The 60,948-nt window shown below is 42.0% G+C and overlaps 2 protein-coding genes across 3 annotated transcripts; both read right to left on the bottom strand.

Annotated features, from left to right (window-relative positions):
• Positions 1–708: 708 nt before the first annotated feature.
• On the bottom strand, positions 709–3,151 carry LOC140358322 (microfibril-associated glycoprotein 4-like). Its single transcript, XM_072443087.1, has 4 exons — positions 2,931–3,151; positions 1,700–1,796; positions 1,241–1,408; positions 709–1,171 (listed from the first exon to the last, which is right to left on the bottom strand). The coding sequence occupies exons 1-4, from the start codon at positions 2,961–2,963 to the stop codon at positions 918–920; spliced, it is 552 nt and encodes a 183-aa protein (XP_072299188.1). The 5' UTR covers positions 2,964–3,151; the 3' UTR covers positions 709–917.
• A 473-nt stretch (positions 3,152–3,624) lies between these two features.
• On the bottom strand, positions 3,625–27,529 carry notch3 (notch receptor 3). Of its 2 annotated transcripts, XM_072443084.1 has the most exons (33): positions 27,256–27,528; positions 26,487–26,559; positions 17,614–17,756; positions 17,198–17,533; positions 16,476–16,598; positions 16,157–16,390; positions 15,935–16,090; positions 15,668–15,853; positions 14,866–14,979; positions 14,013–14,126; positions 12,958–13,191; positions 12,765–12,875; positions 12,493–12,685; positions 12,203–12,348; positions 11,868–12,101; positions 11,630–11,782; positions 11,319–11,547; positions 11,027–11,228; positions 10,748–10,904; positions 10,481–10,665; positions 10,268–10,400; positions 9,939–10,196; positions 9,741–9,853; positions 9,129–9,655; positions 8,718–9,044; positions 8,490–8,638; positions 8,178–8,403; positions 7,985–8,075; positions 7,743–7,911; positions 7,348–7,652; positions 7,113–7,260; positions 6,933–7,030; positions 3,625–6,842 (listed from the first exon to the last, which is right to left on the bottom strand). In XM_072443084.1, exons 1-33 carry the CDS (start codon positions 27,317–27,319, stop codon positions 5,409–5,411), a joined length of 7,365 nt encoding a protein of 2,454 aa, XP_072299185.1. In that variant the 5' UTR covers positions 27,320–27,528; the 3' UTR covers positions 3,625–5,408. The 2 variants fall into 2 exon arrangements, with proteins under 2 accessions (XP_072299185.1, XP_072299186.1); XM_072443085.1 differs by lacking the exons at positions 3,625–6,842; positions 6,933–7,030; positions 7,113–7,260; ... (1 more) ...; positions 7,743–7,911; positions 7,985–8,075 and having other exon boundaries at positions 8,178–8,395; positions 8,476–8,638; positions 27,256–27,529.
• Between the last annotated feature and the right edge of the window lie 33,419 nt (positions 27,530–60,948).

Below are 60,948 nucleotides of genomic sequence, written 5' to 3'. Positions count from 1 at the left end.
ATAAAAAACTTTTACTTAGGCCCTATATCATTTTTTTAATGTGTGGGATTGGAGTACAAACCAACACATATTCTTCCCAGAATCGATGATTTGTCTGAAAAAGTGGGTTATAGCTTTTTTTCTACTTTATCTTCCCAGGACCAAGATAGTTTTTTGTCTGATGTGTAGACGAAATTGAATAATTGCAAAAAATGTCAACCGGGTTTGTACAGCACTGCCTGAATTTTAAAGTGTTTTAACTCTTAAATCCCTCTATAGCCCTGTATTTGTTTATCCTCACAGTATGGCCTTTCCTGAACACCCTGTAACTCAGCGGGTCACTAAAGGGGGCCAGACCTGAGGAGACCTCAGAGGCTCCCATAGGTCATGATTACGTCTACTATTTTAACATTTAGAAAAACATTTATATGACCTCATTTTATTCATTATGGAACATAAGCAAGAAGAAACCAACAAGACATGAGACAATAGTACAAACAAGGTTTTATATTTACTTTGAAATCAAAGATTGATTTATTTATTTATTCATTTATTTCAGGGACATTATAAACATTTCTGTAAATATACCAGAATTATACAAAATTCTATTTTCACTCATTCATCATTTCATTCTTCTGCTCAATCAACACACTCGGATTAAAAATGTGCACACAATAATAATCACAAATGTATCATAACTAATGATATTATGCTTTTCGTTTAGGTCTCTGTCGCCCCCCTGTGGACATAATTAATCACATAAACTAGTACTGTGTATTAGTGGCTTCCTATTACAGGAATCTTACAAGGTACGTCACTTTGCATCTGCTTTTATCAGAAGTTATTTATTGGCAATAGGTTTACAAAAAAATATGAAAAGATATTAAAAACACTCAAATATGCAATCCATCATGTGACATGATAAATGTACTGGTATATCAATCCTGTTTAATTGGTCTAATTTCCATTGCAATGGCTTTCAAAGAATATTCATACCCTTTCCAAGAAAACCAGTTAATTCCTAAGCCGAAGGTGGAGCTGCCCCACAGGTACATCCCATTAGGGTTGGCAGAGTGGCACTGTCCATACCACCATCCTCCTAAGTAGGTCTTTGCACAGTTTGTTTCATCACTATCTTGATCCTTGTCAAATGTGGAAAACATGAGCCCATTATGATCACTCAGTGAATTTCCTGAAAAGATAACAGGTTATTTCAGAGATATCAAGCTTGACTGATGACTTTTTATCTCTCTAAACTCACCAGCTCCGCCATCAACAAAACCACTCACACTGAGCTTGTACCCCTCCTCCTCCGGACCCACCGAGAAGGACATGTAGTGAGCAAACACTTTGGCTCCTGTGAAATCCTCCATTTCCACCCTCAGTTCATAATTTTTCCTCGTGGTGAGAATGTGTATGGTCTCCAGACCTTGAAGTGGATAAGACGTTTTCTTACTTAAAAAGATTTCTTACTTGTTTTATTCCCCACACAACATTAGGAAAAAGGTGTTCTGTCCGAAAGTGTGGCAATAAAAAGACTAAATATTGTACACTGCTGCTGAATACTAAATAACCTCATATTTGTAATAGTTATACAATGGTTGTCGAATTTGACACGGGAGCGTTTTACTATATTGAAGATGCAGAAAAACACATTTTTATTACCATTAGTCTGAATTATTTTGTCCTTCATTTTGGCCTAGTTGTACAGATACTTTACCTAACCAGTATTCTCCAGATGCTTGCCCAAATCCAGCTTTATACTGGTCCCAACCTCTGTAAAAGTTGAAAGTGCCATCTTTTCTTCTCTGAATGACCTGAAAAACGTTGTACAAAAGTAATTAGCACATAGCATAGTACATTTCATACTCTGCTATAACCCCTAACATTGGTACTACTGGTTTCGCTTGTTACTCAGTTCTTTGTGTAGTTCTGTTTTCCCCCCCTGAATTGGTCAGTGTATAGTGCTATTGAGTAATACATTTTGTTAAGTTGCTTTAAATATAGTGAGGAAACTTATTTTCAAACAGCGTTGAAAAATAACTGATTACAAATACTCACATTACTGTAATTTAGTAGACTTTTAATCCAATTGTACTTTTTGATTTTTAACCCTGCACTTAAACCTTTGACATTTTTAATTTTCTACATTTAAATTTAGTTCAAACGTTTTATTAATCGGGTTTTGTATAAAAGCCTGATCTAAAATTGTATCAAGAAGTAACTCATATTTTGAGTTCTGCACTGCACTGGCTCCTGTGGCTGAGAGAATAGACTTTAAAGCAGCTCTGCTTGTGTACAAGTCTCTCCATGGCCTAGGACCAAAGTACATCTTGGACATGTTAGTGCCATATGAACCATTTCGGACTCTGAGGACCTCAGGGACCGACCTCCTGCTGGTGCCCAGAGGGCCTCTTGCTCATGCCAGAGTCAGGACAAAACATGGGGAATCTGCATTTCAGTTTTATGCAGCTAAAATCTGGAACAGTCTTCCTGAAGATGTGAGACAGGCTTCTACTCTGACAATGTTCAAAACCCGTTTTGTTTAGCTGTGCTTATGATTGAAAAGATTCTTTTTGCACTCTTCTCTTTTAAGGCTTAAACTATTTTGTGATTTCTGTTGTGTATTTGTGATTTGTATGCATTTCTTCCTGTGTGAAGGACTTTGAATTGCCTTGTGTATGAAATGTGCTCTACAAATAAACTTGCCTTACCTATTTTCCTTTATACTTTTACAGTACAAATATAATAAGTACAATTTTGTTAGCTATGTGTACCTGACTTGAGAACATTTTATTCTGTGTAACTGTACTTTTACACATTTTCAATATTCTTTCCACCAGTTTTAAAATTAGAACTTGGTCAAACGAACGGAAACATAACTTTTGAGAGACTATTGACTTCAGGGCTACACTATAGTAGACTGAGCTAAACATTCAGTAAATACACACTGTCCATTTTTTGCCTTCATTCTCTTTGTCCATGTTGCAGTAGACTTGTATGGGAGAGACTGGTCCTGCTGGGAAGATGCTGTACACTCCACTGTGTCCATAACCTTTGTCATAAATGTCACTGCAGTCCACAGGGATTAACGCTGGAGTGCCGCAAGCCACTGGGACCAGCAGCAACAAAGCTAGAAAATGCTATCAGTTAAAAGTAAAAGGAAGTACTGCAGTTATATTTAATTTCTTCGTTTGAAATTGACAATTCTTTCGTCTTACCATGTCTGTCCTCTGTGAGATTTATTTTCCAATATAGTGCGGGAAATATATAGGAAATGCTATCCTGGACCTTGCACCAATCATTGCAGCAATAACCTATTAATTATTACCATCGGATTAGATGACATTCCAGGAAAAGGAGAGTTGTTGTTGTTATTGTTGATTTTGCTCTTTGGCATTACTAAATTGCAGCCTTTTTAAAATTGTCCATTGCTGCTCTGCACTACTTAACTAAATGCTAATTGAATGTTTAAATTAAAATATCAGAACTGATCAAATATTACCAGTAACTACGATAATCATAAGAACTACTACTTATACATTATTTTATTTGAAATTGAAAAATCTTTGCTGCAACTTGTATTGTATTAACTTGAATTAAAAAGGAAACGAGAGTAAATAAATCATCCGCCATCGTGCCAAATAATGCTAAAAGAAGTACATTTTATTTTTGTTCTTATTAGTACATAATCATTTTAGAGACATAAGACTTCTTAAGCAAAGAACTACCCAGAACAATCATATTTACAACAGAAATGGGTTGTTGAAATGTACAAAAAACATAAACAAAAACATAACCACTCGGAGTGCACAGTCTGCAATGAAATGTGAACAACAACGACATTAACTGTGGTTCCCAGGTCGGACAATCTACTGCAAAGTGAAATAAAACTATGGCACAATTACAAGTTGTGATAGGTTCCTGCACCAGCAATGTCTTGTACATTATGTTCAGAAATCTACACCAAAAACTATGGCTTTAAGTTGAAATGCCTATATTGAGTTTCCATACTCTCAGGTAGTGGTAGTGGGGAAATAAGTGTCTTCCCAAACTTATGTTAAAGGCAAAGGTTGCAGCACTACATAGCAGCGTTGTGCCCTTCCCTATCTTTCAAGTTTGGGAGGAGACTTTATGACACTGGACTGCTGCTGTAGATGCAGCGGGAGCGGCCCGCACTGCATGCCATAAAGGACCTCCCTGAGGAGTGACTGGGCACAAGCAGTCAGAAACCAGCCGTCATGACCCCACCGGGACCCACCTGAGACCACCTCAGCTACAGGAAGATAGGAATGTTAGTTTTAGTCCATAGAGGGACATGATGAGGGCCTAAAATGATGATGCCATTTGACAGACTCAGCCTTTAGGCAGGGAATTATATAAAATAGCAGCTGTATAAGTATAGCTTAGTACATCTGAGTATGTTATAATGTATCCACAGATTTCACAAATATACAAGTATAAAAAATGAAAACAAAAACCAAATAGGCAGTGAAAAGCTGACTTTGTAAGCAGAACCAATGCTTGCTAAGTGTATAATCACAAACTTGATGATGTCTGGGCTGGCAGTCGACTATGTTTCGCCCACAGTGAGATGCTACATTTTGTTGAAGTCTTACAAAAGTCAAAAGGAAAGTCATAGCTTCAGTGCCACCCTTTCATGATAAATATGCATTGAAGAATCTTGTTGGACCCACACAGACCCCACAGGCTGGTCACTTGAAGTGCTTTAAAGACACTGATGTACATTCTTACTCATAATACTCATATGGAAAGTAAATAATTACCACAGTTCAATTAAATCAGAAATTATAACTAATGCTTGGCTACTTTTATATATTTGCTATAACCTGGTAAACATTTTGACCAAGTTTGAAGGCCTAAATAAATAAAATCAGGTGGATATTCTCTTTCAGTTAACTGGCCTGAATGAATGTTATGGAAGCCATGTTTGCTCAGAAATGTAGTCAGTTTATATCAAAGGAGTTTATGCATATTTGAATTGTTGCCAGGCCAGAAAGAAATGTTCCACCTAAAATGTTCAAAAAGAAAATAAAAACACAATAAATAAAAATAAATGAATTCCCTTCAACATTTTCTTTTTTCTTTCTACTTGTAAATGTTAGTTTCAGGAAAACATTCCCAAGTCTTTGAAATTAAAGACTTAAGTTTCTTCATATATTTTTTATAATAAAAAACAAGTCCATCTGTGACAGAATTACTTCATTAATTGCCTGTTATTTTACCAGGCAACACACATTTCCCTTTACGTTTTTCTCTGCAGTCATCATTAGCAGACGGTCCTCATAATACAGTCAATCCAAATCCAATGAAAATCTTGGAAACAGGCTGACGCATAAACACAGACGGGCCAGAGGCCAGTCCAACATTTGACCCAGTGTCCTTTTCACACAGGATCTGTAGAGGCTTCACGCAAACACCTGCATCTTCCCATTGGCCTCTGGGAGTTGGGAAATTTGGGTTTGAGCAGTACCAGCGACAGCTGGACTGGGAGTAGAATCTGACCAATCAGAAACACACTGAGGAGAGGGGCTGGACCAGGGCTCGGGGGACTCGGGGGAGGGGGTCAGGTAGGGATGCTCGCTGGGCAAACGGAGGTAATGCTTGGGTGTTGTATCCAGTGCAGAAGTGTAGCTATGTTGAGAGGGAGGGGTGGGATAGTCCTCTGTCCCTGCACTGGACTGGGGCGCCAGCGGCTGTGGGGTCTGTGTTATTGGGGTGGATGTTTGTGCCGGCTGAGTCTGTGGCTGCTGCGCGGGCACCTGCGACATCTGCTGAGGCTGCTGTTGGAAGAAGGAGGGAGTGGGCTGAGAGCTCTGGGGTGTGGGGGGTGTGGATGTGGTCAGACTGATGAGCTGCTGGTGCTCTGCGATGGAGGGCAGTTTGACTGGACTGATGGAGGGTGTTACGCTAACTGGTGTGGGCTGAAGCATGGCGCTGCGGTACATCTGCTGCTGGTGGAGCATCATGTTTTGTTGCTGCATTGCAGCGCTCTGTGGGTGCATCCCCGCCTGACTGCTATGGACCAGATTCACAACCTGTTGACCACACTGGGAAGAGGGAGGCATCCGACTGTGCCAGTCAAAGGGCACACTGACTGGGCTGACCAGGCCCATGTTGAGCCCCATCTGACCTGAACTCAGCACAAAGCCATGGTTAACATCAGAAGACATGGACACCCGGCCCTGCAGAGACATACCCCCAGCCCCCAGGTCATTGAGCTGTGCCAGAGACACAGCAAAGGGGCCAGCTCCATCCATCATGCTGGTGTGCACCATTGGGGTGTTTGGAACAGACATAGACGTGTGGTAAAGCCCTGGAGATGGCATAGCTACCGGTGATGTGGGGTTGGTGATGTAGCCAGCGTTGCTCGTTCCACCATGTGGTGAGTCCAGAGAGTCGACAGGGGACAGGGTGACTGAGCTCTCCAGTAACGCACTTTGCATGTCTAAGGTTAACTTCTTATTGCGTGCTTTGACAGACTCCTTCAAAGTGTTATGTTGGCCCCCGAGGCCTGAACCCTTTGACCCAGGTCGGCGGTTCTTCTTTCCTTGAGGAGTGGTTTTCAGACTTGGCATGAAGGCACTTGGAGGGCACATGAGAGGGGACAGTGTGTGTGCCCCAGGCATGTGGTGTCCAGCCCCTCCGTGGCCCTGAGGACTTCTCACTGTATTGTACTCGTCCAGAAGCTGCACTATGTCGTGGTGCATACGCTCCTGTGCAATGTCCCGGGGAAGTCTGTCCATGTGGTCTGTGATTTCGCGATTTGCAAAATGAGCCAGAAGCACCTTTACAGCCTCACAGCTTCCCTCTCGTGCAGCCAGGAACAGAGGCGTCTCCTCCTAAGAGGTAAATGAGAGAAGCAATGAGTCCAGACTGCGATTATAGACTATTTATATTAGCACAGTTATAGAAATAATCACAGGCATTACCTTGAGGTCTTGCATATCTTTGTTTGCACCATTCTTCAGCAAAGCCACTGTGGCATCAACATTGTTTACTGCTGCTGCCCAGTGCAGTGCAGATTTACCTAAAAATACATATTTGTTTTAATGGTAAATTCTATGTAAAAGTCAGCAGTGTGCCAGTGAGAGCAGATTAGACATGCTTACCTAATTCATCGACTGCATTAACATCAGCATGGCATGTGATAAGTTCTTCTACCATGCCTTCTACTGCTAACCTGGCAGCTAAGATAAGAGCAGTGGAACCATCGTACATGCGAGAGTCCAGATCAGTAGCCCGGTTTCGAATTAAAATCTACAAAATGACATACATTGTAAGTCATATGGTAGGACACACCATATTTACGTTATAAGACAAAACAAATGGGTCATTTCAGATTACCTGGAAGACTCCCTGTGCATCTGCAGCCACTGCCGCGTGGAGAGGTGACCGCCCAGTGTTATCCTGTGCATTGGCGTCTGCTCCAGCATCCAGGAGCCTCTTGGCAGCATCAGCGCGGGCATAGCGAGCTGCCAGGTGCAGCGCTGTTTCACCTGTGCGATCAGTTTGAGCTGCGAGGGATGCGCCCTGATAGATGAGGTCAGAGATTATGTTGGCCGAACACTCCTCACTTTCCTCTTCCTCTGCCACCTCCGGCTCGAGGCCTCCTCCACAGAACGATGCCAACATCAGAGGGGTGAAGCCATCTAGAAACAATAAACGCACTCTGTTTAGTCCATGGTAAAAGGAGCTAGCCGAGCAAAAGTCATTAACACAAGCACACATGATTTACTCACCTGGTCCTCGCACATTTACATCCATACAGTCACTTTCATATTCTCCCTGAGGTGGAGTTAGGGCCATAGTTGGAGGTACACGAATGTCTGCTGCTGCGAGGTGGTGTTGGGTCCATTGTCTGCTGTCTACTGCGTCTTCACTGTCAGAGAGCATACTTGGCTCCTCAACCTGACCAGCACAAGTCACATGTCAGTTTTTTGTGTTAAGAAGAAGTTGTTTATGACATTCCAAAGTAACTAACCTTGAGTCTTTTTGCTTCTGGGCAGTCTGAGTCTATCCATTGCTCACTATGATCTCCAAGGAGAGATTCTTCCACTGTTTTTGGGATGTGTCTGTTTTTTATTTTGAAAATAAAAATAAATATTAATATCCATGTGTGCACCAGGCAGATATTATCTACATAAACATTATGTTAGCATTGAAAAATAACTTACTTTAATCCCAAGGCATCCTGGCCAACAGGTTCCCTGCGATTCTTGTTGCTGCTGGGCTCTTTCTTAAGGAAGAATCCTTCTGGGAACCACAGAGTGCTGTGCTCTCGCTTTCTACGAGCAATCAACATGCCGATGACCAGGATCACCAAGAGGAAAAGTGAGGCTGAACCAATCAGCATTAACTTGACCCACTGCGGTATGACTTCAGAGTAGGATGTCTTTTTAACTGCAGCAAAACAGAAACACGATAAATTGTCATTTTCACAATTGAACTATCCGAAATAGATGCAAAATGCACATTTGGTTACTCACCGCTGACTTCTTTGAGAGGGTAAGGAAACGGGAGCAAATCTGTAGCACTAAGGGCCCCTAAGTATTCTGCAGCACTGTCGGCTGATTTAATACAGTCTTCATTTTCCTTTGGACACAGACGGATGTCTATTTCCAGATACACAATCGAGCTGCAAGAACAGAGAAAGCAGCAGATTAACTTTTTGAATGATCATTAATAAATGCTTATTATTGGAATGCCAGACTCACCCAATGACTTCCTCTTGCGGTTGCAATTCTCGTTTGAGGCGGGACTTCCACCGAGTGTAAGGACGAATCATGGCTTCGCCGTTGTCGTCCACTTGAAAGCGCAAAGTAGTGTGCAGAATGGCACTTAACTTTTGCAAAAAAGCAGTTTGTGTGCGCATCAGCTGCTCGGGTGGTAGGAGGACGATAAGGACCAACACACCATCTGCCATTTGCACAGGCACTTTCTGTGCACAGTCCATGCCGTCCCAGCCACACTCCTCCATGTTACAGCCCTGGTCACACTGACCATCAGCGTAGTGGGCAATACAATAAGACTCGTACAAGGGGCTGGAAAAATGACAAAAAATAGTTAGGTCACAATTCTCAAATCTATTGGTGGCAAAAACAATATTTTAGTGATGTTTAACTTACTTGCACACTTTTTCCTTTCTGCAGTCAAAGTTGTCAAAAAGGCAGTCAGCGTTGTTGCAGAATTCATCGCACTGGCTGTTGTTGAATAGACGCCAGCAGCGAGGGTCTGGACAGCGCGCCCAGGGGTTCACTCTCAGAGAGCAGTCCCCTCCATCCCACTGGCATGCGTGGGAATTACATTCTTTATCACAGACGCCGTCATTGGCTTTGCCGTGACAGTCAGCAAGAGGGCACGAAGGGACTGGTGGCTCGGCCACAGTGTTGACCTGCTCACAACGCTTCCCTTTAAACCCACTGCGGCACTGACAGTGGAAGTAGGGGAAACTTGTCTCTTCTGTGCACAACCCATCGTTTTGGCAGGGTTTGGATGAGCAGCCTTCATTTGTGCGATGCTGACACTGGGGTCCACCGTAACCTGGCAAACATGTACAGCGTGCACCCCGTGTGGTCAGGGCACAACTTCCTCCATAGTAGCAAGACAGCTCCCGACAGGACAAGCTCCTCTCACAGTTAGGACCAGTGTGACCCTGCACATTGCATTATCACACTTAGAACACTAAAAGAGGTACCAGCACAAAATGTAAAACATATCCCATTTACTAATTTACTCACCAACTGACAAGTGCACGTGTATCCTAATGCAGAGCTGCCTGATACAGAACAAGCCCCTCCATTTTGACAAGGGTGAGACTCACATACACTAAATCTGTTCTGACATCTCCGACCTAAAGACAACAAAGTGCATTTAGTTCAAAAGCACATTTAGAGATAATTTAACAATAACCTCAACCACATTGTGGTCTCATCTACCTGTGTATCCTGGCTTGCAGACACAGAGGTAATCATTGGGCAGTTGGATGCAGTCCAGGCTGTTGGAGGGACTGCAGGGATTGGAGAGACACTCATTTATGTCGCCCTCACACCTTTCTCCAGTGAATCCAGGGGGGCAGTTACAACGATAGCCTCCCACTCTGTCAACACAGGTGCCATTGTTCAAACACTTTGGAGGGGCATTGCGCAGCCTCAGGGGTGGGGCACAGTCATCTTCATTGATCTCACAGAGCACACCTGCAGAGAAGGCATATTATTGTGATGTAAATTGTTGTTAAATCAGTGTTTTTTTATATACCGGTACTTACCTAATGTCCCAGGAGGGCAAGAGCAAATGTAATGTCCCACCAAGTCAATGCAGGTACCTCCATTCTGGCATGGATGTGACTGGCACTCATTGATCTCAATCTCACAGTTCTGACCAGTGTAGCCCGGCATGCACTAGAATAACAAGCACAAAGACCAATTAATTTATTAGTACTTCAAATACTGTTTCGGGTCTGCAACTATGGGAAACTTACATCGCACTGGTATCCTCCCACATATCCCCTACAGGTGGCGCCATTGTGGCAGGGTTTGTCCTCACAGTGGTCCACTTGGCTTTCACAGTAGCTGCCAGTGTAGTCAGCAGGACATTTACAGAAGTGAGCGATGCCGGTGTTGACACAGTGACCGCCATGGTGGCAGAGTTCGTCGGTTTGGATACCTGGAAATGAGCACAGTTAATATATTATTTTTTTGTTTTTAAAAGAAGTGACAACAGATATTCATTGGAATAAAAAAAGTACCTCTTTGGCGTGCTGCTGTCTCACAAGAGACCTTGGGGATGTCACAGTAACGTCCAGACCAACCACCAGAGCAATCACAACTGAATGTAGCATCTCTTTGTCGACAGTGTCCTCCGTTTTGACAGGGATTGGATCGTCTACACCAGTCAACTGGGGTCTACAGGGAAGGAAAAGCAAAAAAATAAAATACATTTTTCACATTACAGAATAAATATATATATTTGTTGTTGTTGGTGGTGGTTTTTCCCCTGAAATTGTATTATTAGTTTGGATTTGTACCTGGCAGCGGTTTCCGGTGTAGCCCTTGGGACAAGAGCAACGGAAAGACTCGAGTGCATCCTGGCAGACGCCACCGTTCAGACAGGGCTGGGAGTCGCATTCGTTCACCTCGTACTGACAGTGAGAGCCAGTGAACCCGGAGCGGCAAGTGCAGGCGTAACCATTGATTTTGTCTGTGCATGTCCCTCCATTAAAGCACGAGCTATAAATCAGAACAAACAGGTGAGTTGTATGATGTGCGACAATTAAATTTGAAAGGGACAAACTGGTGGAGAACAATAGTCAGTCCTACCTCTCCGTGCAGTCGGGGATGTTCGATTCACAGTGGATGCCGGTAAAACCAGGCCTACATGTGCAAGTGTAGGAGTTAACATAGTCTTTGCATGTGGCTCCATTTTTGCAAGGGGAGCTTTGACATTCGTTGATCTCCAAAGCACAGCGAGGGCCTGTGAATCCTGGCAGGCAACTGCAGTGGTACGAATTCACTTCATCCATGCAAGAACCTCCATTCAAACACGGGTCTGATGAAGCAAAAGAGATGATGTTTAGGGTTTTAGCAGTTATATTTATGTCTTCACACAGGAGATAGTTTAGGTCACTCACTCGGAGAACAGTCGTTAATGTCTGTTTCACAGTTTGGCCCTGTGAATCCACCTCTACACGAACACATGAAGCCACCAAGTGTATTTGTGCAAGTTCCACGGTTCTTACAGGGGTTGCTGACACACTCATTGATATCGTTGTTACACAGTTGACCTATAAACAACATGGCGCATAAATAAATGTCTATTTCCTTTACATTATACGGCAAAACATTTCGATAACCTAATTCTAAACTTACCTTGCCATCCTTGCTGGCATTTACACTGATAGCCCAAGTAGTCAGCAGTATGGGTGCAAATGGCATTATTGGAACACGGGTTTGGAGAGCAAGGAGTGAGGACTTCAGCACAAGTAGGGCCATTGTACGGGGCCTCGCAGATGCAGGTGAAACTTGCCACACCATCCACGCAAGTTCCTTTATTTAGACAAGGACTGGACGAACACTCATTGATATTCACCTGGCAAAGATTACCTGTAAAAAGAAAAACAGTTTTACATACCCTCCCAAAATGCATTGATAGCTAATAGGCTTTTCTGTGATATAAGCATACGGATTGAAAGATTAAAAGATACCTCTAAAGCCTTGTCGACACTTGCAGCTAAAACCGTTGAGTTGGTCAATGCATGTGCCAGCGTTCTGACAAGGACTTGGCAAACAGTCGTTCCGGTCGAGATCGCAGTTCTTTCCCACCCAGCCAGGTTCGCAATCACAGCGATAACTGAAAAAAACAAATACATGCTTATTATTGTTTATTCCTACAACTTTGTACAGAAAAATGTAATACTCTATGATTTAGCCGTCAAAGTTAAATGGTGTGGTGACAGGGGGCATTGCTGAGTCTAAACATCTTTTGTTTTCTTACCCATTGATGTCATCCCTACAGGTTCCATGGGCACAGGGGGCGCTTCCACACTCGTCCACTTGGGAGTAACAGTACGGAGGCTTGAACCCTTCTGGACACTGGCAGTGGAACCCATTCTCCTCATCCACACATGTGCCCCCGTTTCTGCAGGGGCTGGAGGCACACTCGTCTATCTCCACATTGCATTTGGGACCTGGTGTGGAAAAGTACGTCATTTTTATACTGCTGACAGCATTTTATTTTTCAGTAAGAGGAGATGTATTGGTTCTCACCTGTAAATCCAGGTTTGCAAACACAGTCGTAACGATTAATGCCATCTTTGCAAATCCCATAATCACAGGGATTACTGGCACAGTCATCAAAGTTTATTTCACAGTTTGTGCCTGACAATAAAAACACAATATTTACATTTCTTGTTGTTAGAGGCTTACCGCCTTCTAAATACTCAATCTGAACGTGACTTACCTGAGGTCCCATGTTGACACTGGCAAATGTATTTGTTGACCAGGTCCACGCACTTGCCTCCGTTTTGACAGGGGTTGCTGTGGCACTCATTGAGCTGGTTTTCACAGCGGTACCCAGTATAACCAGCATCACAGTTGCAGGTGTAGGTGGCAATGCCATCGATGCATGTCCCGTGATGGCAGGGGTCAGGCTGGCAGTTGTTAGTATTACTCTCACATAGGGTGCCCTCATAACCTACATGAAATAGAAAAATATTTAGACGTGGTTGTAAATTCCAATAGGATATACATTTTATTTGTTAAAAGGCAGTTCCAGGGGTTTATATTGTATACTCTCTTTTCAAAGTTGAACCTCCTGTGTCTGTCTCACATTTTTTCTCACTTTATAAAGCGTCTACAGTTTGGCTCGAATCACACTGGTTGCCCAGACAACAGTGTCTGAGCTAGACAAGACTGGGTTTGTGTAGCATGTGTTTAGAGCAGTGCTGAGTTTGGCAAAGCACTAAAGAAGGACCCTGCACAGGCCTCCCAGTCCTGCTTTTGTTCTGTGTGGCGGAGGGAACAATGGGCTGCACCACGTCAAACAGGAGCCCTGCACTCAACAGAAGGGGCCCACAAACACAGGGAATACCAAGCAGCTGGTCACTGAAACAATGATGTCTCCCACTGCTCCAGATAAACAGGATAAATATCGTTGTTTCACAGACAACCTCAAACTAAAAACATTCTGAAATGGAATTTAGTTTTTACAGAGATTTTATTTTTTTCATTTTAATGTGATGCACACGATAGTGTGATGTGACAGGTTTGAGATGAACAGATGTAGGGGTGAGGACCAATGGTCTTTTCAAAACAAATGCCTTTGCTCAGTGACCCCATGATCCTGACATTCAGAAAAGAGAGGTGGGCCTCAAGTTTCCAGGTTTACACGGCAGACGTCCAGAGAAACTGCTGATTCAGCAAACACTGGCATTTTAATAAAACTTTAACATTGGTCGCATATGCTTATCTCTCAATTTTGTCTACTAAGTAACTGAGAGGAAAGAAAGAACATACCTTCAGCACAGCGACACTCAAAGCCATTGGGCCGATCGTAGCACTTGGCCCCATTCTGGCATGGTGTACTAGCACACTCATCGATGTCGATCTGACACATGGTGCCGGTAAAGCCTGGGACATGCAAACACAGAGGGGAGAGGTCAGAGGGTAGGTCCAGTAAAGGCCTCCAGCCTGGGGCAGAGGGCAGTCCTTGTTAAGGCCAGAGGTCTCTGGCCGGGTGACTGATGTCTGGTCACGATTGACTGGTTAAAACATGAATCTAAATGAAAAATACAGTCTGTGACCTTGAAGATTCACTACAGTCTCTTATTAACCTAACAGAGTGCAATTTATTTGTGTGAAAGGGCCTTAAAATGCACAATATCAACAAATAATGATAAAATAAATAAAACAGAAATGCCCTGTTCAAAAGGATGAGTCGTGGGCCGCAGAGAGTGGGGGTTTGAGGAGACGGTGGGATTGTTTTCTCTTTGGGAACCCCCACAATCTTCCTGCATCAGCTCCACAGACTCAATAGCAAGCTGGGGGTTTAAGGGGGGACGTCTGTCCCAGATGTAAATTGCGGAGCTGGAAAAGAATCTCATTAAAAGACTGCTGTTCCCCTCAGCGCCAGGCAGGACGAGGGAGACTGCTGTCCTGTCCACATTCCACAGAGGAGGGGAGCAGGGTCACAATGGTGTCTTTGTTCTGGCAGCAGGACAGGCAGCTTTCTCGATCTGTCTTTTTAAACAAGTGGTAGCTCTGAGTGGCATGTCTAGATTTTCCTCTTAAGGGCCATTTAAACTTTGGCTTTTTATTCTATAAGGTGCTGACATGAAGGACAGATTTAGAGGCCAGGCAGAAGACTTACCTGGCTGACAGGTGCATGTGAAACCATTAACAATGTCTCGACAGATGCCGTCATTCACACACGGGTTGCTCTCACAGTCATCTATGTCAGCTTCACAGTATGTTCCCATGTATCCTGTAAGACATGTTTGCATTTAGGTTATGTCTACAGACTGCAGGGCATTTAGAAGTGAGTTTCTGTGAATTCCTTCCGTGTTAGATCTTCTTCACAAACACCAAAACTTATCAAGTGATTTGTGTGAGAATTCTAAAGTTGCACTACTGTGGTAAAACAGCCCTCGACTTTGCCAGGGATGATGATGATGAAGATGGTGAAGAGGAAGGACTTGTCTCTGGAAAGGCAGGGGGAGGGGCATGGGCTCTGGGAAAAAGCTTCTTTCCCTCTCTGTGTGTATGAGGGGTGCAAAGTTTAGCACAGAGGGCCTCTATTGTTCAGCTCGATTCCCACAACTCTACAACTCATTAGTATGCACAGCACACTCCTCCCCCTAACTGCTCACCCTCTTGCACATCCAGTCCTATAGACCCGACTCACAACTCTTAATTTGTATAGTTCCCAAAACCCCAGGATGCATGTTGGACTGTGCATGAGAGTTTCACTGTGTTTGTGTCACACCAGACTAAAATTTACTTAACCCAGACCAATGCCCTGTCTAGTGCACCCGAGGACTGACAGCGGAGAGGTGCACGTAAGGAGTTACATAACAGTCTGCAAGTGTGTGCACTTGCATAGTGTTCTATGACAAGGTCAAGTTTAAGCATGGATTTTCTGATGGAGGAAATGTGTGTTATAAATGATGTACCTGGCATACAGATGCAGGTGAACTCTCCAATGCGATCCAAACAAGTTGCATCATTTTGGCAAGGCATAGAGAGACATTCATTAATATCTATTTCACAGCGAGGTCCTGCATATCCACGGCCACACTGACACTGGAAAGAGCCTTCTGTGTTCACACATTTCCCAAAATGCTCACAAGGGTTTGCGCCTGCAAACAAAAATCATATTAAAATATAATTTTAAAGATCAAAGACTTGAAATATCTTGATTTTAAGAATGGTGCACATACCGATAGAACACTCATCCATGTCTTGGTTGCAGGCTCCTCCCACAAAGCCAGCGGGACAGGTGCAAATGGCACGACCGTTCAGAGGGTTTGTGTCACACACAGCACCTTCGTTACATGGGTTACTGACACAAGCATCGTCAAGATGACACAGTAAACCTGCGGAACAAAACATCAATTAACTAATTTTTTCCATACATTTGTATTCGTAATAACCCTTCATACCTGTCTTCCCCACAGGGCACTGGCAGAAGAAGGATGCCACACGGTCGTGGCATGTGGCTCCATTAAAACACACGGCTGTGGCACAGTCGTCGATGTTCTCGCTGCAGTCATCACCGGTCCAGCCGTTCACACACACACAGGTATGTCCTCCAATGATGTTAAAGCAAGTGCCACCATTGTGACAGGCATTGGGCTGCATGAGACATTCATTGACGTCCTCAGCACAGTATTGTCCTAACATGATGAAAAAACATAAAGCCATAAGAACACTTACTTTACTGATGCTTTTGAAAAAGAAGAATCTGAAAAAAGACTGTACCTGTCCATTCTGGTGGGCATTGACAGTTGTAGGTGTTGACACCATCCACACATTTACCCCCATTCATACACTTATGACCTGGGCAGTCGTCCACATTATTCTCACAGTTGTGTCCCTCAAAGCCTGAGAGAGAGAAAGAGATGATGATACACATATACACTTGCTCTTAGAGCCATGTGGCCCCTTCCGGTACACAGGGGCCTTCTCCAGATGCTCCACACAAACTTCCCACACTTGTGGAGGTGAACGTGGGCAGTGAAGTGTTCACAGGGTGTCTGACTGTTTACATGGTTTCATGATGGTTCCCACACAATGCCAGCAAATGTCACGGCTTCTGCCTGTTCCAGAGGCCACTGCTCCCAGCAGTGTTTGCTTGTTTTATAATCTCTCACAGTTTCAATTACTTCCTTTCTGGCAGGAACCATTTCCTGTTCCCTCCCCAGTGGAAACCAGAAAGCTCATAAATACATTTTTCTGTTGTGAACAGGGCAGAGTGCAAAAGGACTGCTGTTTCAACTCTCCCACCCGCCACACTCCCATCACCAGCTATTAATAGCACACAAGACCTGGGATTGAGAACTAACTCCAAGCAGTCTTACTACTCCCTAAATCATCAGTCTGGCGAGCCACCACTGGCAGTGAGGCAGTTTAGATAATTATGATAAGTATCATGATCATAATAATAATGGAAACACCACTTAGTAATAAACACAGCAGCTTACCTGGCAAACATGCACACTCGTAGGAGTGGTCGCTGGTTTGTCGACATGTTCCACCATTGAGGCACTGGGACGGGGAGCAGGGGATGATGGGTATTTCACATGTGCGCCCGCTGTACCCGGGCGGGCACTGACAGCGAAACGACCCATGGGTGTTCATGCAGAGGCCTCCATTGAGGCAGGCACGAGGCTTCCTGCATTCATCTATATCATTGCGGCAGTTTTTTCCTTGAAAGCCCGGAGGACAGGAGCAGTTGTAGTGATTATTCCAATTGACACAGCGCGCCCCGTTGGCACAAGGACTTGTGGCACAGGCATCTATTAGAGAGCAGTCTTGGCCTACGGATGAGAGATCAGGTACAGTTGATCACGTTTCATTTTATTCTTTGCAAATATAAGCACAAAGGGCAAAGATGTACCTCTGAACCCTCTCTGGCACACACAGCTGTATTGTGCGATGCCGTTTGCCACTTGGCTCTTGCACGCTCCCCCATTTAGGCACTGAGTCCGGTGACAGGGATCCAGGAACTGACAAAGAGAGCCTATATATCCAGGACGGCATCTAGATAAAACATGCACATAGAGTTTTGTAAGCCACAGTAATAATGGTTGAATTATTACAAAAATATAGTTGAATGGAAGAACACGCTCATGCTGGAAAGAATAATACACATTGACGTAGGTGCAAAGCTTTGTAAAACCCACAGTGTAATGTTTGACTAAGATAATGATATTAGAAGACTGATAGGTTTATTTAAGACTCCCCAGTGACCGTATAACTCAATTATCTTCATGTTAAACTCAAATCTATGTCCAAAGCTAACATATAACCCCCCTTTGGGACATTAGTCTTCTCTTTGGGGGCTAATAAAATGCAGTAACTCTACACCCACAGTTGAGTCTGCTGTGGACTACCCCCATTTCCCGCTTCAAACAGGGTGTTTAATGCTGATGACAGGCCGGTGATCTCGGGGCCCTGCCTTCAGGCCCTGTACTTTGTTTCACTGGAGAGGAGCCCTAGGCAGGATCAGCAGTGTTTCTTCTGTTATTCATCACCAGGTATTATGCCATGGTGACATCTGGACAATTCTATTAAATGGAGACATGTTTACAACTATACACCTAGAAGTGAATTTCTATTCTCTATTTTCTGCCAAAACAAGATGAAAAACGACACCAATCATTTTTGCAACTTGTGTTTGCAACTACATTGTAACATTTCTGGTGGAGGGTCCACCATCCACCTTTCTCAATGGCGATGTAATTGGTTTGCGTGGAATGTGGTTATTCATCTCCATAGAGTCAAGCAGGTGACACCAGGTCAAATCTGTGGAGAGCCATAATGTGAAATATTCAAGGAAAAGCAATTACATCACCACAGAGAAAAGCAGGTGGCGGACGATCCTTTCACCAAAAATGTTACACAGTGCACCTTTATTTAAATATGTTCACACGCTTCTTTGAAACAGCCACAACATGCCAGCCTATTTTCGACAGTTACCCACTGCAAAATCCCATGACAAACATTTCCCCCTCGGCCTCCTCCCGCATGTGGAGAGGTCAGATGTCAGAGGTGCCCGACTGATTGTGATGATAATGTCAGTGAATCTGCAGGGAGTGGGGAGGGGCCGCTCTGCAGGAGAGTGTGGGATTGGCCCAAAGGACAACCCAAAGGAGGGGGGAGTGGTCTACTCAGCAAGAATGTCATGTCATATTTCCTGTAATGCCATGTCCACTGCCCACTAAAATCCACTTCAAATCCCCTGCTCTGACCCAAACCGCTTTGATCGTTTCTTTAGTTAAATTTTTTAAGGACTGCCTAAACAAAAGTGTAGTTTTTTAAAGTTAACAAACTAACTGAACTCCAGTGGTAACAGAAGTATCTAAAATTGTGTAAACTAGGGTTGAGCAATTAGATTTGCTATTTATGTTTTAAATGTAGGATTATGCCAAAGTTAAAATTTTAAACACATCTTGAGCTTTAATGGTTGAGAGAAGAACCATTAAAGCTCCATGGTTGCAGATTGCTAAACTGCAGGGTTAGCGGGGTTTCATCAGAATAAGATGGGATAGTTTGTTGTTTGCTAAGGAAATTATGTCACTTAAAACAATTTGGGACATTCAATTTGCTTATTGTGACACTTTATTTTGGCTATTTCCATTCAATCGTGATGTAGTAGCCTTAGTGCGAATAATCATAGTTGTTTTGTCTCCATAAGTTATTCAATGTTATGATTTGGTATGTTTTTTTAAATGTGTTTTAACATTGTAAAGCACTTTGAATTGCGCTTCATACAAATTGTGCTCTATAAATAAATTTAATAGATTGATTGTTGGTAAAGATTATTTTGAATTTGAATCTAGACCTTTTCAAGAGTCTTTTCTCCATAGCACTTGCTTGACATGTGAGTGCAGCTATTCCGCTGTCCACTATTACTACGTCCCACAGTGATAGTGCTTGCGAGCCCTTATTGACCACTTTTGATGACTAACAAAGCTGCGTGGTTCATATCTGATAACGTATTACGATATCTAGAGGTGTGTCCAGATATGTTGAGAGGGTTGTTAAATACGGGGGCGTTATGTTTTATGTTATGTGCATTGGTTGAAAGTGACTGATTCTGCAAATAAAATGTTTTCGGCCTTCCAACCATATCATAGTTGAGAAAAGTTGAGAAAGCCAAAACACATTCTTTTGTCTAGACCTGACTCTGTGCCAGCGCTCTACTCCCATAACACACGAATCAGGCCGGACTCGTATCAATGCAGAACGCTCTGAGAAACGTGCTACTTTGTCTCCTGCACCTGAGTGTCCCTTATCAGGCTCTTTACAACCTTGTGGATTCCTTGGCTCTGGGAACAGCAGACCAAGCCTTGCTAATGTGTATGTGTGTGTGTGTGTGTGTATGTATGTGTGTGTGTGTGTGTGTGTGTGTGTGTGTGTGTGTGTGGGTGTGTGTGTGTGTGTGTGTGGGTGTGTGTGGGTGGGTGGGTGTGTGTGTGTGGGTGGGTGGGTGGGTGTGTGTGTGGGTGGGTGTGTGTGTGTGTGAGGGTGTGTGTGTGTGTGAGGGTGTGTGCGCGTAAGGCAGGTGCAGACGCTTGTTGCGCAATGGGCCCCTGATTCATTCTTGATGACTTCTGACCTTTGAGGAAGCGGGGCAGCAGATGAGGGGAAGGTCTCTGAGGACACAGGAGGCATGCCTATAGTCGGTAATCTCCCGGTGTCAACACGTATTAAGCCTTTGGACAGCTGCAACATTTGGAAACCATGCATCTGTCCACATCTGTCAGCAAAAAGCCAAGTTGTCTGGGCTTCGCTGCCAGCTACAGACGTAAAAAAGCCATCTCGTTTTGGAAAACCACGACAAAATACTCTCATTATTAGCAAATTCACATCAATCGTAAACGGGATATACGCATGCCACGGCAAAGTCTCTTTACACACTTCTTCACAAGCAAAAGCAACACTGCAATGAATGACGCAAACACATGCAGCTACAACACACCCATAAACACACTGGGAGGACACTTACAACCAGTCTTAGCACCTGTGGTAAACTCATCAAACAGCTGAGGAAATAATTGCAAAATATGGACAGATTAAGTTCTTGGAAATTGTAATTACAAGTAGTCAAAAAAACGTGTTTGATTTGGTTTAAACCCGTGAAACCCCAAAGAAACCCAATGCCACATTTCCTGCTTTCTGGGTCATTGAAGCTGGGTAACCTGAGCCCATCTTCTTGTACACAATAGCCTCTACTCCGCCAGAGGTCATAGGCGAGCTCACCTGTGAACAAAGAGGCTGTAATCTGCGCCACGGTTCATATACCACGTCATGCTCTACAAAGCAACAAGTATAAAGGACTCCTCTGCTCTCTGAGGGTATTTCCTGGATAACTGGATAATAACAGAAACAACAGAAGTGGCTCTTCTCTGGCTTAAGGCGAGATTTAAACACCAACGTGACAAAGGGCTGTCATTTTATAGTTTTGGTATTGGACAACTTTTAGCAGTATATCTGTAAGTTAAACCGCGTATTCTTTTGTTTTTGTTTTTTAAAGCTCAAAGAACCAGGTCCTCTCTTTCATTAAAGTCCATACTGACATCATATTGGCAACAGCAGGCCCTCAGCAGCCCCCCCTTCCCCGTCCTCTCTGCCTCCTATGCTACGCCTCAGCTCGGCCAGGGCTTTCTCAGGAGAAAAAAGCCTGGGGGGGTGGGGAGCATTTTGTGGTCCAAATAAAGGAGCTAAAGTAGTCCGAACTCTTTTGTGTGATCTTGTTGGGCAGTGGGGGTGCTGCGAAGAGAGAGAGCGAGGGTGCGAGAGAGAAGAGGAGAGAGAGAGAGGAGGGGGTGCAGTGACCCAAACAAACAGCTTGTCTTTCAGCAGGCCTAAGCTTACATGGACCAACAGGCCTGGGCTGTAGCCTGGCAACAGTAACCCATGGTGAGAGCGAGCTGGACCGAGGCAGAGGGGTCCGAAGGGTTTCATAAGGACAGTTTGGGAAGAATCACTCCAATTTGGAAGTGCGGTGTGCAAGAGAAGCCATATGAACACTGATCTAACAGTTTATACGGGAAAAGGACTTCTCATATTTGAAATAGCAAGAGGCATGTCCATGACCACATTGGGAAGGGGCTTTTCAAATCTTCACTCAAGTTCAAAAACTCCACCCTGCCGACTAAAGGAAAAACATTTTCGACCAGAAAAAATCCAAATCCACAGCAATAACAAACTAATGACTATTAACTGTTGACCAAGCAACTGCTTTGTCTAAGAAATAAATGTAGCAAGAGCTGAATTATTGAAACACATGTTAAAATGTATTCGTAAGAGACAGAAAAGGAAAAGACAGAGAATTTAAATTATTTGAAGTGTGGCCACTGCGCCTCTGCTCAAAATGAGGAAAAGTCTAGTCGTTCCTAAACCACAGCGCATTCTGTAAAAACAATGCAAAATTGTTAAGTGCGGTTGAAGCGTCTGTGTAATCAAAGGCCCAGTGGAGTCTTTTGATGAAAAAACAAAGTCCTTCCTTCTCCGTAAGCACACAGACTATTGGAAAACGCTGCTCGCAGACATGACTTCAATCAGAGCCGCTTTAAAGTCCTCATCTCCTGGAGGCCTTGGCATGAGACTTCACAGAGGGGCTTACTTGTGGTTGGGGCGGAGAATAAGACAAAATGGATACCCCAAATGCCGAGAAATTACAAAAAATGACACTGCAAACTGGTTCATAGACTGAATTGGCAATGAAATCAGGAGGAATACAGAAGCCACTTAAGCCAGACCAATACGACAGGGACGTGCGTAACAGTCGGGTCAAAAGCCATTACTTCCTGCGATGGGGCCTGGGAACAACAGCTTCTAGTTCTCCCCAATGACCCAAAATAAGGGCCATTTTTTTTGTTTCGACTCCAGTTTTCTGCATCTCACCGGACATTTTTCGTGATAGATGATGAGATTACAATAGCTCCATCGGCCTGTCAGAAGACTTTGAAGCATATAAAACCTCAACAATTTAAGAGCAAGTCAAACAAGTCAATCCAAACGTCACGTCCTGAATGACAGTGGGTTAACAGTATTGTTGAGGAGCATTCCTCAGAGGTATGCCGGGGTGAAGGATGGGAGTCGTGGACAATGGTCGGCGCACTGGTGGGATAGCAGGAATCTTAGTAAGCATTCCTTTCTAATCCACCGTAAAGATGCCAAAGAAAACACTAGCCCCGAGGTGCTGCCTAAGCCAACAAAATAATCTGCCTCTCTTTGCTATTGTCTGATTATTATTACGATTGGCAAACGGGTTAATTTTCACTCTCTTATCAATATTACACTTAACTTTGTGATTATTAAAGCTGATGTAACACTATAGTTCAAATGTTGTCCCTGTTCACATTCTGGATGAGAGTTGCATCAAGAAAAAACCTATACCAGACCAGACCTCATGAAGTTTCAGTTCAAAGAGTAAATACTATTTAGAGATCAACCAATATGTATTTTTTTCATGATGATGCCGATTTTGTTTAGAATCCAGACCAATCAATGACAAATAATGTATTATTTCGCCTACATTATATAATTTGGGTTTACTACAAACTCATCCACAGCCCTGTTTTACCACAAACAGGATAAGAGAGCATTAAAGTGTTCAAACACATGTTTGTGTTAGGCAGCTGGTTGGCCCAAACTAAATATTGGCCTCTGCTGAAAATGTAAGCCCTACAATAATAATAATAACACAATCAACTATTTCTGTTTTACTACTTGCTATTCTGCTCGGAACTGCCTCGCTACAACAACAGTCTGCTCCTTATCAAAGTCAGAGAGGTACTGTTTTATCAATTCCTTGGAGGGAGGGTGGAACCGCACGCCAAAATATCCTACACTCCTCACTTTTCCACTACCGATGCCAGGATCAGAGCATGCATACTTAATAATACCGCTGTGTTTCTTACACACTGTTACGTCGCTCATTGTCTTTTTGTCACGTTGTGTTGAGAACCGGTGGCTGAGACGAGCGAGCGCCGGCATGTGAGAGTGCAACATGTGTTAAAGGGAAAAGCGAGCTACAGGCTTCATTCCTCCACTGGCCTGTCTCTCGCAGTATGGGGGCAGCGGACCAGCTCAATGGCAGCACCTGGCCCTACGCTTTCCCCCCATTGTCCAGATCTGACTTCACTGGATTACCATCACAACATCCACCAGCTGTCCCCTGCTACAACCTCCCCCCCCCCTCGTTCCTTCGCCCCTTGGATCTCTCCAGCTGGATGCGCTCTGAATGACACCCTCTCAATCTGCCTAATTATATCTCCTGAGGCTCCGTAGGCTGCGCATTCCGCTCGAGGGGTGGTGCCGGGGGGCTCGCCTGCTCTCCATCCTGATCACTCACCTTTTTTGGAGAGACACCCATTCGCTTTTCACTGTCAAGTATCAACAGCATCAGCAAGTGGACGGTGAGGTGAAAGCGTGAAGTCTCTAAATGGTGGTGTAAGCTTGGGATTTTGGGGGTTTTGATGAGATTTGAGTGACGTAAATAAATGTCTTGAACCAGTAATATCGTCATTTTTCTTGAGCCATCATTGTGTGGTCATCAACATCTTTGCAATTTAATTTGACAGGTTTTTAAGCTTCTAATCAGTTCTTGAACTACAGAACAAAGAGCACTACGTGTGGTTGGCTAGATTGTTATACATTTGTGTTCACACTTGACTTGTCATTATTTGGTCCTAAATTGAGCCCATTTTTGTCCTGAGGCAGACTTGGTTTGATCCTTTTTCTAGTCCTTGTTTAGTCCAGGTTTAGTTTTGGGGTAAGCAAGCAACGCACCCTGATACTGATGTTTCCAGAAGATAACAACAGTACCAACAATAGTTTTGGTTAAACTTAAAAGCGATATTTGCCATGGTATTTGTGTACAACAGGCACTATCAAATGTAGAGAGGGGAATGCGGCGCTATTCAATGATCTCATGAGCGATGTTGGACTGAGACTGAACCAGGTCTCCCAGGAAAGGATCGAGTCAGCATCGAAACTGCCACAAAGAATACAGCAGCTATATTATAATATGATAGCATTGTTAGCTCCGGCACAGGATACTAGTAATCTGGGACAGCAACAATGTACGCAGTCTTACATGCTGTCACCTGAGCTGATTTTAGCTTCGAGACAAATTTACCAACTATTGACGAAAGTAGCTTGAACATAACCGTCTTTCGTTGTATAAAGTTACAACAAACTCCTCTAAATTCCAACCAATTGCCAAAACATGCTTCCCGGTTTATTCTGTCCACGTCTCTTTGTTGAGTGCCGACTTTGGCCTTTCTAGTCACCCCATCGGACCAGGCCAGGTTTCAGCCAGGTATCTGGTGGAAGAAAGGGCCTTTTCTGCTGCTTTGGAGGTATCTCTAATTTCGGTGGGTTCCCAGGGGAAGGGGTGGAGTGGCGGCTGCGTTCACCTCGGCTGCGGACTGGTCTAACCGCTCCTGAGCCCTGGATGATGTCTCGAGTTAGAAATCTGATGTATGTGGCTCTTGGCATGGCACCAGTGGAGGGATTACACATGGACAGCCCCAGTACCACTAACATATGTACACAGCGTCATGGACATGTCTGCAGCACAAAGAGCTCGGGCTAAACAAAAGGCTCGTGAATGGCACTTACGAAACCAGACACATGCTAGAAGTGTGATTAAGGAGAACGTTTGAACTCAATTGCGATGGGATTTTTAAAACTAAGATCTCGTAAACTCGGAGCAGACGAAGCAATTGCAATTCTCGTGACTTTTTTTTTCAACCTTGTACTTGGAAAAATGGACTAGGAACTGCTAAACTTTTCTACAGGGCAAATCTAGTGGCAAGAAAACTGTACTTAACGTTTTTCTACATCCTCCCCAAGGTTAGTTTTGCCCAGAAGATTCCTAACAATTACAAATTAACTTGTGTAATGGCAGCCAGGCATCTTGACAGACTTGGCTGGCTAATGATTTAAAAAAAAAGGCAGCAGGGATACCACACTTCACTCGAATAACAAACTAGCCATTTTCTTTTTCATATCTAGCCCTGATTTAACTTTCGTCGCTCGTTGGAAAAGTCGAGATTGAGCCCATTGGCTGCCTGGGCCCATCAAATGTAATACTGGCCAGACTCCAGCCTATTAAGAGTAAATTACAAACCGACTAATGAGTCAGTTTGGTTTTGGAGGGAAGCAGCTGCAACCCAAGGAATTCTTCTCCCAAAAGACCGTACCTCTCCGTTTTAAATACTCTCCATGGACCTCGCAGGTTTTCAAAGAACCAATCACCCCCAGCACCATGCCATTTAACAGCAAAGAGGCCCCCACAGCCTCTCATAATTTAAAAAACAAAAGCTGTATCTCCAAAAGTGCCAAAGGGGTGGGTCTGAAAAGTGACTCCTTAAAATCAAGAACATAGATGCTAAAGGTAGAGCTTGAAAAAAAAAAAAAAAAAGGAAGTTATTGGTGTGTTATGATGTGTAGTTATGTGTGAGTAATGCAGTGCAGTGATTGTACCTGACAAAGATCTTGAACAGGTGCAAGACGTGAAGGAGGGAGTCCTGCTTGTTCTGACTTGATCCAAACTCATCCGCTCTTGCCTAATTAATTTTATGCTCAACCTGTTCCGTGGCTAAACTAAATGCAGTCTATTATGCAAATCCTTTTCTCTTTTGCTTTGTTCAGTCTGAAATGTATATTCTATCCCCATCATGTGTGTGTGTGTGTGTGTGTGTTGTGTTGTAGACTGATGTTGTGTTGTGTGCACGAACACGTTGGACTTACATGCATTTGGAAGATGAATCTATACACGTCCCTCCGTTCTCACACGGCCTGTTTTTATCCATGCAGCGGAAACCTGCGGGCACGGGACAAAGTGAATGGAGCAGCAGAGCCAGACGGGGCCAATACACAGCGCTTCAGCTGCGGGACAGGGGCCGCCTCATTATCACCCATGCATCCCCAATAAGGCTCCGCTGGCATACCATAAGTTTGTGTGGAACTTGGATTAAAGTGTTGTTGTTTTTTCAATCAAACAAGTCATAGCTGGCCTATATATCAGCAAAAATACAGTGTTTATTTGTTTAGCACAGAGTTTTAAAGAGAAACACAATCAAACATTTAAATGCCACTGAGACACTACATTGTGTGTCTACTTTACACGTTTAACTTACAAATCTTACATAAATATTATAGCATTGTTCAACTATCCGTGTTCCCCACATTAGCACTTTGAGAGAGCACTTTGATGGAGCACTTGGGCACCTGATGCTTAGGCTACTGCACAGGCTTTTCACTCCATGTTCATTGATTAAATGACTGAAACGGTGAAGGCAAATTATACCAGCCAGAACATCTCTAAGTGAACGTTCTAAATCTTTGACTGGTTTTCTATTTACAACTTTGGCCCCGTAACAAGTTTGAACATGCCCACCAGCAGCACCCCAGAGACCCCCGTCTGAGAATAAAGAAGCGCTCGGGAGAAAGTTGTCCCAACAGGTCGCTTTGCTCAGAATAAAACTGTGTATTCAAAGTAAAAACAATTCAGCTTTACCTTCACACAGATGTATAAGCAACAAACACGCCAGAATAATCCATGGGGTACTATTCCCTTCCATTTCGATGGAAACGTTTCCAACGCCTGAAGATGGTCTTTAACAAAAATACATCCTTTACAAACGCAAAAAAATGGCAATGGTTCCGGAACCGTAGCAGTTTTCTTTAAACAAAAGTAGCCTCAAAAATGGTATTACGTCCCAAGCGCGTTTTGTATTATCCAGCGCAGCTCGGCCACGGCTGCTGTGCTTCTCCTGAAACTTTAGAGAAAAGTTTCCCCCCAGAGTGTCCCACCGTCCTCTGTGGCTCCGCCCCCTGCCTCCCTCCCTCCCCCCTCCCTCCCCCCTCCCTCCCTCCCTCCCTCCCTCCCTCATCCCTCCCTCCCTCCCTCCCCCCTCCCTCATCCCTCCCTCCCCCCTCCCTCCCCCCTCCCTCATCCCTCCCTCCCCCCTCCCTCCCTCACCCCTCCCTCACCCCTCCCGTGCGCACGCGGCAGGAGCTGTCCCAGGACTGCTCCAGCTCCCCCAGTCTTTTACTAGTTTAGGCCAGTATTATGCGTTGACTACTGTGGAAGATTTAACTGTGGAATATATAATAACAGATTTAAAACACTACCAGAATGTGAGATGCTTATGGCGTTTTAGACCAGGGGACATTTTGTGGAATATATAATAACAGATTTAAAACACTACCAGAATGTGAGATGCTTATGGCGTTTTAGACCAGGGGACATTTTGAAACCTGGGACCCCTTATCAGTATGAAAGTGTCCCCAGGAGCCCCTTTGTTCTCCACAATGGAAATTCAGACGGTCCAACCATGTTTATGTCCACGTTTGGAGGAAAAATACATTTCCCATAGTTCTTATAAAGGGTTGGCAATATATCACATTTGAGATAATGTCATGAATGTTGTTTTACAGCAAAAAATGAAAAAAGTGATGATGTAAACTTTTCAATTAAGGTTTAAGGCAATATTTCTGAACTTTTGTGATCCATTTGACAGACATTTCACATTTGTCTTATAATTAAACTTCAACTTATACTTTAAAAGACATGGTCAACACATTGCTGTTGGATTGATTGAAATATTGTTATTGGGATACTAATTGATCTATTAATTTCTGTCAATATCGCCCACCACTAGTATCCATTAAAACATTGTATGATTGGGAGTTGTATTTCATAAGAAGCTGCAGTATCCAATTACCCCAACACATGGCCCATGCACTTGTAGCATTCTGATATGTTTTCCCAGGTTTATAGTTCTGTTAAGTTTGCTTTTGGTTCACTTTCAGCCCCTGCATGTAATACAAAACACATTTGATGACACATTTATCACAGTTGCATCGAAAGTAGCTACATATAAAGAGTGTAACGTTTGTAAAGTTAGTGCATCAGGCTGTTTTATTGAAACTAAGTCTTAGGGGGGATTGGTCTTAACACATAAGCGTCTATAGACTGGCTTGAGTGCTGCATTAGATGTCTTTTTGTGTGCATCTTCTCAGCCGACGGCGGTGCACTGAGCCAGCACATAGAGCCTCAGTTGTTCTGGTACACAGAGTGGAGCCAGTCGCTTACAGAAACAATAGGCTTTATTTGAATCATAAAAGGGGTCCGGTATTATGACACAGTTTCTCTCTGCAGGGGTGGGCAGTGCACTAATATTCAAACACAAGGCCCTTGCGCCAGCCATCACCCCCTCTTACCCCCTCCACCTCTCCCCCACCCTCTCTCTCTCTCTCTCTCTCTCTCTCTTTGCATCGCACTCCTGGTCCGTCCTGGCCTTGAATAAATTACTGCCTCGCGTTGGCCCATGAATGTCGGAGGCTGGTTTGGAGTGCAGTTCGTTAGGGTGCGTGATGTCATCTATAGGGGTCAGTGAAAAGAGCTTGTTAGGCCCCGGACAAACACCTGCTTATTCGGCATCTATTGTGTCAGTGAAAGTCGTCAATGGGTGGGTTTCAGCTTTTCATGCAAAATAACACATTTACTTATTACTGCTCCGTAACGACTGTGTAATTGCAGTGTTTAGTCCCATAATGTCAGAGTTATGAAGACAGATCAGCGGGATTTGGTGTTTTTGCCATACAAAGTCATTTTTTTATCATTTTTTTGCCGTGAGTTTGGGAAGTGGACTCACTTGTTGCACGATCTTGCAGGTGTTGGCAGCTTTTGATTTGGTGCCAGTTGGAAAGAGTCCCAGACTTTGTTTTGTATTTACTGCCTCCTTCTCTAAGCCTTGTTTTGATTTTTCACCAGTTCTTTTCAGCTTTCCTACTTGTTGCATGCAGATTTTTCCCACAGTGGTCTGAAAAGGTCTCTTTTTACACCTTAAACGACCTTAAAGTTTGAACTTATGTGACCTTTAATACAAGACTTGTGTTGATTGATTGGTACAGTCATATTGGATTACTATTAAAAGGATAGGTGACTATTGTTGCAGCATTGTTACGCAAGTGTGGTCAGTCCTTTTGGTGTTTGGCATGATATGAATGACATTTTTAGACATTTTACTCTTTCATTAAAATCAACAATAGAATAAAATCCACAAAAATAACTAGACTTCTTTTTATTCCTGCATTGAAGAAAAAACAACAACAATAACAACCTTACAACAGTGATAAAAAGCGGTCACTGCATTTTAGGGCTGCTGTTGGACTGCTAGATCGTCGCGTCTCGTTATCTTGCGTTTCCTCTCATCTGTGGCTCTCCGTAAACACAGTAAAGACGGATGAAAGAAGAGTTGTGTTTGTTCTGGAGGGAAAGTGTGAGATGTGGAGGGACCCGTGACAAAGTTCTCGCAAAGCACTCGGCTGTAGTCTGCAATCAGAACAACAACACTGCGCCAGTTAGAGATTTATAACTCTGCTTTTTCGTCTTTGTATTCACAGGTTTTAATTTTGATCTGATGACAACCAACTTTGAAATGACTGTTTGTTCATCAGCCTTTACTGACATGCAAAATAATAATAATAAGTTTAAATAGGTGTAAATTCTGTGTAGTTAAGCTGATTTGAATAGTTACTTTTTACTGTCCCTTGTTACCTACTATTTTTGTACCAACACATCTTGAAAAAATTGTAATGCGAGTCAGACCTTTTTCCAGTCTTGTTAATAGAAATAATAGCACATTTGGTGGCTAAAGTTGAGCTCTGGTGTCGGTTAGCGCACTCCTGTAATGGCAGTGCTAACAGGCAGTGTAAGTGGACACAGTGGTGATGACTTTACCACCGAGGCCAGACTGATTTATGTGGGAAAAGCGCTACGAGCACCCACCGAGAGTGTGGAAAGGATTAGAATAACCCTCTACAAAACAGCGCATGGCCAATCAGGAACCAAGACCCCCTACGGACAGAAAATGTGGCCAATTACAAAGCAGTATTTAGGGCCGCTATTGTCCACTTTGCCCTTTTTTCTCTCCGTCATATTTGTATGATGTCTTTATCGGGCTTAGAGTTGTTCAACGTATCTGCATCGGTGATAACTTTGCAGATAAAATGGTAGATGTTTGTGCAGGAAATGAACGCTTACTTTTAGTTGAAAAAAAAAAATATATATATATAGTTTTTGAGTTTTGCTCAGTTTTTTCTGAGCTGGGCCTTATATATTTTCTCAGATGTCCACATGTTGTTGTTATGTCTGTTGCCACCAATCAACGTGATTTATTAATTTGTCATCTCCGAGCAGTAAAGTCACACTAAAAGAAGTCCTCTGACACTCATTTTTCTTTTTTCTTCGTCCTAATTACACGACTCACAGATTGAGAGGAGAGCCGAGCCGAGGCTTTTTTAGTCTAAAGTAAACACATGTGAATGATGGATCATTCTTTAGATTGTGGGAAAAAGTGTTTGACTTTCACACAAGCTCTCTAAACGCCCATTAAATCCTCTATGTGTACACACACGTCTTGTTCCTGCACAGGACCTGAACAAAAGGAACTGAGAGGAAACTGTAATTTTATGATTTTAAAACAGCTTGTCTTGTATAGTTAGCACTGTGATATTAGAAAAACATATTTTAAAGACAAAGTGACTGATATTTATATCAGTAATACTATTACTTTAAGACAAACCCTGTTTTTCTGTTGGAACAGTGTGCCGAGCCTTTGAAAAGAGGCATTTGCATTGGACAGAGGTCAGAGAGTGCATCTCAGAGCTTGAAACTGGTCAGCTGGAGGAATTCAGAAAACGGTGGTGTTGTTTCTGTGTGAAATGTCTCCTTAAGAGCAGCATGAACAGCTGCTGGACAGTGCCCCTCCTCTGCCCTACGCTCCTCCATGGGGCTGTAAATCTGTGGAGGACGGAGGTGCAGGGACGTGCTGAAAGGGACCCACAGCATCCTGAGGTCTTGGAGCTAAAGGTCAGATCTGTGGGTCTAGTGCTTAGGATCTCTACTGGTTTGCGATGACCAGACGCACACTTATGTCCAGGGCACGAAGCAGTGAAGAGAACCATGGATCTGCCTGACCCTGACAGCAATAACTGAAGTGATTTGAAGAAGAGGGCAACAAGGCCCACTGCAACAACAGGGTGTATCTTAGCCTGTGCCACAGGGTCATTCTGACATGTGACAAAACCATATTCAGACCAACGTAATCTCACCAACACTACTCCCACATCTTTGATTATCTCTGTGTGAACACATGGACCCAAACCAGTAAACATCACATCATTCACCCGGACTCAGTAATATAGCATTATGAACAAATTACTTAATTAAAACTACGAGAAGTCCTAAATGTTCTTTAAAGCAGAGCAGAAAAGCTCGGAGGGGTGAGCAGCGTTCTGTTTGTCCTCTGTCCCTCCTGAGTCAATTGTTGGGGAAGCATGGTGTCAGCCCTGCGCCATCAATCACCTCCTTTCAGAGCGGGGCAGACAAGGCGGGACCCGCCCCCCAGGACAGGGGGGTGGAAGTTCTCATGCCCTCCCCGCCTTCCGAAGCCCTGCGCCCTACAGACACAACTCCGACAGCTGGTCCGGCCATTAGGCTTCGGCCGGGACCCGAGGGCCCCTCACAGCAGCAACAGCTGCCAGCCCCTGCCTCCCACCAACAGCTCTATAAAATCTTTATTACAACGCCAATTTATTGTCATTCCTTCACATGACTGAAAAGGATGGTCTTACACATCATAACCAGCCTATTGAAGCTGGCATATTCTGTATAATATTTGTGTTTGTGAAGCACACTCAGCTCACTGATGCTGCTGCTTCAATGATTGAACAGGGATTTGTGAGGTTTACCCTCAGTGGGTGGCTTTATTTCACTTATGTTCTTGACATATTTTAGGAATCCTCACTGGTCTGATTGTGTCTACTTTAACATCTTGTCATCTTGGATGTGTGTGAACAAATTTTGCTCATCAGTCTCATTATAATAGTAAACATTCAAATTATGATTTAATCTTTTGTCAATAATTAAGTCTCATGTTGTCAGTTTTAGATTCATTAATTTGCATCAAACTCTGGAAACAGTCCGATCAGTGACTATATTTACAACTCTAAACTAACGTGATTGTCTAGAGAGAGCTCAATGGCCAGTTGCTGTTTACAGGTGACTTGAGTGGTCTGTCTGTGTACGTGTGTGTTCTTCAGGAGCGCTGAGATTACAACACACTTCCCTCTGGCCTCCTGTTACTCATGCACCACTGGCAACACCGCCGTTCCCACACCTAGACCAAGGTGAGACCAAGCTGCACCCACAGCCCCACCTGAGCCTCTGCATGTCCCAGCAGAGCCACCCCAACAGGACTCTTCCTTCAGAAAAGAACAGGGAGAAAAAAAACACAAAATCTGTCTCATGTGCGATCCAAACACCCAGCCACGTACAATGCTGCCTAACCACTTGGGTGTAATTACTACTAAAGCAGCAACAAGAGGATAATGAGCCTTCACCTCCCCCTGTACGTGCTGTCACTTCACTCACATTAAAATCAACATTTGTTTTCATGATTATTTGTTATTTGTTCATGCTTTTATCAATATATTTACTTTAATTGCAGTACTTTGGATAAGAAAGAGTGCAATATTTGCATATTGATCTTTTCCCATGTTTTTCCCAGCCTTGGCACCTGCTCTAGTGACTCTGTGTCATATGTTTCAGCAAATCTCTGCAGTTTAGTACAGTTTAGAGTCTTTCTTTAGCTCTGGTTTAGTTCCAGGTGAAGTCCCATTTTAGTCCCAGTTTTGGGACAAATAAAATGTGTATTAAAACAACAGTAACGGTTGTGAAAGTGCTGTATACTAAAATAATTATACGAAAAACCTTTTAAAAGGCCGCTGATGGAAAGTGGTGGGAACCGACCTCTTGCCGTTTGTGTCACAGACGTGTTACAGCAGCTGCCTGAACTCTAAGCGGTTTTAGTTTTCTTAATTTCACTTTGGCTTTTCCAGTCAAAAAGTGCAATAACAGCCCCAGAATGATGTCAATTGAAAGGTGGGTGACACTCAGTCTTTTAGCTTGAGGCTGAGTCTGGCCCGGAGGCATGCGTGTAGTGATAAGGAGGCCCGTGATGGAATGAGAAAAGGGTGGGGCCACAGGGAAGTGTTTGGGGTTGTTATGGCCCTTTGCCCTTAAGGCCAAACATACTTTAACAGGACAAAGATGAAAGACCCTTCAAATGTACTTATTTCAGTTTGATACGCAATCTAATCTACAATAACTCATATTTAACACTGTTGGATTGGCAGAAGTCTATGTTTTCAGTGCTTTTGGTGTTGAGTTGATTTGCAAACACACAACACTAAACCCAAAATTAAACCTTGGCTCAAAATCAGGACTAACAGGGGCTAAATTTAGGACCAAATAACGAGAAGTGTGAACGAACCCTGAACCAGGACAAAAACAGAACTAAACCAATGGTGCGTTCACGTTGGGCCCATTTTGAGTCCTGGAGTTGGTTTGGTCCCATTCTAGTCTTGGTTTAGTTCAGGGTTTGGGGGTTCAGTCAGTCTTTCAGTCATTATTTACTGCATTTGACATTTTCTTCTATCATTTCCACAGCTCTTCATCAAATCTCTGAAAAAGGAAATAGGGCACAGCGAGCACAAATGCCTTTATTTGCAGCAGACATTCCTGACCCCCACAGCCCTGCACACGAGCAGAGATGAGAGCCCTGGCAGTAATTCCCCTTTTATGAAAATATATTGAAGATAAGCAACTTTCCAGGTCTTTTGCGGTGGAAGGAGGAAAGAATTATCATGGCATCTGAGTCCTCCTGCCTTCCTGCAAAAGCTTAATCCGATAAATGAAGTGTCCAGCCACCAGTTCCTTTCAATTCTTTCATGCACCCATCCTACTTCCACTCTATCCATCTCTTCCTGCCTCTGTTCTCTTATCTGTGCAGCACCACCCATCGCCGTTCCCCTCCAATGCCTTGAAACAAAAGTTAAACTGCGAGCAACATTTGTACTGCTCCTCCTTGCTGATTGTCTCCTCTTGTGTCTTTGTTTCAGGTGTCTTTTATACGGCTTTTATAACCGGGCGGATACTAAAAGGCTGCTAATCTTTCCTGAATGACCACTACACCAACTATTGAAACGAGCAGTATTGTCCCGGTAACTTTATAACCCTGCCTTCGGCCGATCCGACCCCTCTGACCTGGTCACCGTCTCCGTAGCAACTAATGAAGGAAGTGTGATAATGTCTGAGGTAGCGGGGACACCTCTGACCTCCGAAACTATCCGACCACTCTCGCTCCCTGCTGTTACTTTTATTAATGTTACCTTATTCGTCTGCTGCGCGTACATTGAGCCAGCAGTGCGGATTTACCCAGGAATGTGAGGCAGTGTTTCTCAAACTGTGGTGCAGGTACTGCCACCAACAAGTTATCTTTAAAGTTTGGATAATGGATGGTCTAAGTCCTGCCATGTTGGCCTGGTTCTAGGTTAGTCCTGGTTTCCATCCAGTTCAGAGAAGGTTTAGTCCTGGTTTTGACTCGGTATTCTATTGGTTTATTCTTATGTGTTTTTCTACTACCGTATTTTCCGGAGTATAAGTCGCACCAGCCAAAAAATGCATAATAGAGAAGAAAAAAACATATATAAGTTGCACTGGAGTATGAAATGCGGTTGCAAGTGTGAAAATAACAAATAATATCACATATAAGTTGCTCCAGAGTATAAGTATATAAGTATAAATATAAGTATAAGTCGCACCCCGGCCAAAACTATGAAAAAAGGTGCGACTTATAGTCCGGAAAATACGGTAAATGATAACTGATCTTGATGAATGGTAATCTGAATTGATCATAGCGATGTCGTAGCGATTGTAAAATGTTAAACTCAATTTCCATACTGAGGATAGAACTTGATACTCGTCATCGACAGTGGTGGAAAGAGTGCTGAATATTTGTACTCAAGTAAAAGTTCTGTCGAATGGCAAAAAATGTACTTAGTAGGCTAAAAGTAAAAAGTACGGTACGCATAAAAAAAAAATCTAGTTTCCAGTATTTGTAATTGACTACTTTCCACATAGCAACACCGCAAAACATTATTATAATTATTTTTTGATACAAATAATAACATTTTAAACACAGTAGTTGTTCATTTAATAAAATATGGCCCCATGTTGTGCTGCCCGGTGTGGTTAGAGCAGCAGCACATATGCCAGGCTCTGTGCAGCCGGCAGCGGCGGCGTGATTTCGATAACCGGCACAAGAACATTTTAAGATCGACTCTGATGATTTGCTGAATGTCCTCCCTTCTCTCATCCTCATTTCATGCCAACACTGTCCTGTCTAATAAAGCCTACGGACCAAAAAGTCTATTAATTTTTTTTTTTCCACTGTATCACTGTATTTGGCTTTCTTTTTGTGATATCAATATATATATCAATAATTCAACCTAATTTGTCTTGTGTACGTCCCCTCGGCCAGCACGAATTTACCCAGGAATGTCCCGGCTTTATTGGAAGGAATGCCTGGTGCCGGGATGCAGTGCGCTGGCATCTTCAGCTCACACATGAACTGGAGATTTATCTTTGCTGTCTTCCCAGGATTTGGCGGAAGCGAGGTTCAGTCCAGACAATCCACACATTCCTGTCCCGTTGAGCTCTGTCGCACTCTCTCATTTGGGAGCAGCTGTTTCGGACCCTCCAGACGTAGAAGGAGTCATCTGTGGCCTGTGGTCACACTTTCCTACAGGCCGTGGCCCGGGCAACACCTGTGGAGGGGAAGAAAGGTGAGATTAAAGGCCACAGGGAAATCACACTAAACACCGGTGTAGAACTGAAATCATTGACCAACTACAGCCCCTTTATTCCTCATACACACACAGCATGAATTATTTTTAGTGTACTTTTAATTTTAGGGTAACTATTATCTAACTAGCTGCTAATGTTGTTATAGGAACAGATTTATTTTCCTGTTACAAATGTATTATGTACACATTAATGCAACCTCACTGTATACCACTTAAAAGTTTGATTTGATTCATACTAAGCTAAGATGTTATAAAGTGTACCCTAAAATAAAGTGTTACCCCTACTTCTTTTGGCTATATTGTTCAATTAAAATACTATTAACTAATGTACAAATCTTCAACTTTGTAGTTTCCACTAGTGGTTTTGTCCCAGTCTAAGTTGCCACAATAAGTGATCTGAATATCAATTTGTTTGCAAATGTTTACCTTTTTTCTATAAATCTAACACTGCTTCAAAAAGACAATAATATAAACTCAGAAATAATATAAACTCAGAAATAATGTAAACTCAGAAATATTGACTAAAAATAAATAAAAATCACTGTTTTAAGGTCATTTGCGATAATTGACCTATGACCAAACAACAGTGGCAGATGACCATGTATCTAGAATTTCACCAGCTTTTTAAGTAAAGCAGTTATAAAATCAATAAAATCATGAAAAAGCACTTTTTTCTAGCAAAGATTGAACTGAAACAGCCTCTAACAATTCTCACGATAATAATACACATTATATTGTGACCTAAATACTCACGATTATCGTAATAATCTTGACCTCCCTATTTGTGATCTATAGAAAGACTTCATGACATGGAAATGAACTTTGCCGGTAAGAGAATGTTTATGAATGTATTATGTGTTTTTTGTCCGCACGTACACGTAAAGTTAAGTACATAAGAACCCGTGCTGCTCATTAAACTGTCCCATACAACGTCTTAACTGTTGCTCACATTCAAACAGAACTCCTCAAAGTCAATACACACGATTATCCCTTGTCTCTCCAGCTCCTCGCGACTGCAAAACACTAATAATTTGAATCTTTTGAGCACAAAGGCATGCGCATCACTGCATATCACACAAAGCCATCTTAATGTGGTGTTAATGGCAAGTGTGGCGCAGCTCTGTGTTTAGTGTACACACAGACGGAGGTTCTCACACTTTGCTGAACAAGTCGAGACCTGGGATCCCCCGGAGAATCACAGATGTGGTCCACTCTCCGCACTGCGCTAACCTCTAATTACACTATTGGCTCCGCGATGGCACGTAATTACTGTGATTCAAGCAAACAGATACCAATTGATTTATTTTTCCTGTTACAAACACACTCTCACATGTAAGCAACTGCGCAACGCCACTGTATACAACGAAAAACCTGTATTTCTTTCATTTAGCTTATTCAACTAGTTCTTTTAAGCTATAGAAAACCCCACATGACTTCTTATTACTATTACTGCATACTACTATCACTAGAACGATAATTAATACTTATGGTGCTTTCCAACAAAACATAAAGACACTTTACATAGAGCAAAATAAAACTACAACTTTGTATTTTAACATAACTGTACAATTTGGTCTTAGTAGGTAGTTATAATATTTGTATAGTAAACTGTTGTATAATATGCATGATTTTTTGAATTTAACTCAATTAATTTGTGTATTAATGTATGTAATTGATATTTTTTTGAACATTCTTTCACAACATTTCTACAACTGCTCACTGCCCTCTTGATTAAATTGGCCCTTAATGAAAAGAGGCAGGGCCCTTAGACATTTCCCACAGATATGAGAGAATCTCAGGAGTGACCTGGGCTCTGAGGATGTTGTTTCGACAGCTTGTTTCAATTGGCCCGTCTCTGTAAGCTCCCATAGCACAAACACAGAGGAGGAAACAGTCCAAACCCACACTGCTACAGAGAGGGCAGCCTCAGGGGCACCGGGAGGAAGAGGGTCAATCAAATCACACCGGCCCCAGGCTGAGGAGCCGGGGTCAGAATACATGCAGGCTGAAATCTCACGCACTTGGGGACTTCTTCACATGGTCTGCAGCTAGTTTTTACTTTGAGATAAGATGTGAGAATTAGATTTGTTTGGGAGGTAATGGGGGAAAGTGGCAAAATACTTTAAAGTGTCACTAAAACATTGTGAACATGATTATATTTAGGATATTACAAAAACATTTTCTTATTTTTCCCCAGTTTGACAAGTTTATAATTGTACTTCCTGGTTGGACGTGGGCAGACAAAAGAGATGATAGAGGTTCCACAATTGTTGCCCTGCAACCATTTTGTAAACAAGGGCCAACATCCAGATGAATTATATAAATCCAGTTTCTTGTACATTTTTTTCAATATAATGTTGCTGTTTGATGACACAGACAGACGGATTCTTTTCAGCTCAGTCAATTTCAACTTTTATTTTTCAACATTTTCAACACAAACTGCTTATTGATGGATGTAAAACTGTGATCAATATTTGCCACCATTTCACTTTGCACTTTAAGGATTATGCTGGATCAATATATTCACTCTAACCAGTTTCTGACTGTTTGCTGCTTAAGTTTGCATGTTGTAAAAAGCATTAGCTCCAAAAGAGGCTAAGTAGTAGTTATGACAGTAGCAGTAGCTGTAGAATAGATGTGGGAAATAGAAGAAATAATAGATGCAATAATCGTGAAGCTTGTTTTAGTGGTAGAAAATAAACCAAATTTTTTCAGACAAGGACCAGCATTTGCAGCAGTAATTATTGAAACATTTTTGTAATCTGCAATCTTGTCTCCATAGAGATGTCATCGATATGCGTAGAATATTCCATAGCGTGGCAATAAACACATTTCTTTGAGACTAAAATGTCCACAGTGAACCTTTAAGGCAAGAGAAAGATTGATAAGACCTGGGGAAGTACTGACACGCACCCTCCTTTTACAGGTCTGTAAATCAAGACCAAATGCATAAACTTGTGGCGCTGTTTGGATGGGGACTGGTTTGGGCAACAGGGTAAACATATCAACGAACGCCAACCTCAACTTTTCCTTTGCAATCATTACATTTTCAGAAAATCCCCTTTTTGTCACTGCAGCAACTGCCAGAATGACTCATGCCTGGATTTCCTGGACATCAGAGCTGCCCTTTTAAAATACATTTTCCATTTCATTATGACATGGGCGGAAGAACTTTTTAATTACCAGTTTTAATTTGGACATTAAAAACTGACTGTGTACAAAAACAGGCGTATAATTGGGACTAATTGCAGCGCTCTTCCACTGTTAAAAGTATGACCATTCCACTATACTGCAGCCGCACCTACCGACATTCAGTCAGATTGTAGTTTTGACTGGGCTGCGCTGAGTGAAGCTGCGGCGCAGGTGGGATTTCAAGAGTTATTTGGTCTTCCCTCAGCTCGAGTGTGGCTCCCTCTGACCTTACTTTTAACAAGGCCAAAGCCGTTTCATCTTTGTGTTTTGATGGAGGCTGTGGGAAGAAGAAGTGTAGTAGAAGTGAAGTAGTAGTGAAAAGCCCCGAGTGTCATGAGCAGAGGGTATTTAATCCTCTTGATGACTGAAACATGTGCACTGTGTGGGGCAGCGGGGTTTATGGACTGACCAACGGACTAATACTGTCTCTGGTCATGTACATGTGAACATATGAGTTCTGCAATCCATATACAGCTTTCAGACTCTTCATCGGCTTCTGTATTTTGAGTGTTTTCATGTACGAATCATGTACGTTTTGGGAACAATGTATGTTTGATGTATTTTATTTTATTAACCTTTATTTAAGTGTGGCTTGGGGCAACGTGAAAAAGTAGAGCTCACAAATCATGAATATATTCAAGATTAAAGTCAAAACAGAATTAACTTAACTTTGTATTTATTTGTTCAGCTGTCATAAAATGTGGTATTAGAAGGATATAAACGTTTCTTTTGAAGGTGAACCATTTGCTTACCTCTGTGGAGATGTTATTACTTTGGCTTGAACAGACATGTACAAGCTCTGGCCCAGGGGCGAAATGCGGTCCTTTGACCAATTTTGTTTGCCCTCAGGCTTCCAGAGGAAATGGCCCAGATTACCACGAGCAGTACTTTTGACTGCGTTTGAATTTGAATTTATTCATGGAAAACCTCTTGAGATGTTGCATATTTTTATTAAAATGTGCCATATGACCACACAATCCACTACAACACAACATATAATACATACTGGTAATACAAACAACATTATTGATAGACAGAAAACTTTATTAGACTTTATTATTTATTGATTATTGTGACTAGTTAACTACACAAAGTAGTTATATTTTAAAAATCATCATTATTTGCACAATACAGACTCTAAAACACATATAAAACAACCTTGTTACAACAAAAATAGCAGCATTATTCAATCCAGATGTCAAAAATTAATAAACACTTTCAGATTTTCATAGATAACACACTTTATTCACAGATATCATTTATCTACAAGCCTTCTGTGACCAATATTCAACCTATATTTATTTTATTTACTAGTCAACTAATCAAAAACATAGTTAAATATCCTCAAAATATCCTGTAGGCTTAATAACGAGCATTTGTATAGTCCTGAAGCGCTTGTCAAACCTTTGCTAAACGCTCCTCACAGATTGATTCACTGAATTGATCACCATTCTGCTTCATCATCATGCTTCAAGATATGTTTACCTCTGGCCTAGATTATTCTTCAGTATGTTATTGAACTTATAAGTTACACGTCAGATCTGATCTGTGGAGACAAAAGCATGTTTTTAATGTATAAACAGTTGTTGTTGAATAAATGAAAGATACATACATTTAATGCCATACTCTGGAACACAAGACAAAGAAATAAACTTCTTAAAGATAATAATGTGGCAGAACCTCTACCAGGAAAGTTACATGTGTTCAATAGTATTTTTTTGTAGTCATGAATGAAAGGCTTTCATTATAGCACACAGTAGTGGTGGTACTTTCTAATAAAATAAAATAAAAAAAACGGATTGTACACCCAAGTGGCAGAATGTGTTTATGTTTTTAATTTGATTTGATTGAAATGATCAATAAAGGCCATATTATGCTGTATTGTTAAGAAGATATGGATAAGAATGTGTTGGAGTATGCTAATGAGTACTTTCTAATCAGTACTTTCTAACTGTGTATGTTGGCGTAGGAAGTATAATTGTAGTATGGTAGTCCACTTGTAATATTTAGCCATCTTTATTTAACAAGCTAAAATATATACCGTACCATTGCATTTTAACTGAGTTAACTTCCTATAGGTTCAGTGAATACTTACGTAGACTGTTCTTTCCCTATAGTTCTGATCATAGCTGGTCTGTTGTCTCCTGTGTCCTGTGAGCCAGAGCCAGGTCTCGGTGTGGATCTTTCCCCTGAGCTGTGAGCCTAAGTGCTGGAGCTCCACGTGCGCTGTGGCCTTCCTCTTGTTTATGCTGCCAGACCAGGCTCTCTGTGGGAAAACGCCTCTCCACGGTTGGGATTGATGCACACTAGATAAGATTGCTCTTTGGCCTTGGCTGAGAGCGCATGGAAATTCCTGTTCTTATGTGAAAAGTGCCGTACATTTGTAAATTTACCAAGTTATTTAAAATATCCCAAAACTTTTTCTCCATTACAATGCTGTGAGAAGCAAGAATAAAGAATTTCTTTCATTTGTTTGTTGTAGGAAATAGTTTGAAAGCTTGGAACACAGATTTCAGACATCATGGACAAAGGCCATGTCTATCAGACTAATAGATAAGTCTGGGGTGCATGATTTATATAAAAGATGTGACTCATTCAGGAATTATTTGACTTTGACTTACCAGTATTTCACCAAAAATCCTTCTCTTGTTCAATGCTCTTTAGATAAATATAATATTGAAAACATTTAGTGTGTGAAAACACACTAAAACACACATTCATTCATCCATTAACATTCTACTGCTTGTTCCCGTTCAGGGTCGCGGGTGACTGGAGCCTATCCCAGTAACTTTGGGCCTTAGGCGGGGTATACCCAGGACAAGGGCCAGCTCGTCGCAGGGTTAACAACTAAAACACACATGATATTGGCAATAGTCCGTCAACTGGAGCAGGAAAACGGCCTTATTCTTTAAATAGTTCTTAGACCACATTTGCTTAGAAAGAGGAGTGTGTGAAAAACTCCCTACCTGTAAAGTCTACTATCATTTAAAGCTGAGTACCTTTTCAAACCATGAAAGGAGAAAGTATAAATCTGTCTAACTGGTTCCTAGCGCTCACAAATCTTTTGGCACATTGCTTGTATTCAAATGCATTCTTTTTTTGGCCACTAGCACAGCTTGTTTAGAAGTAGAAGTGAAGCAGAGTGGACCACCAAAGGACAGCCAATCAGCTCTCACCCCAAAGTATCATACAGTGACTCACTTTGTTTAGTTTACAATCTAAAGAGCCACTATAAAAATGTGTTTTTATAAACTAAATGTACTAATTTATGAGACACAAATTGTATAGTCCAGCTTTAAAGAGGACATACACCTTTGTTAATCAAACACCTTTAAACACCCAAAACTCACAAAAATACCAGGTTAGATAAGAGTCCAACTTGCCCGAGCCTGATCTGCCAATTACTCTGTACTACACTGATCCAAATCTTACACTTCGTCACGGTGTCTTGCTAATTCTCGGCTGCAGGGCTGCACTGTGAGATTTACTACACAGATTTGTATCACGGTTCTAGGACTTGTGCTGTTAGTCCTGTTGAATGATACCTCTGGGAACTGCAGCTCAACCTTGAACTCAACTTCTATCTGTATCTTGCTGTAATGAAGGTCTCCGCTCTCTCTGCCCAATGGCAAATACACTATATCACCATGTACAGACAGACATTCCTCTGTTAGTACCTTGGGAAACAAAGCAGGAGACGGATAGAGATAGAGTGAGCCTGGGATGCTTTGAGAGGACAAGCTAGACAGAAAAGCTATGATCTTTTTAAATGCAAAAGTAAAGATCTGGAGCTTTTTAACTAATTGAGATGGGCCTGAATTAGTGGGACAAGTCGTAAAGACAAACAGCCAGTGTGATTGTGTCAGCCTGTGCCCTGCTTTTCTTTTGTGGTGCCCAAATCTGCCTTGTGTGTGGTCTGAGAAGTTCCCGTCTTCAGGAGAGAGCAAATCTCAGACACTCGAGTCTCTGGTGAGCGCGGCACACAAGCAGAGCTCCAATAAACAGGGCCCGTTTGAAGCGGCCGCGGCCCTGCGCCTGCCAACAGCTCTTTGTCCAAGAGCGGACACCACAGCGGCGCGCAGACCGCTGTCTCCCCACTGCTCTCAGCGGGAGTGAAAGACATCATTCACTCCACACACTATATACACTATATACTCTCACTCAAGCCAATGTTTTTAATCACTCTACTAGAGGATTGTATTCATGAAAACTGACGTCTGAAGCGGCCGTTTTATAGACGAGTATTGTACAAAATAAATCCTTCTTAATCATTACTCGAAATATTGCTCAAATTGATGTGAAAATGGAAAAAAAGTACCCCTACGAGCTCATACACATGTACCCTACTGCAGTACTGCGTGCAAAAAAACTGAACATAATTTGAAGTTTAGGTTTGATGCCATGGTGAATTGTATATGTAGCTAAAGGGGCAACATTTCCATGGAAACAAGCGTGAGGAAGTCCATTTTATAGAGATGCAAGTCCACCCATTGTAAGGAGAGTTTCGTAGCAAATAAACTGTTTTTTTTGGGCTAAAAAGTAACTGTGCCTTTAATATTAGCATTTCATGAAGCTCATTCCAATTTACATGATGTGATGGATTTATGTGCATTACTTGCTTTACTCTGACCCTCGTTCAGTTCTGTATTGAGCAACATGCAGGTGACTGGGTGAAGACAAAGACACATGTTCTTCATCACGCTGTGGCTCCAGTGCTGAGGATACACCACAGAAATGCTTCCAGACGTTGTTACACCATACGAGAGAAAGAGCAAGAGAAAACGCACATCAGGTTTACCAAGTCTTTCATAATGCATAACAGAAATATGAATATCCCATTGTTCTCCAACACTTCGCAGATTTACTGTTGAGCCCTTTTTTGTACACGGTCAGGAAATGGCATCAAATGTGGATGAACAGTGAGGAGAGACATGAGGCATTTTGTCTTGCAACCAACAACCAGCTAAAACAAAACACATTTTAAACTTGTTTAGATGAAGTCATGTTGTTGCTTCTGCTACTGCACTAGGGGAATTGCTCAGGAGCACTTGGAGTAGATTAAAAGGCGTTCTTAATGAAATGTCCCATTCGGAGTCGGCCTTCATGTCCGCCATTGTGAGTCAAAGATCTCCACATTCTCGGTAGAAAAGAGGAAACTTTAAACTGAGCTCTGGATCAGGTGCAACCAGAAAGACTATTTCCCACAGTCGGAGCCTTGGCAGCTCCAGGCCGATATCTGACACTAATCACCCATTAAAAGAGTAATGCTGCCAGACCAGAGAGCGACAATGACAGCTGCTGCTACTACTTCCAATGAGGGATTTTGAGCAGCACAAAACCCCTTTAAACCTGTGTTTGTCTTGTTTTGAGTTTAAAAAATTGAAAAGGCCTGTGGGGAGGATTTGGTCACAAATTGACGATGCATTACAAATAAGACTTTCGGTAATGTATTTTAGTCAATATTTCTTTTGTATTTCTGTTTTGGTCTCATCTCAGTGCTGTCGTCATGTTTAGTTTGCTTTTCAACACAAAATATTGTCTTTTCCTCTACCGTTATTACTGTGGAGACCTCTCTGGACCCAATTCCTTTCAGGCCTGTCACACACTGGCACTAGGTTTAACAACATGCCAGGGAATGTGCCATTCCATAGGCGTCTGCGAGAGGGGATCAAGTCTAAGCCAAACAGAGTGGTTTCGGGACACTTTTAATGCCCCACCTGTCGGAGCTAAACTCCTGGATCTTATAGAATCCGGCCGACACAGCTGTGGGTCCGATCTGAGCCCGGGCCAGGACCTCTTCCCTCGCCTCTGGACTGGGATCTAACGGCACGCTCAACAATGGAGCTCCTCAGTGGTGCTCTGACCTCAGCAGCCCTGTAATCTAATGACATGGAGAGTGGCTACGCTGATCTAGTGGTCCATGGAATGCGACTTGCACAAGAACATTTGGAAGCGAAAATGAGTTATGAAGCACAATCGTCCAAAATGATGATTCACTTTTCGGAGGCGTACAGAATACACATTGTTCTACCCGTAAGAGACGTGAAAGTGCAAACCATTCCGTTATTGTTCGAGTCCACGGTCCATTTGCAGTATTTTATGTTTGTCACATTTGCAGTCGATGCATTATTCTGTCTTTTATTATGTGGTACTTTTGAACATAGATACACAGATTCTTTAGGAACGCTCTAATGGTTAGAACTGTACACTGTTAATCTCTGAAAGCTGTAGTATTTCATCTTTAGGTTACAAAATGACATTATTACTTGTCAAATGAAGACGGAGGAGAAAGTATTCAGGGTAATCAGATCCATTACATCAAATTTGTATTTTTGACGCTGATGAAGGTTTAGTTTATTTGCCATTTGTAGTAAATTATTACATTGGAAGGAAATGTGCAAAAAGCTCAAAGTGCTCAAAGTACCGCATAAATAAACAATGGACATAAGTTACAAAACACTATAAGTACCATGAAATATTTGACGCTGTAAAAGTAAGCAAACTACAATAAAAAAGTAACATGCTTGATCCTCACATTTAAAGTGCATTGTTCAAGCGAGTGACAGCTTGTGAGAAGAAACGTTTGACATGACGAGATGTTTCACTCATTGTTTCAAGATGTTTTTCTTTTTATGCTGTTTTTTGCAACCATTATATCATTTACTCTTCTGTACTTGCGACAATTGCGCTATCCATTGGTTTCAGACTGATGAAAAGGATGAAAATGATCATATAAACAACTTGAAAACAAAATAAATCCGCAAATGGCGCCTATAACCGGACGCTGAACCGAATGGCTGTACTATGTCTTTGCTGGTATCTGATTAGTCTCAACGCTGATACCAGTAAGAGTATATTCCCCCGCCAGCGTACAGTAAGTGCTGTGACTGCATCATATGTAAACAACCCCAATGCTCTAAAATCGCCTCAAAAACATTCCAGTTTGTGTTGTGTTTTCTTTTGAGTGGAAAATGTTTGACCCCCGTTGCTACTCTCTCCATCCTCTTGAGACTTGGATTTATTAAGTAGACTAATGCGACTGCCTGCCTGTGAATGTCCATTTCAAACAGTCGGGTTTGAATACGCTGGGTATGCATGAGCTACACTTTCCCACAGTATAGCCATACACCAGCACACTTGCTCTTTATAGTTCATGACTGCATGGAAACTCTTCTCCCACTTAAGGTCTATGGGTGGATTGGTGGACCGTGGCGACTCAGATAACGGCACTGACCAGGCAATGAAACCGATTAGACACCAGATAAACCATTGTGTGTCCAGGGGCACGGCGAGATAGATTTGTGGAAAGATCCCAGCCTTAAAATTAGTTTCCCACCACAATTTTAAGATCTGCTTATTTTCTTGGCTGCAACTTGTTTGTTTGGACTTGCCTAATGGAAGTCCAACTTACCCAAACACGGTAAGTTTGTAGTTTACATTTCCAAGTGTTGACCGCAGCCAGTGCGTTTTGTGTCAAGTTCAAAGACAGAATAAATGAAAAGAGTCGCATCAGGTTGTACCATCATTTACAACCTGTTAAAACGATTATGTGAATTAATGTAAGCCAGGCATGTCCAAACTAGGGCCCGGGGGCCAAATAAGGCCCTCAGAGCAATTTTTGTTGGCCCTCCAGCTTCCTGCTATGTCGGCCCAAACAACAAAAAGTAGTACTTTTTGTTGGGAAATTGGGAAAATTCAGGCACATGGATGTTATACCAACCTAATATTAATGTTCCAAGTCTAATTAAAGGTGTGGAGGCTCATCGCAATTACGTCAAATGCAAAATTTCAAATGATTCACTTCAACATTGTCAAGTTGTTTGTGGCCCTCTGTCCCGTTTAAGTTTCAAAATGCGGCCCTTGGTGAAAAAAGTTTGGACACCCCTGATGTAAGCAGATGATAACCACCAAAGAGACTAAGAAATAAGGCTGCTTGGTGGCAAAGTGGTTGTAAATAGATAAATAAACGCCCTATAAAAGCTTGGGTCCTGACATTTTTGTGTGTATGGGCTAGATTTTGTGTTTTCCCCCAAAGAGCACATTATAAAACCAGGACTTTGAGGCACAAATGAGGCAGCTGTACTGTTTACATGTAATAATAACTATTCAATTTCTTGTCAAGCCGGGATTGAAATCAGCGCTCTGATTGGCTGTGCTTGGGTGGTCCACTCCAGTTTCACTTCAACGTCTGAAAAATGCTCTTTTAAAACTCTGCACGTGCCTAAAGTTAATGCATGTGGATATTGATGTTGTGCCAAAGAGTTTGCGAGCGCTAGGAAGAAATAAAGGCCGAAACGCACCACAGGATTTTTGAGTCTTAAACAATTGCAAAATCACAAACCACAGACTTGAGAAATGTATGAGATTTTAAGTCTCATGATCATCTGAGCGTAAAGACTGTTTGCTCTTCTAGTTTAGTCTAGTCTAGTGAAAAATGTGCTGTTATAATTTTTCAAAACGTTGATCAAAACAATATTTAGCACAGAAAGTTGGCGCTAAACAATACAGGAAGTAGTGTGGTGTTTACTGTAGCGGACATGCAGCAGCTTCACCGACACGCTGGAAAACCTGGATTAATTAAAACTGGATTAATAGCGATATATTGTGGACATGGATCTGAACACAGTGGGGTTTTATGGTTATTACACAGATGTCGCACTGACACCACAAACATCAAGAGCATCTAAAAAAACGCTTACGAGGGTCCAAACTCTGGTCACGCCCTCCCAAAGTCGAGAAGAACCAAATCTGGGCTTAAATCTAACAAAATATCCTGAGTGCTTTACACAGATTTAAAAACACTTTCTCTTTTCACTGTGTCGAAATCAGGTACCCCAACTTTAAGACCCCACAGCTGTCTCACCTGGTTGAGGATTTGATTCTTAATCTGGCCAGCCATATATCTATTAATTCTCCGTATTCTTTTTGTGTTACCATTGTTGTACTTTGTGTCTACTTATAGCAGTATTTTTATATGTATTGTGCACTACAATTTGGTCAACCATGTTTTTTCAGTACCATATAAAAAGGTGGATTGAATGGCCTCTCTTTATTTATTTTATTTTACTACTATTTTATCTTTATCTTTTATCTTTTATCTTCTATCTTTTTTATTTTGTTTATTTATTTTGTTTTCCTCCATTCCCTATTAAGATATGAGAGGAGTTTTGTTAATAAGAGTTTTTTGTTCTTCTATTAAGAGTGTTTCTTTCCTATAAATTATCTGTCCTTTCCCCCTGTATCTACTGCGTGGTAACAACGAAATTTCCCCATGTGTGGACAATAAAGGAATATCTTATCTTATCTTAATTTCTCCCTTTGAAGGAAGATCTTGTTATTAGCAGAGTGTATGACTGTTTTAAAGTCCAGCTCAGCATGTTCTCCACCTAAGGCCCACAGTTCTATTGGTGAACAATTCTGCCAACGAGAGAAGATGAATGAACCATCTGAATTATCTGTTATATGCTTCAAACCACTAGATATGGTTATTGTCTTGATGGCTACAACTGCTTTGGGTAACACAATCTGGTTGCCACCTGCTATCTCTCCGCTCTGACCTCCACATTAGAGCAGCCGAGGTCCCGTCCCGCATGAGACTCGACTCCTCATCTGCCTCCACGCATCTTTCAAACCTTTTTTTTTTTTTTTTCCAGCAGCAGGTCCGGGTGCCGCGTATCGCCTTTCTTTAGGTGCAGCATGGGGCCAGGGGCGGCACTGTGACATTTTCGTTCTGCCTTTTAAAACTTCTGTAGCCCGGAGACTGCCGAGGTCGTGGCCTTTGTATGTGCGTGAGTGGCAGGAAGAAACGGCGGACTTTAAAGAGGATTTACTGTGAATTATCATGCTGATTTGATGGTCTTTTTCATCGTGATCCGGTCCTCCAAGAGCAGAATGCTGTGGCGGCATGCAGCAAATTGTAACGCAGCGATGTTTTAAAAGGCCATGCGTGAAATACAAATGTTTAAGCCCAGACAGTGGGTCAGGGGTCAATTTCAAGTCTTCCAGTTAAATTTTTCAGCTTTAAGTTTTTATATAATACTTTTAGGCATTAGTACACATGAATCAGCCTCAATATAGCGTAAACAAATAGTTCAAATAGTTCATTCAAATTGACCAAATAATTAATAACACATTTTTCATGCTTTGTCACCTGAGTTGGGTTAAGAGTTAAATTAAGTAGTTAAAAAGCTTAAAATCATTCTTGTCTAACTATTTGTTGAATGAATTAGTCTATGTTCATGCTTTATTAAGGCGATTAAACAAGTGTATTTTTGTGGTGTGTGTAAATCAGTGCATTTTGCTGCTTTAATGTGATCACTGATGTACAGCTGCAATCCCATAACCGTGATGAGGAGTAGTTTAAATGTGTTTCCGTTTAATTACTTAGCCTAGTATCTCACGAGAAGCCACAAATTAGTTTAAACGTCATCATGTGTCATTGTTCTGCATACAAAAAACAGATCGGAAAAAAAGCTACAGGACTTGGAGTGTTATACTCTTTCTTTGAGTTTGGATGGCTTGGAGAGAACAATGGCCACGCACCGGTGAAGTGTTCCAGCGCTCCCTAATCACATTGGAGGGCAGCTGTGAAGTTAGCATCCAGCTGGCTCCAACTCTGGGAACCAACAGGAACAGCAAAGATGCACACTGCACCAGCACAGCCCTGTGCCCAGAGCGACTTTCTTTGTGGTCCGGTGTACACTTCTATTTATCTGTTCCTCTTGGACCAAACTTACTGATTTCACTTAATACAGTGCAATGCGTGTAGTGGTTATGGTTATATCCATGACACTTTAGGATTTCATCATTTCACATTTTCGGCTGGGGCCTGAATAACTCTATAGGCAATTCACTGTTTTTGACAAATGTCTAACCAGGAAATCATTTTATTTTTTTTATTTGTTTTCAATATTCAAATTTGAAACACCTTAAACAGAAGTTTAAGTAGTAGAATAAGTAAAAGTAACGCAATAAAATAAAATAATGGCCCATTTTGGCCCGTATACAAGTCCCACTTGGTCCAGAGTCTGTCCAATTGTTCTCAAATTAAGTTTGAATGTAATTTTTTCTGTTTTATAATGTCGGTCCAGTCTGTGATTGTTGGTTCAGTTTGTGACATTCAACTCATTCGCCGGCTTCGGGAATCCTGACCATGCCTAGTATAAAGATCATTTTCTTTGTGATGGCCTTCTTCCCTGCAGCCAAACGTGTGCTCTCGAGGTATCCATTTATTGTATCCATGGCAGAAGTTTTGAGGCCCTGATGTTCTGAAGTCAAGTGGGATGCCAATGTCAAAAACAATCTGCAGGGCTTTATTCATCTCAGTGCTGTGGTTATGAATGCTGGGGCTGTGACATATCATGTACTTTCAACTGAACACAATCACTTATGTTGTGATTGAATGAGGCCATCATTGTAAAGCTATAGAAAAAAGGAATGTCCCCTTATTTATGTGGATGCCAGACAACATTGAACTTTTTGTTGCTTGTAGAAAGGCCCAGTTCTCTGATACAAGGATGGACTGGATGAAGCCAAAAAAGACATTTTAACCTGAATGTGTGGTGCGACCAAAACCCCATAGACAACACAATGACTGTGAGAACTTATATAGAGCCTCCATCATTCTATTATCATCACAAGAAAGGACCTGTGCCTTGTCTGAGGGGAAAAAAAGATTTTGGTAGCTTAAAGTAAAACGTTACCCTACTTTTTATCATTAGACTACATCATTCTGAGCTTTCAGTTGAGATTGATTGTTTTTAGTTGTTCGTTTTTTCTTGTTTTCTTTCATCTCATTGATTGATAGATGTTTACAACAAAAACTCATACAGTACAGTTACATAAAGAGTAAGACAGCGTTGCCCAAACTATGGCTGGGGGTAAAATGCAGCCCTCAGACCAATTTTTGTTGGCCCTTAGGTTTCCTGCTCAATTGGCCCTAACCAAAAGTAATACTTTTCTATAAAATTGGAAAGATTATGCCATAATAACCTAAAAAAAACAACAACAATATTTTGTCGCGATACAGACCTAAAACAAATGTTTAAAAGGGTGTGGTGTCATCAAAACTGCATCAAATGCAACATTTTGATTGAGTCACTTAATTTTCATGATCCTCTGTGGCCCTCTGGCCCGTATCTGTTGCAAAATCCGGCTCTCCAGGAATAAAGTGTAATAGACATCGTTTCCAGGCATATTTCCAGCTCGTACAACGTCCTGCAGTGTAGGATTCGTCCTACATCACAGAGACAAGCCCGTGGTGTGGGCTGCATGTTCCGTTTCCTGCAGATTTACTTTGCACTCCTCCTTTACTCTGACTCACTGGATTGATCTAATGAAAATAAGTATGCCTGACTTTCAACAAACGTGTGCCCCTCCAAAACCAAAAGCCCCCCGTGTTGAAAGTGAGAATTCCTTCCGCACATCCAAACTTCCCTCTCCAGATCTCCAGAGCCGCTTCCCACAGACGCCGTGGGCTCAATGACTCCGGCTTCCCACATGTAAGAGCGCTAAAAAAAGAATCTTCAAATTACATCCAGAAGTTGTCTCCCTCATGTGCTCTGACAGTCCTAACAAGAAGCCTAAATACTGGGCCACGTTAGTCTCTGATAATGAAAGTTGTAAGTTTAAAAATTGAAGAAAGTTCTTCATTTTCAAATGTATTTAAAAGTTTCTACTTGGTTTCAAGATGAATTACAACTTATTTGTGTAAAAGAAAGACATTACAGTAAGTTTACCTGAGGTGTATTTCTATCACTATTATTATTACTACTACTACTGCTACTACTACTACTAATACTACTACTACTTCTACCACTACTACTACTACCACTACCACTACTACTACTACTACTACTACTACTACTACTACTACTACTACTACTACTACTACCACTACCACTACTACTACTACTACTACTACTACTACTACTACTACTACTACTACTACTACTACTACTACTACTTATTTACAATTCAGAACACTTTCAAGCTCTCCAAGTGCCGCCCCCCTCAACTATTTACCAGAATACAGATAAATTATAACAGACCAAACATGTAACATTATAGAACATCAAAAACAACTGCAGATGACTTAAAAGAGCGTTTTCAATACATCCTAAACAAAGGATTAAATAGAAGCAGGAAGACTATTACTACTACTACCACTACTACTACTACCACTACATTGTCGCCCTCTGAGGCAACTGCTGTTCTGATTTTGGGCTTTTCTAAATGTACAGTGAGAAAACATATTTTGTCTTCTCCTCGCTTGGCTGTCGGGCCTCAGGGCCTCGGGGCCTCAGGACGGTCCTGGGCGATGGGTCTGTCAGTGGTTGGATTGATGTCAACTGAGACGAGAAGCGAGGGTTGACCACTGACCAATGTATAAAAAACGTTCTAAATATTCAGAAAGTTTACTTAACTAAATGAATTGATAAAAAAGTATACACTTAACTTAAGTAGAGTACATTTATTTATATAAAAATGTTAAAAAACATTATTATTACATATGAATGCTAAATGTAAGAACCACTTGGCTAAGTTAATTGAGTAAAAGTACAGTTTCTTTAACAAGAGTGAGACAAAATGTGACAAATGTGTGAAAAGTAAGACCCCCTTGGTTGCGGCACAGAGAGGTCAAAGTTCATCCCCCTGAGGATATGTGGCTCCGACTCCTCCATAAAGAAATGGATCCACTTAGTGAAATCACTTCCTGCCTCTGTTTGTGGGGTGTGAGAAGTCCAGGCTTCAATGAGACACAGCCCACTTCCATAAACTTTGCGTGGGTTGTGATATACAACTTGAACTGTTCCTAAACATTTAGCTGAGCTGTCAGTTTTCACATGATAAATCCATGAGTGAAACATCTAGCTGTTTGCCTTTAGCACAAGCATTATCTATAGCAAGGAAACGAGTCGTGTATGGAACCCGATCCCTGTGAGATAGTGAGACAGTTTTCTCTTCACACTCATCGCTGCAAAGAGAGAAGCAATGGACTGTGATACGTGTGTTATTGTTGCACTTTAGTGAAATAATGCAAACACCTCTATGATCAAGTCCACATCAAAAACAGCCCTAGTCATAACTTTTGAAGTAGTGGAACCCACATGGGGGCTTATGGGAGTGTGTGCGAGTCTTCACAGTAATCCTCCAGTAACAGCACGTACTTTAAAACAGAGGAAGAGGACGTCGACATTATGGATGTAGTGCAGCTGCTTAAGACTCGCTAACAGGAAAAAAGAAAACACGTTGGCACACAATCCACAGGTGCCTGGAGGTGCAAATGTCAACATCAACAACAAGAACATTGTAAAAACTGAGATTTTCTAGAATGCGAATGTTAAAGGACACATATATCTGCTTTTTTAGCGATAGACATGGACCTATTAATCTACATTTTGTTTATTGTAACAGTCGTAATCATCATAAAAGAAACAAGCGATTGACTTCCTGTTCCTTAGTGACATTTTTGAACCCCACGTGAATGACCTTGAGTCTAATTACGTATGTTTTTTTTTTCTTTTTTAATCATAAGTAAATACAGAGCTGTGGATGGAGACAGGGGGTAGGTGATAACAGACATTTTCTGAGCACGTAAGCCTCAAATGAAGGACTATGCAGCATCACGCGCTCAAACATACAATACATGAATCAATCAAATCACAGCAAATGACAAGGACAACAAACAAGCTCATAAAAGTCAACGTTGCATACTTCCTATAAGTGATCTGTTCTTTTCTTCTGTATCTACCTGCATTGCACCAATGCAATTTCCCCATGTGGGACAATAAAGGAATATCTTATGTTATCTTATCTTAGTATGTCTGAATATCTGAAACTGCTCCTTTCTCTGACTCCTTTCCGTTTAGTTTTTAATAAAGAAACCAATTTGACAATACGTTTTTTAATTTGCTTGTAGAACATCCTCAACATTTACTGAATATGTGAAAGAAAATAACAGCGTACAACCCCCATTCCCCGCTTTGTGCCACAGGGTTATGGGAGAGCAGCATCTCCCACGGTTTTCCCCTACTTCCACTTCCTTTCTTTTTTACTGTATCTTGGGAAAAAAAATGCACAATGTAAATCAATGCCATATCCTCTTCCAAGCTATATATTAGCTGTATAGGAACGCGTTGCATTGAAGAAGATCTTTGCATTGACGCTCGGACACGTTCCACTTTATACTTTTCATATTGCAGTCGCCGCAGGAACGTGGTGTGATCAAAGCTGAATAGTTTCCAGTGCACTGATTGTTCAAGCCACACTTCCTCATAGACGGCCATGTTGAGTATTAAACTCCCTGTCATTTTGGCATTAACTTTAAGGCCAAAAACAACTGGACTTGTTCCTCTCTAGGGTTTCATTAAATAGAAAAAAACACACAAAAGATAAATAAATGAACTAACCCCAGATCTGTCGTACTTGCGTGGGAGAGAAGAGAATGCCCCAAAATAGCCTTTACTAATACCAGAGGAATGAGGGTCTGCCGTATTTCACCATAAAAGGCTCTGTTCTCGTGCACTTTTCCCATAAGAAAACGGACCCACACTTTGACCACAATGCCACCGAGCCGTGCCCCTGTCCCACACAAGGGCTTTTTGTTTTGTGCAGTTACTTTAAACGTGTATAGTTAGCTGTTAATAAATTAGGAAAGATGTGAGGGATTTTCAAATGAACCACTTGTTTCTTATGGGATTTGAGGGAAAGGTCCAGTGAAGGGGACATATTTCCAAGAGACCAGTAAAATATACCTAAACTTTAACCTCTTCATTCATATTTTTACCTTTGGAACTCATTTGCGTCTGGATTAGTAATGTGCCTAATCCGCCTTGACTTTTGTCTCTCCGTCTGTCAACATTGGCGCATTAGGAAAGTTTCGATGGAATAATGGCCGTTAGATCAGGACGGGTCTATGTTTCAGCACGCTTAAGTTGAAAACAAACACAGTGGACGGGAGGCGTAGTATCAGTTGTAAGAACGGGTCAAATAGAGAGCCTCGTCACTACAGGGAGTATTATGAAGTAATGTGATGACAACCTTAAAGCAGAGGTCAATTTGCTGCTGCATCCATCACACAGCAGCAATGATTTACACACTTTTCCATCAGCTTAGTCATCTTTTAAGTCAGCTGTAATGGACGTTTATTTATTTGTGTACAAGTTGTGAGCCAGATGAACTTCCGCATGCAAAACGTACACAGTTTTAAAAGTACATTAAGTGGCTGTTCTTTTTATTAGACTACAGCGAATCAGAACATGGTGATTGTCAGATTTTTATGACCGATCTCTTTCCGGTCACTACATTACTGTGACCCGAGCGAGCTGTGACATTCACCAACAGTCACCTCTTATCTTAGCTGTTGGTGTGTGCTAGTTTTGCGATGATTCCAAAGCTCTCTTGTCATTACAGCTGCAAGATTAAACCGCAAAATCGAAGGGAAATTTGAATGGACGCAATCAGCAGATGGCAAAGGCTGCGCTTATGGAAGCAGCGTCATTTCCTCCACACACAATGAAATATCTTGTCTTATTCAGCATTAAAACGGCTAACCCTGTAGTTTAGATGGAAATATATGGGTATTTAGATATTCTCTGATTCTTTTCATTCAGTCTTTTTGTCAATTCTCCTGCGCATGTCTAAAATTTTAACTTTGAACAGAATCCTATTATTAAAACATACATCGCAATGACATATTTTTTCGCAAATCCTGTCGTATAATCACTCTTATATTTGGTCTGGATCCTGGGTGTTTTGAGCCATTGGCGTCTTTGGTTTCTGGGTTTGTTTTGTCATTTGAAAAACAGAAGTAAATATGCTGATTTTCTCTAAAGCTCAACAAATCACTGTGTGGCCTTACTTGTTACTGTTAATGCTTCAGTTCTGATTACTGTACACAAAGCTCCTTCTGTATACATATAAGGATGGTCTGTGTTCACAAATAACATGCCGACGACTGCTATGGTGCCAACAAGCCAAGAAATAGACGTGCGTTGCCTCATATCTGCAAAACAGACTGTGATATCCTTTTCTTGTTCGAATAAGTCTGTTAATCCTGTCCTTCCCGCCCCTCTGAATCCCGGCCGTTTAACAGTGTTGGCACGTAGCTGGAACTGTCAGTCCTGCGTCTATGGGGATCTGTGTTTAATTTACAAAAGTGCTCCTCGCCAAAAGACGGAGGAAGAATGGAGCGAACCAAGTGGAGAGTGGGAAGTAGAAGCAAGCAAACCCGCTTTTGTCACACCGGTGCATGACGAGCGAGTGAGCTGGATGTGTGTCATGTATTTTGAGGCATTCAGGGACAAGGGTGCAAAGTAAGTCAAATAATATATTCCGTGGGAGTGAAAGGAAGAGAGGTTTGTCGCTCTGAAACATAGTGATTCGGTTGTTCAGACCTCTCCAAAGGCAATGGTTAAAGGTGCACTGTGTAACTTTTCTGGGGAGTTTCATGGAGATCTTAAAAGTTCAAAACACATTATAAAGGCGACTGGAGGCAAAATGACATATTTTCAAAAATGAACTGGCATCAGATCTAAATACTAATAATGATCAAGTCTTTTTTAAACAAAAAATAAGCAACCTTTTAGACTGTCCACTGTAGAAATGTCATGTCGTTTTTTTCTGTTACAAAAGATGGAACTATTTATTGCCTAATATCTGTATTTCAGCTTCATTAAAAGTACAATTTGTGTTTAAGTATGTAATATACCTATAAATGAATGTATAACTATTTTGGGGTCAACATTTCTGTATTTGTCCAGTAAAACCTGAAATCAGGATTGTGTCTTCATCAGAAACGCTCAGTGTCTGTCATAATCTCCTATTAAATAAATGAACAATGTAACATACAATGGAAAAGGCCATGTGGAAGACCCAGGACACGCTGGAGGACCATGTCTCTCGGCTGGCCTGGGAACGCCTCGGGATCCCCGCGGAGGAGTTGGAAGAAGTGTCTGGGGAGAAGGAAGTCTGGGAGTCCCTGCTTGGACTGCTGCCGCTGCGACCCGGCCCCGGATCAGCAGAAGAAGATGGATGTAACATACAATAGTAAATGTCTTTAAACCAGGCTTTGACATCACTCTCTTGTATATGAGTGTTTTTCATTCATATTTTGTGATATTCTGAGTTTATTATGTTCCACTTCACTTTTGCCTCCAGTTGTCGCCATGACGGAATTCATGAAACAATTTTGAATTGTTTTTGTTCAAAATAAATATCCTCAATAGTTTTGTTTCAAAATTAAAAACTGAACTTGAGGAGTTATGTTTTCTTCACAACATGAATAATAATTATGGCTTGAGCATCAGCTTTTGGCTTTTTCCATCTAAATTGCCTCAACGTCTTGACAGCTCTGTATGTCTGGGAGGCCATCATAAATCAAAACAACTCTTTTAATGGTTTCGATGTACCGAAAGTAACTTTAAGCCCGGTTTCGCAGCTTGTGTGCCTGGACTTGTGAGGGGTTGTGTGGAGTTGTAAGTTGTGGATGTCTATGACAGGTAACGGTAATTTCTGTCAGGTTTTTCTGGTTCTTCGCTGTGACGGGGACAGTCAAGCTCAGGCCTGCCCTGCTCTCTTCACTCAGATCCTGGGAACCAGAGCAGAGGATGCCTGCTTGCTCAAGTGCCTGGCTGCTCTCCCTGGGAGCTGTTCCCATTCATCTCATCTGTTTATTATTTTCCTGTGGGGACTTGTGTAAAATAGGAGGGGAAGGAGGGGCTGTGCAGGTCAGTGTGGTTGAAGTTCCCCTGGGTCCAATTGTGAGGAGTAACCGTTACCACACAGGGCTGATGAGGTCGGGTAAGCAAGATTGTTGTAATTAGAACATATGCAATTACATAATTTAACGTTAAGAAACTGCAGATACACAAACATATACATTATCAGGAGAGTACAGACTTAACAGTTCAAGCTACTTTGGGAACATGGCTCATGTTTAGTCAAGGCATCTAAGGTTGTCTTCACACTTACACTTACACAGCAAATATACAACTAAACTGGAACTAGTGTTGATGTTGTTGTTGTTGCTTTTAATGGCGGTTGGCAGCAACTGCAAAGGTGCATTTACCGCCACCTACTGTAGTTTTAAAAAATATGTGTTTTACGCTTCTTTTTTTTTACGAGAGAAAGAGAGCGAGTGAAAGCAACTAAATCTGGACAAAAAGGAACAAACCAAGCCGGACTAAACTTGAGTGTACTTACCCTAATTCTAATTTAGAACGTAGTACCCATGTTGCTGTGAGGTGTGGGTGCTCGCCATTGTGCCTCAGTGCATTATAATCAATCCAGAATAAATGATCTTTAGCGATGCTATTATTTCACTGTATAGCGAGAGTGCATGGACTGTCCAGTGTGGGGACACAGAAGGCCCTGGAGGCCTGTGGCACATAAACACTATGTTTTGTGTGCTGTGGAGTATGGGCATTGGCTACACTTGACCCTTGACCTTTGCATATTTTCAGGAGTAGACGTCTTTTTACTGAGAAAAGGAAGACCCTGTAGCTGGTCCCACACAGTTGTCCCAAAGTCACATTCCACGGGAGGCTTTTCCCACCGAGGCCCAAACACGAGGCCTGTTCTGGGCTGGCCTTGGTCCAGTGCAGTGGGCGCTCACATGAGAGGGTCCTGCCCGGCCCTCCACACTGACCTGACCTCCACAGTGTCACAGGCAGCCCTTTCTTCAAAGGTCAGGGGAAAAGCCAGCACTACTCACAGTGTAATTACATAATACAACTTTATAGGGACATATCTCGCTCAACAGGCATATTCATCACTTCATAATGATAATTCCACCGTTTTATTAGCTGAGAATCAGTTGTATACAGGACTTAACCTTTTTGTTCTCTATGTTAGGGCCTTCTTTGTCTCTTTTGTCTCACTTCTGCGTAGTCATACCGGACATTCAAAACTCTTAACGGTTGATAGTCGGTAACCATAATCTATTTTCTTTTTTTTTTAGAACATGAAACAACATAAACAAAATCAGGCAGGACCAGAGAGAAAACAAAATGAGTATAAAATGAAATGAGAAAATAAGGAACGGGTGGCATCCAAAGAAAAGAAGGTTAAAGCATATTGAGTCCAAAATAAAGGTCTCAATTAGTCCAGCGTCTGTCCAATATGTTGATTTCGATGGTCCAGTCCTGAGTGGACATCCATTTTTTGTGATGATCTTCTTCCCAGCTGCCAGAAGGATGTTCCAAAGATGTCCATCCATTGTGTCCATGGCAGGAGTTTTGAGGCTCAAATACATCGTTCCAAAGTTGAGTGGGATGGTGCTGTCGTATAGTCCGCATTGTCTTGTTCATTTCTCTCCAGTATTTTTGAGCAACAGGACAGTCCCAGAACACATGGCTATGATTTGCCTCTTAGCAACCACAATTTCCTCAACATTCAGCGTTTCCTTGTGAGTAATACACACTTTGACATCATGGTTTGGAGTAACGGGTCACATTCTGCCAACATAATTATTTCCAAACCTGTGATATATTGGTCCTCCATTGTGATGTGAATTTTACCATTCTTTGTCCATCAATACAAAAATGCCCCCTCTTTCCCATTTATTTTAATACATTTAGTAGTCCAGATAAGTCATACATTTATACATTTTTAATATTTATGATTTAGATGCCTATGTAAATATTTCAGTCAGAGGGTTATAATGGGTGTTGCTTTGTTTTGTTTCTTGATTAAAATAACTTTTTATTAATAAATACCTATAAAGGTCCTGTTTTTTTAGGCCAAAGGATTCTTTCACTTATCAAATCTTTTCAGAATAATCATTTAAAAAAAAAGTTTTTTTTTTTCTGGCCCAAAGGCTTTATTAGATAAGACAGTTGTAGAGGGTAGAGACCTTCAGCAGATGCTAGACTCAAACCCATGACCCCACAACCTCAAACCCACTACGCCACAACCACACATGTGCAATGATCTTAACCACTGCACCACCATCAAGCACAGAATTTACAACTTCCAACCAGTTTCAAGCCAACAGTCTTTAAAAAAAATACAAATGGTCACATTTATATAGCGCTTTTCTACCGTCGAGGCGCTCAAAGCGCTTTACATGAAGGAACCAGTCACACATTCACACACACAATCACACACCAGATGTTCGCCGACACTGGGGGCGAGTCGGGTTAAGTATCTTGCCCAAGGACACAATGGCAATATTCATCTGAGGCAGCTGCGATCGCACCGCCAACCTGTATCTACCAGGAGAGAGCATGATTTGAACATCGAGCCGTGCACTGAGCGACTGCCGCCCCTTTATCATTTGTCTGTTTTAAAGGCCGGTCTA

The sequence above is a fragment of the Eucyclogobius newberryi genome, unplaced genomic scaffold, assembly GCF_026437365.1.
Source record: "Eucyclogobius newberryi isolate DKJ021-1_F unplaced genomic scaffold, fEucNew1.0.hap1 SCAF_13, whole genome shotgun sequence".
Classification (NCBI taxonomy): domain Eukaryota; kingdom Metazoa; phylum Chordata; class Actinopteri; order Gobiiformes; family Gobiidae; genus Eucyclogobius; species Eucyclogobius newberryi.
This window is presented reverse-complemented; position numbering and strand designations above follow the sequence as displayed.

What these genes read in the sequence shown, in the direction of transcription:
- LOC140358322 (XM_072443087.1), bottom strand. Translation starts at nt 2,963, where the DNA reads ATGGACAAAGAGAATGAAGGCAAAAAATGGACA. An exon ending in ATGAAGGCAAAAAATGGACA is followed by an intron (nt 1,797 to 2,930) that starts GTGTGTATTTAC and finishes AACGTTTTTCAG; the next exon opens with GTCATTCAGAGAAGAAAAGA. An exon ending in ATCTGGAGAATACTGGTTAG is followed by an intron (nt 1,409 to 1,699) that starts GTAAAGTATCTG and finishes ATCCACTTCAAG; the next exon opens with GTCTGGAGACCATACACATT.
- notch3 (XM_072443084.1), bottom strand. Translation starts at nt 27,319, where the DNA reads ATGGAAGGGAATAGTACCCCATGGATTATTCTGGCGTGTTTGTTGCTT. An exon ending in TGTAGGGATGACATCAATGG is followed by an intron (nt 12,349 to 12,492) that starts GTAAGAAAACAA and finishes TGTTTTTTTCAG; the next exon opens with TTATCGCTGTGATTGCGAAC. An exon ending in CATTAACGACTGTTCTCCGA is followed by an intron (nt 11,548 to 11,629) that starts GTGAGTGACCTA and finishes TTGCTTCATCAG; the next exon opens with ACCCGTGTTTGAATGGAGGT.